General features: G+C 32.9%; 2 protein-coding genes and 2 long non-coding RNA genes across 4 annotated transcripts in view; all 4 read right to left on the reverse strand.

The window, feature by feature from the left end:
* Positions 1–3,397, reverse strand: part of LOC103493326 (probable sodium/metabolite cotransporter BASS1, chloroplastic) — a 3,988-nt gene extending 591 nt beyond the window's left edge. The window contains exons 1-5 of the mRNA XM_008454032.3: positions 2,925–3,397; positions 2,682–2,822; positions 1,486–1,641; positions 1,268–1,389; positions 1,025–1,189 (exon numbers count right to left, since the gene is read on the reverse strand). Of these exons, the coding sequence (XP_008452254.2) occupies positions 1,025–1,189; positions 1,268–1,389; positions 1,486–1,641; positions 2,682–2,822; positions 2,925–3,335 (995 nt within the window). The 5' untranslated portion in view covers positions 3,336–3,397. The remainder of the gene's footprint in view (positions 1–1,024; positions 1,190–1,267; positions 1,390–1,485; positions 1,642–2,681; positions 2,823–2,924) is intronic.
* A 24,308-nt stretch (positions 3,398–27,705) lies between these two features.
* LOC103493324 (leucine-rich repeat receptor-like serine/threonine-protein kinase BAM1) lies at positions 27,706–34,823 on the reverse strand. Its single transcript, XM_008454031.3, has 2 exons — positions 30,413–34,823; positions 27,706–28,594 (listed from the first exon to the last, which is right to left on the reverse strand). The coding sequence occupies exons 1-2, from the start codon at positions 32,976–32,978 to the stop codon at positions 28,161–28,163; spliced, it is 3,000 nt and encodes a 999-aa protein (XP_008452253.1). The 5' UTR covers positions 32,979–34,823; the 3' UTR covers positions 27,706–28,160.
* Positions 34,824–38,619: 3,796 nt separating this feature from the next.
* LOC127150056 (uncharacterized) lies at positions 38,620–39,628 on the reverse strand. Its single transcript, XR_007821984.1, has 3 exons — positions 39,551–39,628; positions 39,414–39,478; positions 38,620–38,804 (listed from the first exon to the last, which is right to left on the reverse strand). It is a non-coding gene; the product is annotated as an uncharacterized LOC127150056 (long non-coding RNA).
* Positions 39,629–45,780: 6,152 nt separating this feature from the next.
* Positions 45,781–46,779, reverse strand: LOC127150057 (uncharacterized). The gene is made up of 3 exons (XR_007821985.1): positions 46,702–46,779; positions 46,565–46,629; positions 45,781–45,955 (listed from the first exon to the last, which is right to left on the reverse strand). It is a non-coding gene; the product is annotated as an uncharacterized LOC127150057 (long non-coding RNA).
* Between the last annotated feature and the right edge of the window lie 25,310 nt (positions 46,780–72,089).

Below are 72,089 nucleotides of genomic sequence, written 5' to 3' on the forward strand. Positions count from 1 at the left end.
TTTATGGTCTAATGATATAGCTTGAACTGTGTGCTTCCTAAGTAACCTACGAGTTTTTGTTTCTCATACTTAACCAAGATCTTATTCCTCTTCTTGAATCACACTTGGAACTCTGACTTAATTTTCAATCAAATCTTTAGTTTTACCAATGTTACACTCGAACAAAATAATTGAGGTTTCAAAATCAATTCTTAATTATTTTTATCATAGGAAGTTAAATGAAAATGATCTCTTTTTAAAAAGTAAAATAACACTTTATTGACGGTCACTCCAAAGAGAATTTTAATTTTGTAATTGAGCTATCAAAGAGAAAGTTAAACATTGTTAGTATAGTTAGTAATACCAATTCTTTTAAGTAAGATTTTTATCATATGTACATATATTTTCATCAATATTTTTCAAAATAATTTATTTTCAAAATAACTTTAAGGATGTGTTTGGGATGGGGTTTTAGGAGGAAAAGAATTAGGAAATTGGGACAAACCGTGTTTGGCCCAAGCAAAATGATAAATGGGGATTAGGGTTATCCTAATCCCTAAATAAAGCTATCTTATGCTCTTTTTTACTTTCTTACAATCCTACATTACCCTATCCAAATAACTCAATCTAAATTCTATTTTTATTTTTTAAATTACTACGATCATAATCCTTCCCTCTAACACATATTATTATAACACTACCAATAATAACATTTTTCTCAAACACATATTATTATAGCACTAGGATTATTATAATCCTTTTCTTCCATTACTCTTTCTCTCTCCCAAACGCACCCTAAACAGTCAAACCAAACTCATAAATGTTGTTTGACTTAAAGAAATCTTGTTTTTATACGTATACGTATCTCGCTATTTTTGTGCTTAATTCCCATTTTATCCTCCCTTGATGAGTACAAGTTTCAACTAGTTAATTGGTTTCTAGCTCTCCAACTATACAAGTCGTCTTACAATTGTTAGGTTTTTTAAGCATTCATACAAACCAAATTCATGTGTGGACAAAGGAAGAAAGAGATGTGACAACTTACCCTGCGATGAAACCAGCGAGGTGTAATGAAAACACTGCAAGTATTACAACTCCCAACTCTCTAGACAACATCGTTTTTATGGCAATCCATGGAGATGCGTCGAAACCCAATGATGAACTAACCAGTACTGATGATTTGAGGCGAACTATATTTTCTGAAAAGACACTGATAAAAGAAACAAGGATGAGTGAAAAAATAAGTGCACAAACAATTAAAAAATTAAAATAAAGAGAAAAGGAAAACCTGCAAGCAAGGAGTGAGGAAGTTAATACTGCAAAAAGCGGCGAAAATGGTACGATTCTTTTCACCACCCCAGGGCAAGCTTTCTGTAGGTAAGAACCTATCAAAATAGGAACTACCACCACCTATGTCAAGAGAAATAATTAAAACGATGATCAAAAATCACTCTACTGTGACATTTGTAGAATCACTTTTCGTAAAAGTAGTTTTATTTGTTTCACCTGAAGGGTGCTGAGCGAGAGCTTTATAGCGTCGACGGGAATGGAAGCACCGACCAATGTTCTAGTGAGAAAGGGAGCGAGGACTACAGCTTGGAGAGTGGTGCATACTGTCATGATAATAGACAAAGGAACATCGCCTTTCGCAATTAATGTTACCTGAAATATGATTTAGTTTAACCGTTTAAAATCAATTATTTAATGTTTTGGCTTAAATTTGTGTTGGTAAGTGTTACTCTATAACATTTAAGTTAAAGAAAAATCGTAGAAAATTAATTTTTAAGATAAATTGGTCACAATGGATTGAACTGATGACCTATTAATTATTTATCAAAACTATTACTCCTTTTCTTATCATGTTTTAGCTTACGTTTTTAAAATATTTCTTACAACTAAAAATAAAATTTAGTTCATCACTATCATCAGCGTCGTCCCAAACTAACCAACCGAATTCTAGAAAATAAAGGCTCAAACTCAACTCATGTATAAAGCACTTTGACTTGAAACATTATTTTAAGTTTAGATACATGCGACCGTTTGAATGGAGGGTTTGGATTACATTTTCAATTTTCAAATATTTAATATAAAAAATAAGTTATTTTGAAAAAAAAATAAATTATTTAAAAATTACTCAAAACTAGTTTTTTAGTATATGTTAAACAATTTTCACAAAAATAAATTAAACAAAAATGAGTTTCTTAAAAAATATATTTTTTCCTTTAAGTAAATACAAATGAACCCTGGGTCCAAAATTAGAATAGTTCAAAGAAAACTAATTATTATTTTTATTCTATTTTTTATATATTTTTATCGACAATAATATTTGAAAAATAGATTATTAATTTATAGGTAACGTAAATAGTTTATGAAAATTTTATATTTTTAAATAAAAAATCTTATTTAAAATTTATTAATATTATGTGTTGTTTTATTTTATATTAAAAATTGAGCTGTCTTTTTGTTAGCCTCATTTTTAAAAAATAGTTTTATTATATTTAATGTATTTCAATATTTTATTGAGTAAAAAATATAATATATACCCAACAAGAAAGTATGCTCAGAAAAAAAGTATATAATAAAAAGTTGAACATAAGCAAACAACGTACAAGCCAACAAAAAACCAATCCGCCATCCTTGGAAATTGAGAATCGAGGGAAATAACGAAAATAAAGAAAGGAAGAGAACAAACAAATTATTACCACACTCGAAGCGATCCCCCCCGGACAACATCCAAGCAAGATCAATCCCACGGAAAGCCCTGGCGGTAACCCAAGAAACTTTCCGATCACAGCTCCCACCACCGGCATAATTGTGTACTGAGCTACACATACATATAATATCTGACCACCAAAAAAACCCTCAATAAGCTGCATGTGCCAATAGGTTTTTTTTTGCTAATATTCACTAAATCAAATTAAATTCAAAAGGAAGAGAAAACTCACAGCAAGTGGCCTCTGCATGAAGAGATTGAACAAATCCTTAAGCTCAAGAGTGAGTCCCATGGCCAACATAACCAAACTGAGAGCCAAGCTATACGAACCCGGCCCTCTCTGCACAAACCACGAGAACGTCGATGGTTTCATGCAAGCGATAATGCCGCCACTTGTTATATAAAGAGGGAACAGCCCCGCCGCAGTCGAGACAAATTTCTCCAAACGGCCAGTTTGTTTTTGGGGCGGTGGTGGCAGTGGCAGAAGCTCAGTATCACGTTGCAGTGATCGGACGATAGCGAGGTATCCGGGTGGTTTCGGTGGTGGGAGACGAAGAGGGTTGAGCCGGAGGGGCTTGTAGAAATGGCGCTGGTGCAGAGAAGGGGAAAACAAAGGGGTAAATTGAAGAGAAAGTGACGACATTTTGTGATCAATAGAGGATGTGACGATGAAGACAATGGTTTTGGTTTTGTTTGTGTGTTTTGCCAAAATGAAGGATCAAATAAATAAGACTTCACTCCCATCATGCCTTTGTACCTTTTCTACCCTAAACTATTGGAGAGCTACAAACTGGCCTCTTCTGCCCAATTAATTAACTTTTTTACATTTTGCTATAAATAATATCTTAAAATTAAATTAAATTAATTACTTAATCCTAAAACTTCCCTTGTCCTTCGTGGTTTTAATTTTTACCTTTACTAGATTATCGACTTATGTAAGACAAATATTTTTGGTGGGCTAAATTCAAACAAAATTTACAATTTAACCCAATAATTTCTATTCTACTAAATGCATCAGTGTAGATGCATTCTAACACTTACAAAGAGATAGTTGATAGAGACATTTTAAAAAAAAAATCATATAAATTACCAACAAAATTTTATTTTGATATTTATTGGAAGTATGAATATTAAGTTTAGGTACGTGTGAAATATTTCTATAATAAAATATAATAATTTTGAATAATATTACTAACATAAATGAAGGAATGAAAATTTCAAGTTTTTTTAGTTCAATTTTATATTCTCAGTTAGACTCAATATATACAATGTTGTATTGAAAAGTAAAAAAAAAAAAAAAAAAAAAAAAATTGGACATATAAATGAGAATCTTTCTTCTTCTTTTGAATATGGGTGACTGAGTCAATTTTTATCTATTTACATCGTTTTTTTTTTCTTAATGTTTTTGAAAATTTTATATTTACAATCTAAGTTTTATTAGAACATATTTATATTCCAAGTTGACTCTACTATATACAGACGTTGTATGAAAAGGTGTCATATAAATGAAAATCTTTATTTTTTTTCTTTTTTTCGAATATGAGTCTATTTTTATCTGTTTTTTTTTTTTTTTTTCAACTCTTAGTTTCATTTAAGGACGAGAATATTATTATTATTGGTATCAATATCAATAACTCAGAATTTATATGATATATTGATGATCAATTAACTTTAACGGAATAATAACAGAACGATTACGTGACTTCTATATTTTGATGATTAGGCTCTAGATTCATAATATTACTTAAATTGATAAATAATTAAGTAATCTTGTTAATTTATTCTATAAATCCTTTATATCAACACATAAACATAATCAACGAGCATTTACCAAATAAATCCAAAAACTAAGTTCTTTTTCTCCTCCAAAACTCAAATGATCAAATCTCTCACATCCCCCTCTCCGGCTCCCTTCCCCTCTCTACTATTTTTTATTATTATTGAAATCTTGAATCAAATTAGAAAAATATTTAGTAGAATAAAACAAATTGACATATTGGTGGATCATTCATGACAACGTAAAACAAACTAAAAATATAAATAAGTAGTACAACTTAAGCATAAAATAAAACTTTGAAATTGCAAAAAAAGATTTCCATGATGAATCACGCATCCCCTCCGCCCAAGAAAAAGAAAGAATCGAAAAGAAAAGAAAAAAACATATCAATGAATCACAACATATCCCAAACTTAAGAGATATTTTAAAACATTTGTACGTGGATGAAATTAAATCTAGTATGGGTTGAGAAAGTGGAATAAAATGTCAATGTGTTAAAATGGTGTGATCACAAACTTGAATGCAAAGTAATTTTTTAAAGTTCTCCAATAAAACATAAATTTGTCATATATGCCTCTAATTAAATTAAAACTCTACATTGAGTCGACAATCTAGCCACTCTCACCCCTATAAATCAAAGGACAATTTATCGTAGTTCATAATACACTAATAATTAAAACTAAGTTACCCTAGATCATCATATTGAAATAAAAACCTAACTAGTCGAACTCATTGCATAGAATACCCACATCGCATGTTACCTACACAAACACGTTGGATCATTGCTCTTGTATCAGATATAAAGTGGGTCGTACCCTACTATGTTACTAGGATAAGAGACTCAACCTTATACTTACACTATAGACTCTTTACATATAGTTCAAGACTCTTAAAGTAGTTAAGGATGTTAATTTATTAAATTTAGGTTTATGAGACAAAACTAATAAAATAATCAATAACAGTTGCTGAAATTACAAAAATAACATTTTATTATTAATTATTAACAATCATTGAATTACATTTAACATCTAAAACTCAACAATATTACAATAAATTATAAAATAATGAAATAGTTTCAAAGTATTAGCATATATAACAACATTTTTAAAAATTACAAATATAGCAAAATTTGGTAAGATCTATCAACAATAAACCATATTGATCTAGCTATAACGAATGGAAGTCTATCGCTGATAGACTTTACTATATATATATTTGTGAGTTTTTAAAAATGTTGTACTCTTGATTGTTATCCTCAAGATTGCTTTAACAATAAGAGCCTATTTAGATCATATAATTAAGGGGAATTTTCATAAATATAACAAACTATTAAAATATTTACTGGCCAGGTAACAAAACCCATAAAATTAGCCATTTTTTAAATATTTTAGGTTTGCTCTTCCATTTTTCTTCTCCCGTGCAAATCGTCTTTCTTCCTTTAACTGTTCTTTTTTTTTTTCTACTGCAAATTGTTTTTCTTCTTTTCCTCTTCTTTCTTTACGTCCCAAATCTGTTTTCTTTGTATCCTCTTTCTTCTTTTTCTCGTTTTTCGCTACGTGCATCGTATTTCTTCTTTTCATTCTCTATTTTTATGTCGTTTAGATTTGGGTAACCAAATTTGATTTCTTTATATCGTCTTTTTTTTTTCGCTGCGTGCATCGTCTTTCTTCTTTTCCTTCTCTGTTTTACATCGTTTAGATTTGGGATAACCAAATCTAAAAGATCGTGTATAAATAAAAATGTTGAAAGAATTAAAAAAATCGTTTAGCCAAATCTAAATGATCGTGTACCAAAGAATCTTAAAAAAAATAAACGATCATGTAAACAAATCTAAACGATCATGTAAACAAATCTAAACGATCATGTACCTTGAAAAAAAATCTTTTAGCCAAATCTAAACAATCGTGTAACAAAACTTAAACGACCAAATTTAAACGATCGTGTAACCAAATAAAACGATAGAATTGAAAAAAATAAATCGTTTAGATTTGGCTACCAAATCTAAACGATCGTCTACCAAACAATAGCCAAATCTAAATGATCGTGTACTAAATATTACGCGCGTTGTTGATGGGGCATTTTTGATATTTTCTATTGTGGGCATGTGGATTTTTTTCGTTTTTAGAATTGTTCAATACAGTGTAAATATTTTGTCGCTTTGCTATATTTTTGAAAAGACCCCTATAATTAATTAAATTATGGCATTTATAAATATAGTAAAACAAACTAGAATATTTATGACATATAGCAAAATTTTGTATTAGCAAAATTTTGTATTCTATTAATAATAAACATTGATAGATTTCTATTACTATCTATGTCTATCAAACTATTATTGATATAATTTGAATTTTTGTTAAGTTTTATGAAATTTGTCAATTTTGACAATTCCGCCGTTAAATTATCCCAACTGTTATTTTCTAAATTTAATTAAAATATTTGAAGTAATATTTTACTTCAATAATTTACAACCAAATGTTTTTTATATTTCTAATTAAAGCTCATTTTGCAACAAATTTATTATTAATTTTTTAAGAAAACAGCAATCTCAAAACGTGAATTAGGTGTTTGTTTTATTGGATTGATTATTATTTTAAAAAACTATTTAGATAATAAAATTAATAGGAAATAAGAAATACTAAAAAAAAAAAAAGATAAATTGTGTAGTCCCGTGACCAAAGCGAATGTTTGAGAACGTGCAAAACGTTAATTTTGAACCCAACACCCCCCACCAACCCCCTCCCCCTCGTATCACATGCACATGACCCACTTGATTCTTTTAAGTTTATTCTAAAAACTTCTTTTACCTCCTTAACCTTTTTTTAAAAACTTATTCACAAACACAATCTTGGATTCATCACAACAATATATGCTTGTTTTAAAAGAAAATTAAAAATTATATATATATATATTTATGTTTTTATACATAGATTTGATCCATCCCATATTGCTCACAACTTAAATTCTACTTTTAAAATTTATTTATATGTGTTTGGTATTGTATATTTATAAATTACAAAACTAATATCTTACTTATGAGGTTCAATTACCATGGGTTATTATTAGTTTATTTAGGTTAAAAAATTGGTTGAATTATAAATTTAGTCCTATGATTCGGAGAAAATTAGATTTTAGTTGGGGTGTCCTGGTTCATATCATTTTCTCTCCTTTTTAAAAGACTTGTTCTCGAATCAAACTCATTATCTGCATCAAAAGTGTTAAGTCAAAAACATATTAAAAATAGCACTTACACCATATTTACCTTTAAAATCAAATCTAATAGGCCTTTTTTTTTATAGATATCTGTAGGAATAGCAAATTTGGAGGTGGTGGTTGGAAAAGCACATTTTTAACAAATTGGGAAAAGCATATTTTTAGTAAATTGGGGAAAGCAGATTTATCGCTCTCTTAATCCTGACTTTGCCCTTGACTTTAGGATATTTCATAGTTCAAAGTACATTGTATTTATTGGATTGATCAAGGGAAAAGTTGGCCAAATTTGATAAATACAGTGTATTTTACAAACCTTGTTAAACTCTAACTAAATCTGAGATTTATTTGCATGACGAAATGACATTTCCCCCCTAAATTAATGAAATATCTCAGATTCAGATACTCAATTAGTTATCTCATCATACAATAATTAAAACTCAATATTTAATAAATTAATAAATATTTTTTTAATTAGATTCCGAAAAAATTGATTTTCCAAAATAATATATTTCTAATAATTTTTGAAAATATATTTTTATGTGAAATTTTCATAAATATAACAAATCCTTAAAATATCTACAACCCGTGTAACAAAACCCATGAAATTAGCAATTTTTAAATATTCCAGGTTTGCTCTTCCCTTTTGTTGTCTTTCTTCTCCTCTTTGTTTGTGATTTGATTTTTTTTAAATTTCCTTTGTTTTTCTTTTTTTTTTTTTTGAAACGGTTATTTGGTTCAAGATCATGTATCAAATATAAAAGATCTATTTTTTTTTTCAAATTTTTACTTAGTTGTTCAAGATCGTGTACTGAATATAAAAGATTAGAAAAAAACATCATTTAGATTTTGGTAGCCAAATCTAAACTATCATATACAAAAAATCCTAAAAAAATCATTTAGATTGAGGTAGCAAAATTTAAACGATTGTGTACAAAAAATAAACGATTGTGTAGACAAATCTAAACGATCGTGTACCAAATCTTGAAAAAAAAACAATCATTTAGATTTGAGTAACCAAATCTAAACGATAGTGTACCAAATCTTAAAAAAATTATTTAGATTTGGATAGCCAAATATAAAAGATCGTGTAACTAAATCTAAATGATCGTGGAACTAAATTAAACGATGTGTACAAAGAATTTAAAAAATAAATCGTCAATATTTGACTACCTAAATCTAAACGATCGTGTAACTAAATTAAATTAAACGATTGTGTATAGAGAATTTAATAAATAAATCATTTAGATTTGACTATCCAAATCTAAACGACCAAACATAAACGATTGTGTACCAAACAATAGTCAAATATAAACGATCATATACAAAATATATTACGTGCGTTGTTGAAGGGCATTTTTGATATTTTTCATTGTGAGTCTGTGAACTTTTTTCGTTTTCGAAATTATTTAATACAATGTAAATATTTTGCCGTTTTGTTATACTTGTTAAGATCCATTGTTTTATCTTTTTCCTTTTTTTATTATTAATTTTTTTTATTTTGAACTATATTTTTATATGTATATTTTCTACTTGTCCATAGCCTATATTTAAGATATTCAATTAATATAGGACAAATTTTAAATATTAAGATATGTTTAGATTTCGAAAATACAGCAAAAATTTGAATTTCCAAAATAAGTATTTTTAATAATTGAAAATGCTTATAGTATCTTTTTTTTCCTCTACATTATTTTAAAGATACATTTATTTTTTATGTGTCCATAATATATATTTATAGTTAGATTTTGATCCTATCTTTAAAAATTATTCGAAAATATGTTTTTTATAAGTTTTTTATATTGTTATTTATGTTATTTGTTTTTATTATTTTAATGTTGTTTTAAATTAATTTGTAGACTATTTCTTATTTGTTTAACATTATTTGTTTATTAATTACATTCTTTATACTACATCCTTTAGCAATATATTCTACAAACTTGTGCAACTGGAAGACAATAATAAAATTATAACGAACAAGTTTTTGTTATGGCTTTACAGCGAGTAAAGACTATTTTTATGGTAGATGAATTGAATCTTCTCGGTATCTCGATTATTGTGTTGTTGAGGTATATGTTCCATTTTCATCTTCATTTCAAGACTTTGTATTCAAGATAAACTTTTTTCGTCCTCTAATCTATCTATGTCTTGTTTTCATGGTTGTTGACTCTGTATCGGCAGGTGCTGCTAAAAATAAACATATTTGAATACCAAACTACCCAGTACCTATTGTATTTAATGATTGTTCTCCGCAATTCGTATTTAATGATTCTAGGCAATAAATTAAATAGTCAATATAATGTATTTTTATATTCACATTTTTCATTTTTTGAAAGATAGAGTTTTTCTTAAATTATTTAAAATTTAAGTATATTTAAATTTTCATTTTTGTTAATACACTAATTTTTTCCTTCTATCTTGTGTTTTGATTTTTGTTTTCAATTTCAACAAATACAAAGTATTTACGTATTTATTTAATTATATTAGAACTTTAAACCAATTTACAAGATGATTTAATTTACTTCACTTTCGTTAATATACTAAATTTTTGTCCTTCTATCTTGCATGTTGGAATTTGTTTATCAATTTCAATAAATACAAAATATTTATTTAATTATATTAGAATCGTAAACCAATGCTTACAAGATTGTTTGATTTTTAAACGATAAGGATTTTTTTTCGTTAAATGACTAGCTATTTGTGTGTTTTTTAAAATGTAAACTAAAATCATATTTTTTCTATAAGAAAAAAGATTATGTTATTGAGTTCCTAATTTTAAAAGAGAAAAATTATCTTATAAATTGAAGGATGTTTTTTATCGTTGTATTTTTTAAATTTGAGATTTTCCTTAATCAAATCGTAATTTATTATTTATTTATTAATTTATATATTTAATTTAAAGTTGTTGAAATTTTGTTGTTTTTTTAATTAATAATAATTTGTTATTGTTGGTTATATTGTTGAGATTTGGTTGATTTATATTAATAATTTGTTTTTTTTTTAATTTGAGATTTTTCTTAATTAAATTCCAATTTTAGTTATTTTTTATTATGATAATTTAGTTTTCTAATAATTTGAATTTTTTATTAAAAACATTTTATATGTTATAGATCTATTACAAAGTAGTTGTAAAGTGGTAGAATAACTGTCGTAGAAATGTTGGAAATAAAAAATCTTCAAATCTCCACCTTGATTCGAACTAATGTAGCTTCTTCCTTCCAATAGTAACTAATTTTCGCCCATTTTTAGACAAATGGAAACCCATCAGTTCACAACGCTAGAAAAAATTTTGCTTGGGAATTGGTTTGATGAGCATATCAGATCCCATCAATTCAACACTTGTACTTTTAGCACCTCCACTTCCCTATTTTTTATTTTTTCTCTGATAAAATGGTATTTAATGTCTATATGTTTTGTCCTTGAGTGGTATAGTGGGTTCTTAGGTAGATGAATAGAACTTTGGTTGTCACAATAGATTGAGTGATACCAAAATCTTTCATCAATCCTTTTAACCACAATCCCTCTTTAATTGCTTCTGTCAGTGCCATGTATTTTACCTCTGTTCTAGATAAAGCAATGATTGATTTTAAGTTCGCTTTCCAACTTAGTAGATTAGGACCATAACATGCACATAGCCTGTTAGAGATCTTCTTTTGTCTAAGTCCCCTGCAAAATAAGATCCACATACCCATACAGTTCTAGGTTAAACAATTAAGTACTTTGGTAGTTTAGGTTAGCATTCTTTGACCACAGTAGATACCATAGTATCGATTTAGTTACTTCACAATGTTTTTTACATAGATTAGACATATATTTGCTTACCAAGCTTGTACAGTAAGATAGATCAGGTCTAGTAGATATCATTAGATACATTAGGCTTCCCACTATTTGATTGTAGGGAATGGATTGCATCTGGTTTAGGTGTTCCAAGTTAGTTTTTGTAGGTGAATTAGCTGATGATAGCTTAAAGTGTTGTCCAATAGATATAGAGATTGGTTTAGCATGTCTTAGATTGAATCTTCATAGGATCTTCTTACAGTTTTGGTAATCATTTTATGGGTGTTATATGGTGCTAACACCTTCCCTACACACAATTGACTCCCGAACCTAGATCTGAATTTATATAAACCAATGTTATTTTGGTGACCAATCACAATGGTTGGTGGTGACTCCAAACCTACTTATTTATTAAAATTAAATAAATGAGGACGTCGGTCGTTTTGCATCGCGACATACATTAATTGAACAAGATACAATTAGTATAATGTATATCGCTACATGATTCAATCAATAATTATATGAACGAAAAATCAGATAAATTAAAGATTAAATTTAATGCGAATGAGATATACGTTAAACTATATAGCTTATGAAAGGAAAATACGTTTGAACATGATTCAAATATAATATTAGTTAAATATATGATATTTATTGTAAATATAATGATATTATAAATGTAGATATCCATAATCTACATAGGTTACAATTTTCATATAACTCTCACGTTCAATTCCATATTGTACATCCATCCCATTGAATTCCATAATGTAACTTATACATAAGATGTCCTATAAATAGAGAAGTGTGGTGCCTTTGTAAGACACACCACAATTGAGTTCAATTGTATTCTCTTCTCCCTCTCTTCTCTATTCTTCTCTTTGTTTGTTTCATTATCCTTTATTTTATAACACGTTATCAGCACGACACTCTACAATTTTGTTATTTACAAAATGTAGGTTATAATATTAGTTTTTTTTTTTTTTGGTATTTGTGAATATTGTATGAAACAATCCATGTATACATCATGCATAGTTTAAATGCTTGAGAATGTAATATTTTATACCTATTGCATGTTGTAATTTTACATATTACGTTTACATGGTTATTGTTTGTTAAAAAAAATATATATTTTTAGTTCATGATAAGATTATGATTTAGTTCATATTTAATTTCTTTATGATTTATATGATCGTTTATGTTTGGTTCTTATATCAATTATTTTTAGATCTATGTATAGTTTATGGGTTCTTTATAATTTGTGTTTATAATTTAATTGTTTACTTTAGATTAGTATAAGTTTTGTAATTGTTTTTATGATCTAAATACTTTTATCAATTTACTTAAGTATGTTGTAAAATTAACATTTTTCGTGTGTATTGTTGTTAATTTTCCATAATATGTATATGTAATTTTTATTTGTAATTTTAATTATTGTACATTAACATGCATGTTTTGAATTATTATATATGGGTTCCATTGATTTTTGTATCATGTGCATAATATGATATTTATCTAAGTTGTCTTAGAATGCATGTTTGACATGTTTATTAAATTTCTAATATAAGTTAGTTTATTTGTTCTTTGTTATAGTTTTACCATGTCAAGTCTTACCAAATTAGAATTTCTAGCTCTTGATATCAATGGTGACATGTTTAATCTTGGAGAAACGATTAAAGAAGGAAACACGACTTCAAGTCAAGAAAAGGCAAAAGCCATGACTTCATGAGGGACTAAAGATTGAATATCTTACGATAAAAGATCCCTATGAACTATGGCAAAGTTTAAAAGAAAGGTATGATCATCAAAAAAGTGTGATTCTTCTTAAAGCTCGATATGATTGGATGCACTTAAGGTTGCAAGATTTTAAATCAGTAAGTGATTATAATTCCACATTATTTAAAATTTGTTCAAAATTATTATTATGCGGAGAAAAAGTTACTGATGAAGATATGTTAGAGAAAACCTTTTCAACATTTCATGTCTCGAATATGCTCCTGCAGCAGCAATATCGAGAAAGAGGTTTTAAAAAGTATTTCGAACTCATATCCTGTCTTCTTGTGGCTGAACAAAATAATGAGTTATTAATGAAAAACCATGAATCTCGACCAACTGGAGCAACACCATTCCCTGAAGCGAATGTTGTATTTTTAAATAATATTAATGGTCGAGGTCGTGGTTGTAATCGTGGCCGAGGTTGTGACCGTGGTAGAGGAAGAAGTAATTATACTTTACGTGGTAATAATCATTTAGATTTCAAGAAAACCACAAATGATGATCATAGAAGGAAGACTCCACAAAATAAGAAAATTAAAAGTGGTGAAAATCAATGTTTCCGTTGTGGTATGAATGGTCATTGGACTCGTACTTGTCGTACATCCAAGCACTTAGTCGACCTCTATCAAGCCTCATTGTAGGAAAAAGGGAAGAATGTGGAAGTAAACTTTGCCTATCCAGATGATGTATTTGACCTTTCCAACATGACCCATTTAGATGTGGCGGACTTCTTTGAGTCTCCTGAAGAGAAAAATGATATTAATGAAGGAGTAGCAAATACTTCCTTTAATTATGATAATGTCCAAAACTAATTTTGCATTATGTTTTCTCTATTTAACATTTACCAGTTTATTTACATTATTTACATTCCAAGGTTAGTTTTTTTTACCAAGAGACTTATTGTAATCGTTCTTTTTTTAATTGAAGAGTTATGGACATTTCTCATATTTTGGTTGATTCAAAGATGAATAATAAAAACTTATGTTTGGCAGATAGTGCAACTACGCACACAATACTTAAAAGTAAAAAAATATTTTTCTACATTGACAATGCTTGAAGCAAATGTCAATACAATATCAGGTTCTACAAACTTGATTGAAGGTTTTGGTAGAGCAAACCTTATTTTGCCTATAGGAACAAAATTCACAATTAGTAATGCTTTGTTCTCTAGTAAGTCAAAAAGAAACTTATTGAGTTTCAAAGATATATGTCAAAATGGTTATCATGTTGAAACTAACAATAAAAATAATATAGAATATCTTTATATTACATTTATTGTTTCACATGAGAAGCGTATATTGGAAACATTATCTGCCTTTTCTTCTGGATTATATTATACTCATATACGAGTAGTTGAAACATATGCCACCATGAACCAGAAGTTCATAAATTTAAATATGTTCACTGTTTGGCATGATCGATTGGGTCATCCTAGGTTAATAATGATGAGAAAAATTATTGAAAATTCTCACGGACATCCACTAAAGAACCAGAAGATTCTTCAATCCAAGAATTATCATGCATTGCTTGCTCTCAAGGAAAATTAATTATTAGGCCATCACCAGTCAAAGTGGGAGTGGAGTCACCTATATTTTTAGAACGAATTCATGGTGACATATGTGGACCAATCAATCCACCAAGTAGACCATTTAGATATTTCATGGTTTTAATTGACGCATCAAGTAGATGGTCACATGTGTGTTTATTATCAAGTCGAAACCTTGTATTTGCATGATTACTTGCTCAAATAATCAAATTAAGAGCACAGTTTCCGGATTATACAATAAAAAACATTCGACTTGATAATGCTGGTGAATTTACATCCCAAGCATTTAATAATTATTGTATGTCAACTGGGATAAATATTGAACATCCTGTAGCTCATGTTCATACACAAAATGGTTTGGCAGAATCATTTATCAAGCATTTACAATTGATTGTCAGACCATTACTTATGAGAGCAAAACTTCCATTATCTATATGGGGTCATGCTATTTTGCATGCAGCGTCACTTATATGCATAAGACCGACATCTTATCGTAAGTATTCCCCAACACAATTAGTTTATGGCCAGGAACCAAATATTTCTCATTTGCGAATTTTTGGTTGTGCAGTATATGTTCCAATTTCCCCACCACAACATACTAAAATGGGACCTCAAAGAAGGTTAGGAATATATGTCGGATTTGAATCCCCATCAATTATTAGATATCTTGAACCCTTGACGGGAGATGTATTTACTGCACGATTTGCTGATTGTCATTTTAATGAGACAAATTTTCCAACATTAGTGGGAGGAGTTAAGAAGTTGAAAAACGAAATTGCTTGGAATGTATCGTTATTGTCCCATTTAGATCCTCGTACAAAGCAATGTGAACTAGAAGTTCAAAAGATAATTCATTTACAATGTGTAGCAGACCAAATTCCAGATGCATTTACAGATACTAAGAAAGTGACCAAGTCATATATTCCAGCTGCAAATGTTCCATCTAGAATTGAAATCCCAACTCAGCAAGTTGATACAATTAATGAATCAACGCTGCGCCAAAAGCGTGGTAGACCGATGGGTTCAAAGGATAAAAATTCTCAAAAAAGAAAAGTGACCAATAGTCGAAATGACTTAATTGACAATAGAAACATTCAAGAAAAAAATCATGGACACGATTAGTGGTAAAAATGTAGAAGAGGCTCAAGTATATGAAGATAACAATGAGATCTCAATAAATTATACCATGACAGGAAAAAGGTGGAATAGAATTAATGTAGTTGTGGACAACATTTTTGCGTATAATGTTGCACATAATATCATTCATGAAAATGAGGATTATGAACCTAAATCTGTTGACGAATGTCGTAATAGAAAGGATTGGTCCAAGTGGAAAGAAGTCATCCAAGCAGAACTAAACTCACTCACGAAGCGTGAAGTTTTTGGACCTGTAGTTTATACATCTAAAGGTGTAAAACCTGTGGGATTTAAATGGGTATTTGTGTGTAAACGAAATGAAAATAATGAGGTCACTAGATATAAAGCACGACTTGTTGCACAAGGATTCTCTCAAAGACCAGGCATTGATTATGAGGAAACATATTCTCCTGTGGTGGATGCTATTACATTAAGATATTTAATTAGTCTGCTGTATGTGAAAGTCTTGATATGCATCTTATGAATGTAGTTACAACATATTTATATAGATCTTTGGAAAATGAAATCTATATGAAAATCCCTGAAGGATTTAAGATACCTGAATCATATAATTCAAACTCTAGAGAATTATGTTCAATCAAATTACAAAGATCATTATATGGATTGAAACAATCAGGACGAATGTGGTACAATCGCTTAAGTGAATATTTATTGAAAGAAGGTTATCAAAATAATCCAATTTGTCCATGTGGTACAATCGGAGTTGGCCATGCTATTATAGCTGTATATGTTGATGATTTAAATATAATTGGAACTCCTGAAGAGCTTTCAAAGGCAATAGAATATCTCAAAAAGAAATTTGAAATGAAAGATCTTGGTAAGACAAAATTTTGCCTTGGCTTACAAATAGAGCATTTAGCCAATGAAATTTTTATTCATCAATCAACATATACAGAAAAGATTTTAAAAAGATTCTACATGGACAAAGCACACCCATTTAACATTCCAATGGTGGTTCGATTACTAGATGTAAAAAAAAGATATCTTTCGACCTCGAGAAGATAATGAAGAATTACTTGGTCCTGAAGTACCGTACCTTAGTGCAATAGGTGCACTAATGTATCTTGCTAATAACACAAGACCAGATATAACATCTTCAGTAAATTTGTTAGCAAGATATAGTTCTTCACCAACAAAAAGACATTGGAATGGAGTTAAGCATGTACTTCGTTATCTTCGAGGGACAATTGATATGAGTTTGTTTTATTCAAATAAATCAAACTTTGATCTAGTTGGTTACGCGGATGCTGGATATTTATCGGATCCACACAAAGCAAGATCTCAAACATGTTATCTGTTTACATGTGGAGGAACTGCTATATCTTGGCGATCTGTAAAGCAAACCATGACGGCCACTTTATCGAATCATGCAGAAATTCTTGCAATTCATAAAGCTAGTAGAGAATGTGTATGGTTGAGGTCAATGACTCATCATATTCGAGAAACATGGTTTGTCTTTCAGTAAAAATTTACCAACAATATTATTTGAAGATAATACCGCATGTATAGCACAAATCAAAGGAGGGTATATAAAAGGAGATAGAACAAAGCATATCTCACCAGAACTCTTCTATACGCATGACCTTGAAGAAAATAGTGACATCAGTGTTCAACAAATTTCTTCAAAAGACAACTTGGCGGACTTATTCACAAAAGCATTACCCACATCAACATTTGAAAAGCTAGTGCACAACATTGGGATGCGACGACTCAGAGAACTTAAGTGATGTATCTATAAGGGGGAGTAGAAATATTGTCCTTAAGGAATAGGAGTAATGCATTTTTTTCCTTTGACTATGATTTTTCTCATTGAATTTTCCTAGCAAGGTTTTTATGAGGTAGTTATTAATCTATAAAAATGATGTACTCTTTTTCCTTCACTATGATTTTTTTTCCATCGGGTTTTTTCCTAGTAAGGTTTTAACGAGGCATTTATTTTTATATAATATGGATATCTAAGGGGGAGTATTGTAAATATAATGATATTATAAATGTGCATATCCATAACCTACATAGGTTACAATTTTCATATAACTCTCACATTCAATTCCATATTGTAATATCCATCCCATTGAATTCCATAATGTAACTTATACATAAGATGTCCTATAAATAAAGGAGTGTGGTGCCTTTGTAAGACACACCACAATTGAGTTCAATTGTATTCTCTTCTCCCTCTCTTCTCTATTTTTCTCTTTGTTTGTTTCATTATCCTTTATTTAATAACAATATTTAATTAATTAAGATTTATTTGTTAGATTAATTAATATTAAGGGTTTTTTTTAAAAAAATATATAACAATCCGATAAAATATTTATATTCTATAAAACAACTTTGAAAACGAAAAAAGCTCACATGCCCACAATAAAAAATACCAAAATTACCCTAGTCAACAAGCGATTAATCGACCACACGCGTGCATGAGTAATTTTCTTCTAATTGATCTTGTATTATAGTCAAAACGAATAGTATACAATTGTTTAGGTCATGATACACGATCATGTAGTTCTTTTTAACAATTTGAAAAAGACTTCAATTTTAAACAATCGTGTTGACCATGCTAAACAATAGTGTTGACTATGGTAAATGATCATTTAAATCATATCCACAAGATTGTGTAGTTTTTTTTAAACGATGGAAAAAAGACTTCAATGGTCTACTGTTGTTTAGGTCATGATACACAATAATGTAGCTCTTTTTAACAATGGAAAAAAGATTTCAATTTTAAATGATCGTGTTGACTATGATAAGCGATCGTTTAAATCATATATATCCACACGATCCTATAGTTTTTTTTTAAACAATAAGAAAAGAACTTCAAATCTAAATGATCGTGTTGATTATGGTAAGCGATCATTTAAATCATATCAACACGATCATATAGTTCTTTTTAAACGATGAGAAAATGGTTTCAAATTTAAACGATTGTGTTGACTATGGTAAACGATCATGTAACAATGATAAAAGATTATGTTTAGATCGATCATGTGAAAATGATATTTAAACGGTCTTAATATTCTAGACTATGAGGAAGATAAAGTAGTTTCAAAGAATCTTGCCGAAAATGGTGAAGATGAAATAAGAGATTTAAACAGAAGAATAACTCATTTTAAAAATAGAAGAAAGAAAAAATGGAAGAGGATATAAAGAAATAAAAAAGAAGGAAGAAGAAGAAAGAGAAGTGACGCAAGGACAAATTTGAAATTATGAAAATATCTTGTCGGCTTCATGGGTTTTTCTTAAATGGTTGTGCGGACAATGAATATTTACCGCTTTTGTTATATTTATGTAAATTTACCTAATATTAATTTTACTTTAATTAAAGAGAAATGATTGAAAATAACAAAAATGCTGAAAATATTTATAAAATATAACAAAATATTTACAAAATATAACAAAATATCATATTTTATCAACAACAGACACCAATAGAAGTCTATTAATGTCTATTAAATACACTGATAGAAGTCTATCGATATCTATCATTGATAAAATCTGAAGTTTACTATAATTGGTAAAAAATTTGGTTCTCACTGTATTTGAAAATGTCCCTTAATTAAATTTTGATTTAAAATTATATTAAATTAACTTCCTATGTAGTTACGAGGGATTTGAAGATCATATTATACATTAAAAGGAGTTATTCTTCCTCTCACCAAATATGCAAAATTCTTCTATATACTTTATCTCAGGCATCGGAAGATTTAGTATAGGTCTAGGGGGCAAGCCACCTTCTTCCTCAAATTTATCGTCTTTATATAATATATATATATATATATATATATATATATATATATATATATAAAAATTAATTTTCAATACCTATAGGTAGTTCATTGGTTTTTCTATTTTATAAAAATGTTTTCCTTTTTCTTTTTTCCTTAACCTCTCCAAGAAGCGGTTCCCACAAACTATAGATTCTCGCAGAGAATACTGTGGAAGAATCATTTGGTGGTGTTCGAAATGAAAATCCTTTTGTGTTGTGTTCTTACCAAAGACTGGGGGAAAAGATAAAACAGTTGTCTTTAAAGTATATCTTCTACTCTTTGTAAAACTTAGAAGAAAAAACATGCTTTTAAGTTATTTGTTTAATGCTTCTTCGTAGTTCGTATGGTGTGATTCAAATAGAAAATTAAAGGCAAGGCGATCCATTGCTTCCAATGAGATTTAATAATCCCTTCATTTCTGTGGATCGGCTTGGTGTTGCTGCAAATGCTAACCTTAAGTTGTAGTTGTATATATAAGAATTATAAATGAATTTGGTTCTATTGGTTAAATGTAGGCAACAACGATCGATCCACATCAACTACCCACAACATTAGCCACTAGTCCTAAGTTACATTTCAAGTTGGGAGTACAGTTTTCCATACTTTCGCTATAGTATCTATCACAAGACTTACCTCGAACTTTGTGGGTATGTTGAGCGCATCGTATCAAGAAAAATGCTTTTAACACTCACAATTGATTTCTCACTAGAAGAAATGTGGGCTTTAATGTCAGGTGGAAAAAATGAAAAATGAACTTTAATGTCGCTTTTCAAAAAGCGGATGTTTAATGTCGGTTTAAAACCGACATTAAAGCAGAAGCTTTAATGTCGGTTTAAAACCGACATTAAACATTCTCCCTTTTTTAAAAGTGACATTAAAGCTCATTTTTAATTTTTTTTTTAATATTGTAAAAAGCCAATGGTTTCTCTCTCTTTTTTTCCCCAATTTAATTCAGCAAAAACCCTAGGGTAGTCTTTCCCTCCCATACGTTCTTTCTTTTCTTTTTCCCATTCTTCTTCCTGTCCTTCCTCCACCCAAGCTCGTCGGCCGCCAATTTCACGCACAGATGATGTTACGCACAAGCTTCGGCTGACAATCCACCACCAGAAGTTCACGCACAGACGACATTCGACCATCACAGACGACGTTCACGTACAAGCTTTGGCCGCGCCACCACAGGGATATCAATCGACTTGTCGGCGCCACCACAGACGACGTTCCCTCCCCTGATGTCCATAACAGACTTTCGCGCAGTAGATCCCCACGAATGGCCGCCCCAACTTCGCTCCACCATGTACGTTCCCGCACTGATTTGATCTCTTTCACACTAAAACAAGGTCAAACAATATATTTCTTTCACATTAATCTTTTCAATGGCGTCTGATAGCTTCATCGACAAGAACGTAGTTTTCAAGAGGTGAGCTTGAGATGGCTTTTGGATGTGTGAAATGTGCTTAAACCTGTTAAAAGATTTTTTTCCCTCAAAATTTCGATATGTTGTGGATATAGTGTGCTAAGTGGTTAAATAGTCAAAAGTATTTAAAAAAAACTCTCATTTTCACCAAGGAATTGCTCGTCCCAAGCTCATACTTAGTCTACTTGTGAACTATAGTCCAATCCATTTTGTTTGTCTCGTGAGTTTATATGTTACTTATAACGTTAGCTTTACTGTTTAGCCTCGATTTTTCCAGAATATGATAATACCCCATTAGTGTTAAAATTGACCTTTTCCCCAGCCTTTTTAGCATTGATACTTGATCTTATCTGTTTTTCCTTTAACAGATCGGTAGTGTATTTGGTTCTGAGTTTTTGTTGAAATTGTATCTGGCTGGAGCAATTGGTGGGTAAGCATTTTACTTGGCGCATCATCTATTCCAAGCATCATCCTCAAAGGTATGCAAAGTGTGTATGACTCAGTTCCTTCATTCAAATTTCTGTGACAGTCATCATGCAAAATTTTCTGGGTCGTAGAGAGGTGACTGCTTTTGATATGATGCAAAGACAGCATAAAAAAATTGATTTAGATGTATGTTCTGCTGATGCAATGCACTAAACTATAACTCGAGCTTCATTTGTTGTCTTTCATGTAGTTGAGAGCACTTTGATACCAATTGTGAATTCACAATGGTAGAAGAGAAGTTCATCTGCCAATGGAATAAACCATCTTTGATGGGACTTCTCTTGATATATTCATGATTCTTAGCTCTGCTCTTGGGTTGTTTTCTTTTTGGCTCTTTTGACGAATATACCATATCCATTTCTTTTCCTTCAAAAGAAAATATATCGATGCGAGTATTTGCCGATTGTCAATTGTTTTAGAAACTGAATCTTAAACGTTGTTTGCTGGTTTTCTGCTTTCTACAGAGCCGGTCGTTTTGGGGCAACGACCCAGTGCGAGCACAAGGATTGGTACGCTTTTGGAAATCCTTATACTTCATTACTTTTTCAACTGAAAATGCCAACTGAAGACTTTAGCTATCTCCTCAGTAAATCTATTTCCAACGCAAAATTTGTTTTTTTTAAAAATATACATCGTTGGGGAAAGAGAACGCTTCGAGTACTGAATTGAAGCGAGACCATCAATGTCTTGATGAAGATACGGAACCCGAGTCTTTGCATAGTAAGAAACAAGCTAAGGAAGTGTCGAATGAAGACGTTCGCTCAGAAGAATTCTTATCTATGAATATGAATACTTCAAGTTACAAGGTACAAAATTAGTTGCTGCTGCTTTTCTCTTCGGAATTAGAAGTTTCTCTAATTTTACCATATTTAGGAGCTTGAGTATGTCTCTTTGTGTTGACATTTCTCTTGTTTTCCTCCTCCATTATTGCATTTTTCCGAATAGAATCGTATGTTTATTTTCAGTTACCAAGAATAGTTCATGTTTCAAATGTAATAGGTAATTTCATTTTCCTTTTGAGCAAATACTTGGTTCATCTGATGTAGATAATCATTCATAGAATTTATTTTCATATCCAAACATGTTTCGACTAACAAATTTATTTTTTAAATAAATATCAAATCAATCATCCTTCTGAAATGGAGCCCCCCACCCCGACCACCATAATTTATCTGTCACCTTCAATATTTGACCCCATTTAATGACTTATGTATTTTATGCAATGGATACATATTTGGTTCTCTCGTTCTCTTATTCCCTTTGAGTGCTATTTGATTCAAGTGGATGATTTTAAGGTTGCTTGCCTGAAAAACAACTTTTTGGGGCATTTTGATGTTTTTAATCCTTTTCTTCGGTCCCCATTACTACTTCAATAGGCTAAAAATTTTCATATTTTCTTTGTTTTTGATTGGTTGGTACTTGGTTATTGTGGATTACAGAGCCTGAGTTATGTTTGTCAATTATTTTTCTTTTTCCGTTAATAAACAGATGTATATATCATTTTTTTTAAATGTGAAAAACTGAGCTATCATTGATATGGCAGATATACGGGGCCCTTCGCACGATTCAAAAGCCAATAAGACGTAAATTTTCTAATGTATGATCGTAGATCAGTAATTTCGTTTTTGTTTCCCTAACTTTTCTATAAATTTGCAGGAGACCACGGCTCTACTGTGAACTTTCTGATTGTCCAGCGGAACTACTTCACCCCCCTGAAGATTGTTAATATACCGCAGCTTCATCTCAACTAAAGGTTGAACATATTACATTACACTATTGTAGATAAATTAAAGTTTTCTGTTGTGCTTCGGCTATGTATCGTTTTTCTTCTTCTTCTTTTTTTCCATTTAAATTGGTATCTTAGTTTTATCTTGCATCCTTTGTGGGTTTTCGTTATTGTATGTGATTGCCTCCATCTTTTCTTGATGAAAGTTTGGTTATTCATAAGAGGAAAATTTTCCATTATTGCAACTCACCATGTTTTGTACTTGGTTGTGCAGGCTGCACCGGTGGAGTGGGTAGAGGACGAATTTTTGCAAATGGTCTTGGTGCAGGTGGTGGACATGGTGGGAAAGGTGGTGATGGATACTATAATGGCACCTTCATTAATGGCGGTATTGCGTATGGTGATCCCAATCTCCCTTGTGAACTTGGCAGTGGTAGTGGAAATGGTAGTCTTGCTGGCGAAACAGCAGGTGGTGGGATTATTGGTAAGCTGTGATTCTTCCTCTCTTTCTCTGGTTTTGTTTATTATTTATTATTTTAGTTAATTTTTAATGATGTTTATGTTTACTTGGAATGAAATTCCATTGGTGACGTAAGGGACATTTTTTCTTTGCGCTACTTATGCTTACGTTGGACTACAATAAGCTTTACTTTTCAGCTTATTGTGTTGATGTTGCTTATTTCTTTATAGATTGATATTGATTTTCATAATAATGTTATGTAAAAAAATGTTGATTATTCATTTGGTGGGCAATATTAAGAACTTTTCATCCTTTTCTGCAATTTCAGTACTTCAAACAGCTTTGTTATTCATATAAATGGTTTATTTGGATATTGTTTGTAGATAATTGAAGTGATATCGGGTTGAAAGCTAAGCGATTGTGTAGAAATGGTCAAGCGACCGTTGAAAATTGAAGACTGAGAAGGCATTTAGGATTTTTAATTATTTAATTCTTGTATTAGAATTTTTTTTCATGTACTATTGTAGAATGTATATATAAACATAATATTAATATTTTATTTTGTGTATCCAAATGTAAAAGACAAATGTTATAGTTTCTAACATAATATGAATTTCATCGATTTGTTGGCGTGTGAAAAACATATTTATCTACATTGACCCAATGTCAGTCTATAGAACAATAATGTAACAATTAAATAAAAATAAATTTGTAAAAATGAATAAAAAAACTAGGCTTTAATGTCGGTTTTAAACCGACATATCAGAGTTCAACCGACATTAAAGAGCTTCAATAACACTATCAAAGATGTCGGTTGAAAACTGACAAACCGACATTAAAGAGGGCTTTAATGTCGTTTTTAAACCGACATTAAAGCCCAACCGACATTAAAGGGCTTCAATAACACCATCAAAGATGTCGGTTGAAAACTGACATTAAAGGTCTTTAATGTCGTTTTTAAACCGACATTAAAGAGGCCTTTAATGTCGTTTTTAAACCGACATTAAAGCCCAACCGACATTAAAGACCTTTAATAACGCTCACAAAGATGTCGGTTGCCAAGTGACATTAAAGGCCTTTAATGTCGGTTTTAAACCGACATTAAAGGCCAAAATTCTTGTAGTGTCTTAAAGGGCTCCTTTCAACTGATAAAAGAGTTTTACACCTAATCGTGCTAAGCCCATCCTATAGATACGCAACAACATAACATATTGCTCTGTTGATCATGAGATATAACTTGGAATATTATCTAACCAGAGCTATTAAGCTCAACTGCTTTCATATGTATCCTTCTTTACTAACGGGAATGAAATGCTATCAGGGGCAATAAACCAATTAAAATACATTTATAAATCTTGGGTGGCCACTACTATTTACGTAACGTTTGGTCATAGGGTTTAGCGTTTGAAGCCAAACCAATGTTTGGACGCTTGGAATAAAATTTATGGGATTAAGAAACCAAACCTATAGGTTTGAAATATGCATTTTTTTATTGAATGTTATATGTTTTAGAAAAATTTTGACTTCAACCTCTTATCAATGATTATTTAGCCAACTTTATGATCAACCATGAAGACCGATTATGATCGATCAACGGTCAGGACGATCAATCGTATTGACCGTCGGCTACATACCATTTTGATCATTTCGTTGGATGAACATCTTGATTGACGGCGACCAGTGGCGGATCTAGAAAATATATTGACGGGGCTAAAAGAAAAATTTTAAAAGAAAAATATGAAAAATAAACTACATAGATAGGATTTGAACTTGGGTGGGTGGAGGGGTTAACAATCAAAGTAACCACTAAGTTATGATAAATATTAATAATTAAGTAGTTTTCTTTATATATATTATATAAAGACAATAAAGTCGAGGGGGGCTCGAACCCCCTTGGACCTATGCTAAATCCGCCGGTGACGGCGACCTATCATTATCGTTAATTATCGATCTTGTACGCCTATTAATAAATGATCGTTGTGATGATCAAAGATCAATAGCCATGGCTCTTGGCGTCCGATTGTCATAATGGTCAGCAACCAACAGGCTTCCTACACTTTTTCTTATTTACTATTCAAACACATGGATTATCTTTTTTTTTTTCCTAATTCAATCTAGAAAAATTATTGGCCAACTCCGAACACCACCTTCGGCAACCATTGTCAACCGATCACTGGGTGTCATTTCTGACAACTTTGCCAGTGAACTTCCGACCACCAACTTTGGCAACGACTGCAAACTTTGAAAATTTAATAAAAATGAATATTTGAAAAACTTTCTTTATCTGAGTCATTCCAAATATGCTTCTGATTTAATCACAATAATATTTTTTAAAATACCGTTCTTTAAGTCCTCTATTTTCTTTTCATATAGAGTTCTTTTAATAACTATTATTAGATCATTTCTTTTAATTATCTATTTTCTCTTCTTTTTGTTTAAAATTTATATTTCTTTCATTTCTAGGAGATATCTTATGCTCTCCAACAGATTAGACCTTTTTTAATATTACTTAACTAAAACTTTCATAAACCCCATTCGATTGCGTGATTTATATTTTGTGAATGGTTTATGTAATATTTCTAATTAGACGATTCATGTTAATATAACTATAATAAAAATTATTGTTATTGAATATTAAAATTTCTTGTTTTAACATTATTACCATTAAAATCAATAGAGTCAATAAATTGAATTAGAGGTACAAAATATGAAAAAAAATCAAATACAAATTTGATACATGATAAATTTAAGATGTATAATTCATAAATAGAAAAAAACTAAGGAAAATAGCTAAACCTAAAAATTCAAAACTAGAATTTCAAATGCAAGCATCAGAAATGTAGACTTTCAAATCCTAGACTCCAAACATAGACTTCTATAATTTATAAAGATTAGAACCCCATCAAATAAGTCCATAGACATTCAATTTAGACATTTGATTTCGAACGTTCCCGTCAAACAACCCCTTGAGAATACTGTTTGTAGCAAAACCAACTGGACGATCTGTTGGGAAGCGTGAGATATGTTTTGTTAAGTCATTTTTTCAGTTAAGAGTAATGTAGGAAGAATTTCGAGTGAATTAAAAACTTCAAGTGCAAAAAATAATATATATATATATATATATATATATGTATGTATGTATGTATGTATGTATGTATGTATGTATGTATGTATGTATGTATGTATGTATGTATGTATGTATGTATGTATGTATGTATGTATGTATGTATGTATGTATGTATGTATGTATGTATGTATGTATGTATATAAAGTAATAAAGGATAAGATAACGAAAGTGTTTCAATGCAATTTTGTTCAAATATCTAAAACAAACATACATTTCATTTGCATGTGCACGACAATTTATTCAACTCAACCAACAAGTTAACATAGCTCTAATTCGTTGATAAACCTAAACACATAACCTTGTTTACCTATCAATTAAAGTTAATGCCCTAAATAAACTAAAGACTTTTGTTCTAGCTATTTGGATATAACAGAGCAGACTACATTAAGATTTTTGTTTCCCTTCAGTGATTTAGTCAATTAGATAACCTATATCACTAACATACATGGATCTGAACATTTGGAAAGTCTCATTTCTCTATTATTTGTCAAAAGTGTTTAAACAGAAGTTAAGCACATTGCCACAGTGCTAACACAATCGGATGCCCTTTTTGTTGCTACTCTTGCTCCTCTTTTTGGGCTTCAATGCATCTACATCATACAAAAATGGTAATAATTTGAAGTGATAAACCATTAGAGAAATATATAGAAATAAAATTTAACATCTACGTTCGTTCCGTTGACTTTAATTATTTTTATATTGAAAACAAAGAAATGATTGAGATAACATGTGTTAATGACTTAGATCATGAGAGAGTAAAAGAAAGCATAATATTATCCATACCATAGATAATAATAGAACATGTAATCATAGTTAATAATTTTTTTTTTAATAATGTTATATGTATTGATGACTAGGATCGAATTATGATACAAAGTCAAAATGCTTGCATTTTGCCTCTCCACCCATTCTTTTAAAAGATGTGCTATCTTTTAATTTATTTCATTTTCTCTCACTCCCCCATCCCCACTTTTCCTTTCTAGTACTCTTTTCCCTCTCAAAAGCTACCACTAACTATTTTTCTTAGCCAACGATACTCAATTGCTTAAAAAAAGAAAAAAAACCTTTACATATATCAAAACAACCCATTTAACACACAATATTCTAAAGCTTAAAAGAGAATAAGAAAGAAAAAATAAAACATATGAAACTAAGCCCCAATGTTAACCTATATATATGGATAGAACCCGAATGAACCAAAAATTAAAAAAAAAAAAAAAAGAAACCATTACTCTCTTTTCTTCTTAAACTAAATGATCTGGTTTGGACTTTGATTGATGTTCTCTTTCCTTCTCGCCGTTCTTCAATTTTTGACAGGGAGACGAAGATGAGGAAGATTGGAAACAACTGGGAGACTGATGAGGAAACTCCGCCAACATCTGAACTACTTCTCTCATTGTTGGCCTTTCCACACTATTCTCTTCCACACATAACTTTGCTATGAAGAATAAGTGTTTTGCTTCCTCTTTTGGTATCATTCCTACCCTTTTGTCAACTAAACAAATAATGTCGTTTTCATTCTCGCCATATGTTACAGCTCTTCTGCACCATTGTGCTATATCAACCACTCCATCCCCAAAATCTCCAACTGGTCGACGTCCTGTTAAAAGCTCTAATAGCACGACTCCAAAACTATACACATCACTTTTTTCATCGACTTTCAACGTGTATGCATATTCTACAAAAAGGAAAAGCGGTATCAACATCTATGTTATTGGCATTTACAAAAATTGGACTTGAAAAGTATATATAATTAGTATAATCAAAGGTAATCATTACCATCATTGCATTAATATCAAAGTTTATATCATGATAGCTAAGTTAATCATCATCTAGTTCATTATTAGCTTTCTAAACCAACCATTATCATATAAAATAAACAACATTAAACACAAAAACTAAAAAAGATTTTTTAAATTAATTTGTGATCCCGACATTTTAACAATAAATGAACCAATCTAAGAATAAAAATTATTATAAATAACATAATTGATAAAAATATTTATAAAACATAGCAAAATTTTATATTAAAGTAGGGTGTGATATATATTCATCGATAGAATATATATTTTTTTTATATTTTGGAAATATATTGTTCATTCTAATATATTTAAAAATGTATTTAAAAATCCTACATCAAAGAATACAACCATAATTGTAAAACCAGGAAAAATATAGAAAGAAAAGGTTATAAAATCGATCATCAAATTTTGAAAGAAGAGTGATATAATTTTTCTTTTTATAAAATGTTTGAGATATACTTAAAAACTTCTTTTTTTTTTTTAATTTTAGTAAAAAACATTTTAATGTTGATCTAACACTTAAATTTTGTCCCATAAAAAAAAAAAAAAAAACTCAATTTTTGTATTAGAGTTAATATTATTTTCTAATGAGTTTTTGTAAGCTAATTTTAAAAAATGAGACTTAGGAAAACTAAAATTCAACAAATTATTATGTATTTAAAAATATAATACATAATTTTGAAAGTTTGTTTATTTTTTTCCTCAGTAAATGTGGGGACAGATAGAGAATGGTTGAAGATTCAAAGGAGACTCTGATCTTGTCAGCTTGTGTTCATCAGATGGCAGGCTGATGATACAATCAGAACCGTCAGATTCTGATCTGATCCTTTGCCGGCTGGGCCCTCCTTCACTACTTGTCTCTTCACCACTCAACTTACAAATACTTTGTTTTTTTAATTTAATTTTTCATGGTGCGTCCTCCTAGAAAATTCTTCTCTTTAATATGGATTTTTCATTTTTACCACTCCCCAATATTCGGATTCTTATGTCATATAAATATTCTTTTATTTTTCCTTTTTATCACCACCTTTACGTGTTGTTTGAGGGCTCATTTCATTTTGTGTACTTTATTTTAATTTTTATCTTAAAAGCTGAAATTTTCAAATTTCAAGCGTATCTTTGGTTCAATTTATAAATTATAAAATGATTTTGTTTTTTTTTTTTAATATATTTTTAATGTAAATAAAGGAAAGTACTTGGTAAACAAACATAAGAAAATAAAATAAAATAAAATTATATAAACCCTTAAAAATGATCAAAGTAACCCTACAAAGTAGCTTCTATTGCTATTTATAAATATTAATTAAGATTTTCTAATAAGAATCTTTCCATGAAAAAAGAGAATAAATAGCAAAATGCCGTAATTTGTTTTTGAAATAATTTGAGTTTTATTTTATTTGTATCTATCCATATCCGTAATCTTTCGAGGTCACTATCAATCACTGCCCTTGGATTTTCTTGGCAGTGACAATCGGACGGCTGGTATTGACTAATTCAATCAAAATGGCCCACCAAACAAAGTTTAGCAATTAACTAACTTAACTAACACTGTAACGACTCAAATCCGAGAGAAAAAAAAAACTAATTCAAAAAAGTAAAAATAAATTTCTTCAAATTTAAAATCGAAAAAGAGAAATGAAAAAGAAAAAAAAAAAGAAAAAAAAAAAAGAAGAAACGAGAAAAGGAAGACGTACCAGGAGCTATGTAGCCGTAAGATCCGGCGATCACCGACATGCATTCCGACGCGCCGCCGTCGAACATGAACTTCGCCAATCCGAAATCGGCGACGTGAGCTTCGAAGTTTGAATTCAAGAGGATGTTGTTCGATTTCACGTCTCGATGAACGATCAGTGGAGAGCAATCGTGGTGGAGGTAGCAGAGACCTTTGGCGGCTTCAATGGCGATTTTGTATCTCAAATTCCATCCAAGGAACGAGGCTTTTTTTCCGTGGAGTGCTTCGCCTAAGCTTCCATTCCTCATGTATTCGTATACGAGGAGGTTTGTCTCTTTATTGGAGCAGAATGCGAGTAATCTGACAATGTTTCGGTGTCGAATGTTGCCTAGGGTTTGGATTTCGGCTCGGAATCCATGATCGTGACTGTTAGGGCCGAACCCTAGAAGTTTCTTCACTGCGATTTCAACTCCGTTCGGCATTTTCCCGTGGTAGACGATGCCGGCGCCGCCTCGTCCGATCTCGTTGCCGTCTTTCACGCACTCCAAGACGTCGAAGACGGTGAAATCAAGCTTTTGGAATGATGTCATTTTCCATGAACTTGCTCCATTTCGTTTGAATGATTTCGCTTTGACTACTGCCGCTACGGCGAACACTAGAGAGCAAATTAATAAGCCGAGGGCGAATATTAGCTTGAAATACGTCGGAGTTTTTCCCGATTTTGATGTTGTTGTCGTTGCGAAGTTGCAGGGATTGTTAAGGAGAGAGCCGCAGAGCTGAGGATTTCCGGCGAAGGATGAAGCATTGAAGAAAGCAAGTCCGGATTCCGGTAGTTTTCCGGAGAAATCGTTGAAGGAGAAATCAGCAATCGTCAGGCTCTTCATTGTCCCTATTGATTTCGGTAGGGATTGATTTAGGTGATTTCTCGACAAGTTGAGGTAATTGAGAATATGTGCATTGGAAATTTCAGGAGGAATTGGGCCAGAGAGGTTGTTTCTGCTCAAATCAAGGTAAGTGAGATGAATACAATTGCCAATTTCAGGTGGAATTTCACCTGAAAGCGAGTTTCTGCTAAGATCAAGCTTTAGAAGTTGATTGAGTTCTCCAATGGAAGGAGGGATTGTACCAGAAAACTGGTTGCCATTGAGGAGGAGAATTTGCAGAAAAGACAAATTAGAAAGTGAAGATGGTAAAGTTCCTGAGAGAAGATTGTTAGAGAGATTAAGTTGCGCTAATTTGATGGGTGTTGATGAACTCTCCCAATTTTCTGAAAGTGTACCAGATAGGTAATTGTCCTGAAACTCTGCTAAATTTAGCTGAGGCAAGTAAATGAAGCCATTGGGAATGCTTCCATTCAGATAGTTTTGCCCTAACCTCACTTTTGTAAGACTCGTACATGTCCCAAAACCATCAGGGATTGGCCCAAACAGGAAGTTGTTCATCAGAATCAATATTCTCAGCTGGTTTGATGAACACAAACCCTCGGGTATTGTACCTGTGAGCTTGTTTGTCGACAAATCAAGGAGCTGAAGCCTCCCATTTTGGCCAAGATTCTTCGGAATTGTGCCGGTGAAGTTGTTCATCCACAGTTCCAATGTCTCCAAGTTCGGCAAATCTGCTATGTAGTCTGGAATAGATCCGTGAAGTTTGTTCATGAAGAGCTTGTAAAGGTTGAGCTGCTTGAGCTCAACAAACTCGGATGGGATTTCTCCTGTGAGTGCATTGTTGGATAGATCCAAATTGACCAAGTTTGTCAGATTGCCTAACTGCTTCGGAATCGAACCTGAGAATAGGTTTGTATGCAAATATAGAGAGTTCAAGGCCTTCAAATTCCCAAGTTCATGAGGAATTTGACCGTCCAAATTGCAGTCTGCAATGTCCATGACAACCAAATTGGCCAACTTCCCAAGTTCCGGTGGAAGTCCCCCTTCAAAAACATTGTAATGGCCCAAGGCAATTACTCTCAAATTTGTAAGATTTCCCAACGCTGCTGGGATTTTCCCAACCAAATCATTTCCTGCAAGAGAAAGATATTGCAGCCCTTCTAAATTGCCATAGCTTTCAGGGATTTTTCCATGAAAAAAGTTACCTCCAAGGTCTAAGTATTTAAGGTTCTGTAAATTCAAAATCTCAGTGGGGAGTAGAGCACTGAAGTTGTTGTTATAGGCATCCAACACCTCCAAGTTTGGCAGACTCGAAAAGTTCCAGTCCAGAGTCCCAGTGAACTGGTTGTTTGAGATGTTTAGGAACCGAAGGTAACTCAAATTCACTACTTCAATGCCACTAGAAAAGTTATTTCCTGCGAAAGACAACTCAGTAAGTTGGTCAAGATTTGAAATCAACGGTGAAACAAAGCCACCAAGATTCAAATCTGTCAAGTTGACTGAAATAACTCGTCCATGAGAACACTGAATCCCGACCCATGAACAAACTGAGCTGAAGTTTGTGGCAGTCCAAGTGCTTAGTGTAGCAGAGTCTGAGAATTCAAACCCTTGTTTGAGAGCAAGCAAAACATGGAAATCACTGACCAAACTGTGGGAAGAAGAGTAGCCTAGAAGAGAGAAGAATGTAAAAACAAGGAAAAACATGTTTGTTTTTTCTTACCCAAAATTGTATCAAGGGAATTGAATTTGGAAGCACAGGAAGCAAAGACCAAAGGTTTTAAGCAGCTTTGCAATTATATATTTTGCAGCAAAGTGAAGAGGAAAAGACAGTGGAAGAATAATATGTTGAACTTCTTCAAGTGTGTTTGGGTTTAAGGAATCAAACATGTTCATAGTAAACGAGTCTTCAAATACAAGTAAGAAAAACAAAGCTCCTCCTTTTCTTTCTCCTCTTTTATTTGCTTTTGTTTCCTTTTAGAACAGAGGCGCAAGGTTTGAAATTCTGCTACAAAAATGGTTCCTTTGCTTTCTGAATTCCTCTATATCAAGTTTCTTTTAGCAAAGCTAAGAGGAAAAAAGGATGAAGAAAAGGAAAGATAGAAGATGGTTCTGTAGAAAGATATGTAGCTAGCAAAATGCAAATTAAAAGATGGCCGTTGGATAATAGAAAGATCAAATGGGGAGGTGGGGAGGGGGGGGAGGGAAAAAGGAAAAGAAACAAAAGAAAAAAAAAGAAATATATATATATATATATATATATATATAAAATAAAAAAGCAATGGTGATGCTTTGTTTCCTTTCTTTATTCATATGACAACAATACCCTTTAGCTTTAATTAAAGGATGCTCTTTATTGCTTTGAATGAGAGAGATATGAACTGAAGGATTTGCACTTTCCATCAATAAAAATAGTTCAGTACTCAAGCTTTTGGTAAATAACTCTTGTATGTTTAGTTTTGTCTCTTCTTTTTTTTTTTCACTCCTCCAAATCAGACTATCAACCTGAAAACTAACCAGGAAATTCAGGACAGTACTGCCTTCTGTACATTATAGCCCTTAACTCAAACTCATCTATAATGCCACTCCAACATGATGTTTTTCCCTCCCCGCGACGAGGACAGAATTTTAACCAGACAACCATCATTTTGTTGGTTTCATCCAATAATTTCTCTTTGAAATGGGTGAATCTCAATAGAGTGGTACATGACACATTTTTTTAACCCAAGAATCCAATTATACCAAATGATGTTTCCTTCCTAATCCTATACCTCTTTAAATTCTGACTACAAGGAATATATTCTTAGAAGCCAAGAAAAAGAAATGCGACAAGGAAGATGATTCAAAACCATGTTCGTGATCCTATCCTTTTTTTTTTTTTTTTTTTGGGGGGGGGGGGGGGGGGGGGGGGAGATGGTATTTATGATCATATGGTAAAAGCTATCCACTTTTGTAGAGGTAATATTTACAGAACAAAACTAATAATGAGTTGGTAACTTGTGGGTGGAAAAGAAGATGATGATTATTAATATATCATTACAATGGTGTTGAATTATCAATCTATAATGATGGGAGAGATGCAGGCTGCAGCAGAGGAAGAAGAAGAAGGAGCCAGTAGGTCAGTGGGAGGTCTTATTATTATGTATTTTTTTTAATTGTGGGAAATTACTCTTAGCTTATATTTCTAATTCCAAATGATTTCTTCGACTTTATTCCTTCTTCCTAGTTGCCCTACAATAGTGGACCAATTATCCATGTAAAAGAATGTGGGATTTGAAAGCTTTATTAGAAGATGGAATAGTCTTAAAGGGAGAGCTGTAAAGCAAAAGCAGAGCAGATGAAATCTGCTTTTGATCTTCCTCTTAAAAAAAAAAAAAAAAAAAAAAACCAGAGAAAAATCTACTGCATCCTCATCCCCTCCTTCCCTTCTCCCTCTTGCATAGAAAACAGTGTTCTTTTTTTCTTTTTCTTTATTGCCATCTACAATTTTAAAATTATATTTTGGGATCCATGTTGTTGTACCCTTTTATCTCCTTTTAATGCAGAGGTGTTTCCCCCTCATTTTATCAAATTTAATTGATCATTAAAGTTAAGTCACATTTCTTTTCTTTAAAATAAAGTAGAACTGTTTCCAAACTAAATGATGAGAATATAATTCTGCTCATAGTTTAAATATACCATATTCTAGCATCTCTTGTTCAAACTCTTATGATGCCGTTCTCTAATTTATATTGATTATCACTTAGTAGAGAGTGTTCCAGACATTGAGTTGAGTTATAAAGACCGTAATTAATGTGTGAAGCCAGGAAGTTTATATTTAAAATATAGTGTTGCAAAATAAAGTTTCTTGATAAATGTGCATACTTCAATGAAGTTTACTATTGAAGTTAAGTTGTTTAAAATACACTAACTTCATATGTGTTGGTGGAGCTAGATCCCTACCTCCTTAAGGTCTGGTAAGGTCAGGTCACCTACCTATCTCTTGTTGAGTCTTGTCATAAATGCGAATAGAGACGACGAAAAATATCGAACCATACGAAGTACGAAAAATAAGTGATAATTGGGTAGATATTTTAGTAGATATTGAGTAATACAAATGCACAATAATAAGTGAGATGATTGCCCTAGAAACGAGGGTTAGAAGGGAGGGGGCATTTAGATGTAAATCCGCACTTGTTTGTGATTTTGAGAGAGGGGGCGCTTAGGCAAGAGTGCCCTTATGACAAGTCCTTATCTTTCATGCAGATGCAAATTGTGGGCCTTCTATTTTGAAGAGTCACTGTCTTTCTAGGGTGTCTCTCTCACTGTGATCATCTAAAGAACCATTTATGAACACTCCCAAAAGAAAAAAATTGTGGTCACCCTTTTGCTTTTCTTGGTAATAGCAATGGCAATCGCAATAGCAAAGCAATAGGAATGGCCATTGCCAATGCATGCCCTTGGGACTCCACAATATGAGTTTTGGTGAAGGGCATCTTTGATTACCTTTTCATTTATTTTTGTTTTCAAGTCTTGAGCAACATGTGTATCATTTATATGGGGTTTTCCCTTTTAAATTTGTGAATATGTTGCTCTTCATGTTCTATACTTTTCCTTGTGTGTATCTTGTTTTTTGTGCTTGTTTCTAACTATTTTTCTAGATGTTGATGGAATCATTATTTTTGTTTTGTAAACATAAATTGTATAGACGGTTTATATAATAAAAGGGAATCAAATATCTAACTTCGAGGTTGATAGTATATTAGTTGAGTTATTCAAATTTTGGCAAACAGTATCAAAGATTAAATATGTCAATAGTTTCTGAATGGTTAAACTGTAAATTTGGTCCTTATAGTTTAGAAAAAATTCTCATAAATAGTCTATTTAATCTTAAAGACTATTCATGAGAATTTTATCAAACGGTAAACATTATTTGTTGGATCTTACCAAACCGTAAAGCACTCGAAAAATCACTTCAAATCTACCTTAGAAATGGTGATTTTAGATATGAAAATAAACGATCATGCTTTTATCGATTGTATGATGGTAAAACAAAAGGAACATGCGAGAATTTTAACAAATACTAAAGTGTATTTTTTTTTTTTTTTTGATAAAGTTACCCTTTGATGATTTAAGTCAAAATTTGTGATGATAGAAGATGTGAAGAGAGAATTCTACGGAAAATTTACCACACCACTTAAAAAAAGCTTTTCTCATGTACAATGATTCCTCATTTGGAAGAACTTTTAAAGCTACCTATCTTTTATTTTTTTTATTTTTTTATTTTCTTTCTATCGACGACAAAATTTGGTGTCACCGGGAGTATCAATTCTTTCGGTGTATATGTAGTGGTGAAGGTCAATGCTTATTAAATATTATTAAAGATTATTAAGGTTTTGTGTTCTCATCAAAATCTTTTATTGAATCAAGTGATAGTTAAATCATAATAAATATCAAATTCTTATAGATTTTTTAAGATGATAAGATCAGGTAAAGGCGGGAAGAGAATATATTCGAAATGGAAAATAAAATTTCGAAAACATATAAAAAATGTGAACGACAGTTTGTTCTTGAACAAAGGAAAAAAGGGAAGATAGAAAGAAAAAAAAAAAAAAAACAGTGATTAGTGTATGAAAGTTGCATTAAAGAGAAGAATAGACAATAGGTTTTGTAGAAAATGTTTTAGATTGGAAAGGGAAAGAAATTATGAGAGAAGCATCCAAGAAGGGATTAAGTAAGAAGGGGAATGCAATGAGCTTAGTGTAAAAAATTTAAAAGAAAAAAGAAAAACATACTCATTAAGGTGGGGCTCAAAAGTAGTCACCAAAATTTACTAAACAAAACCACTATTGTGTATGGTATTAGGGTTCTTTCTTTCTTTCTTTCTTTCTTTTTTTTTTTTGAAGGGTACTTTTAATTTTATTATTATTATTATTATTTTGAATAATAATTATCAAAGGAACTTCATCATATCATCCATGGAAACAAAATCATCACCTCTACCATTTCTTTGTTGAAGAATAGGCCAAGGCTACCAAAGAAAGAGAAGGAAAAAGTTCAAAAAAAAAAAAAAGTAATTAACAATGAATTAAATTGTGTGTGTGTAAGTATAGAAGAGGGATACTTTTTTTTTTATTTATTTATTTTTCATGTTTTTTATATGTTTAATATATTATATTCATCCATATTGGGATTTGAATTTTGAATATTGTATAGACGTTCTTATACTTGTCGAATAATTGCATTTGATCAAAATATGATTAAATCATATACCCAAAAAAGGAGTCTTCAACTTTGGGGGTTCTTTTATTTCAATTGATATAATTTCTTACACATAAATTTTGAAATTTGTTTGAAAAGTATACCCTTGTAAAGGTTTTTCTTTAAAAGAAAATGAAAAATTGAATGATCTAATTTACAACACCGTACAAGTACATTGATCTAATAAAGGGTGTGCAAAACTTGATTAAAATGATTTGAAAAATATCTTTTAGGATGAAATAATAATTGTTGATTATAAGAAAACATTAATCTTTTATATAGTTAAAAATAATATTGCACGTGTTTTAAATTTTAATACATATAGCTATTTCGATACCATATTCAAGTATAATTATTTTTGGAACAATTCTAATAAAATTAGGCGTATTTTTCTAAACAAATTTTCAAAGATAAAAATGGAATTTTGCAAGTTTTTAGTGCCTTTAAGCTTGTGGGTATTTTGTTTGTTTAAGGAGATTTTGCATAATAGTTAAAATAATATATTGGTAATTGTACTTTGAGGTAATAAATATTCAATTTTAGTCTTTTTTTTTTTTTTTACTCGATATTAAATTTAGTTCTTCCAAGCTAATATTTACCTAAATTGGCTAAATAATAATAATAACATTCATAATTACCAAGAAAATTTTCATAAATGTAACAAAACCAAACTATTTATGGTTCACGTAAAAAAACTCATAAAATTAGCCATTTTTAAAAGATTCCAAGTTTGTTATTCCATTTTCTTCTTCTCCTTGCGATTTTTTTCATCGTCTTCCTCCTGCGATTTTTTTTTCATTGTATTTCTTCTTTTCCTCTTTTTTTTTTCTGTTCTAAATGATCGTGTATAAGAATTTTGGAAATAAATCCTTTAGATTGGAGTAGCCAAATGTAAACGATTGTAAAAAAAATAGTAAACGATTGTATTAAAAAAAAAAAGAGAATCTTGAAAAAAATCATTTAGTGTAACGACCCAACTCCTTATACTGAATCGAAGTCATTACTAAATATAGAACAAGTGGTTTAAGTCATAAAATTTAGTAAAACGCATAAGGTTTGAGAAATTTTATTTATGAAAATTCAAACAAGGTAGTTATGCAAAAAAAATGAAATGCGTTCTAAAGTCCTACTCGGGCCCTATCTACATAAAAAGATGGTAAGTAATGAAGAATACTCAAACTCAGGTACTAAAGTCAAAAAAACAAGAATAAGCGGAAGCAGGAGTCTCTATGGCTCGCCACGGTCACTTCGGGTCGCTCGCCAGCTTGCCTTTGCCCTTGCCTCGTCCTCTACCTGAAAAAATGACATGAAGAGAGTGAGTATAAAATACTCAGTAAGGGACCCACTACTAGTCCCACTAGGTGCCTGTTAACTTCCTGTCAGAGTCCTGTAACTGGTATCCAATCTCTGACACGTTCCCGAACACGTGCAACATGCGCTCCCGTAGGAACGTAACTCTGGTCTTCGGTGCCCCGGGGGGGACACCTAGGACAGTCGGGATGCGAGGACCCCGTCGAGTCACTCGAGTCATATCTATATCCATGCTAGACTGTTGTCCCGTCGGACCGCACAGTCCTCAATAGGTGGTGATCCCGAAGGACACCCATGCAGGTACGACTCTAACAGGTTAAGCTAACAGGTACCCTAATCGCAGTATACATACCCATGGCATCAGCATGTAACATAACAGATAATTCATCATTACTCTCTCCATCTCGACACCCGTCGTACAGCGATAACAGTTCTCGTCATCACACAACATGCTATAATATAACCATGTCATCATTTGCATCATACTATCATTGATTTCATGCGTCGTACAGTCTAGTCCTCAACATGCACATTTGAAGGTATACGAAATCTCATAATTCTAAACATGGAGCTAGTAGTAGAATCTCTTACCTGGAGATTTACTTGGCGAGTTCTAACCGCGAGGCAAGTGTGCTTTCCAAGCAACGAGGTCCTAACTGTTTAATACGTCGAAATTCGTAATTAAGTCACCAACGACTAACGGTTCAAACTCAGTTGAAATGACTTACCCTAGAAAGAGGTTGCAATGCTCGAGCCCCTACTGAAGAAATCCCACACTGCAACAGTTACTTGGTCCAAGACGTCCTTTAAGGAAAATAATTTAATTTAGTTCCAAATTAAATTATTTAGTGTCCAAAACATTGAGTCTTATTGGGTAATGCCAAAATAATTAATTAATTTACCAAAAATTAGGTGGAAGGAGCCAAATTAGGCTTGGCGGCTCGGCTGGAAAAAGGACAGGGATCGGCTCGGCTTGGAGGTTGAAGACCGGCTCGGCTCGCGGCGCAGACAGGCGCGGCTCGTGGTGCAGATAGGCACGGCTCGACTTGGTACAGCGGCTACGCACGTGCGGCTCGCACGCGGGCGCTGCTCGGCTCGCGGGTGCACGTGGCTCGGGTCCGGGTCGGAGGCACGCAGCGCGGGCCGGGCCTCGGTCATGGAGCGGGCTTCGGCCGGGTCGGGTCCTCACGCGACGAGGCGCTGGCTTTCGGATCCGGGTGGCGCGACGGCTGTGGGTGGTCCGGCTACACCACGGCTTCGCTCGGCGACGGCTGCAGACGGACGCTCGGCTGCGCTGCGTCGGATCGAAGCGGCGCGACGCGGCTGGCTGACGGATCGGTTGCGGATCGCGAAGGGTGACGCGGCTCGGCTTCGGGCGACGGCTGCGAGAGACGGCTGCTCCGACGGACGCTCGGCGTGCACGGATCGGCTTGGACGATTCTTCCGACGCGGCTGGAAGCTCGGCGACGGCTCGGTTTTGACTGCAGACTCGGCTGGGCTGCTGAACAGAGAGGGGAAGGCTTGGCGGCTCGGGTTCGCGGCGGCGGCGTACGGCGGCGTGCGGCGGCTAGGGTTTGATTAATAATAATTTTTTTTTCTTTTTTTCTCTTTTCTTTTCCCCTCTTTCTTTCTTTGATTTTTCTCTTCTTCTTTACGCACGAGTCCCAAGGCTTTTTATAAGGCAATAACTTTTTTTCTTTTCCTTTTAAATAACCCAAACCAACCATCTCCTCTCTCTCTCCAAATCTCACCAAAATCAACCAACCCTCCTTTCAATTAGCAATAACTCACTAAATACATTCTAAATACTAAAACAGGTAAAATAATACTTAATAATAAAAAGTGGAAAATCCCAACTTTAATAAACCGGAAACTTCAAAATGATAAGGTTCTCCCAATAAATTTGTATTTTCCAAGACCATACATAAATATTAATAGTAAGATGAACAAAAACGAGTTTGTTGGGGCGTTACATACTCCCCTCCTTAGAAAACTTTCGTCCTCGAAAGTTCTAATCCTCGAACAGCTCGGGGTACTGAGCTCTCATGTCCTCTTCTTTCTCCCACGTGGCCTCTTCCACTCCATGGTTCTGCCAAAGGACTTTGACCAGTGGAATTTCTCGACTACGAAGCTTCTTGACCTCCCTTGCCAAGACCTCGACAGGCTGCTCCTCGTAGCTCAAGTTCTCGCTGATCTGTAGTGGCTCGAAGTCCACCACATGTGTTGGGTCTACGACATATTTCCTCAGCATGGAGATATGGAATACGTCATGCACTGCAGCAAAAGATGGGGGTAGCGCCAAGCGATAAGCCACGGGGCCAATCCGCTCCAGTATCTCAAACGGCCCTACGAAGCGTGGACTCAGCTTCCCCTTCTTCACGAACCTCAGAACACCCTTCATAGGTGCTACCTTCAGAAAGACCATGTCTCCCACTTCAAACTCGAGATCCTTACGTCGTATATCAGCATAACTCTTCTGTCTGCTTTGTGCTATCAGCATACGAGCTCGAATCTTCTGTATGGCTGCATTGGTAGTCTGCACTAACTCGGGGCCTAGCATCCTCTGCTCTCCAACCTCGCCCCAGCAGACAGGAGATCTACAGCACTTGCCATACAGAGCCTCGAACGGTGCCATACCGATAGTAGCCTGGTAGCTGTTATTATAGGCAAACTCCATCAGATGCAGATGAGAGTCCCAACTTCCTGAAAACTCTAGCACGCAGGCCCGCAGCATGTCTTCCAAAATCTGGTTCAATCTCTCTGTCTGACCATCAGTCTGAGGGTGGAAAGCCGTGCTGAAGTCTAACCTCGTACCTAATGCAAGTTGAAGTCCTTTCCAGAACTTCGATGTGAAACGAGCGTCTCTGTCTGAGATGATGGATACGGGTACTCCATGTAGTCTCACGATTTCTGTCATATATAATTGCCCCCACTTACTGGCAGTATAAGTGGATTTCCCTGGCACGAAATGGGCCGACTTCGTGAGTCTGTCGACCACAACCCAGATCACTGTATAGCCCTTTAGGGTCTTGGGCAGTCCCGTAATAAAATCCATCGACACACTCTCCCACTTCCACCCTGGCACACTCAAGGGTTGCAACAACCCTGCTGGACGCTGCCTAGGTGCCTTCACCTGCTGGCACACCAAGCACCTACTGACAAAGTCTGCCTCTTCCCTCTTCATGTTCCTCCACCAATAGACGCTCCTTAAGTCTTGGTACATCTTCGTACTCCCAGGGTGCATGGTAAACGGGGAACTGTGGGCCTCAGTCAAAAGCTCTGTCTTGACTGCGCTGTCTTCCGGCACACACAAGCGTCCCTCAAACATAAGGCCATCATCAGAGGATATGGAAAAGTTCTCACCTTGCCCTGTCTCTACCATACGACGCTTCTCGACCAAGTATGGATCATTCAGCTGAGCAGCGATGATCTTTTGCCTCAAGGTTGGCTGAACTGACAACTGAGCCAACTGTGCGGTAACCTCACCTACTGAGACTGCAATCTCGGCTCTCTCAAAATCTCTGAGTAAGGGGGTCTGCTTGGTGATTAGCGCTGCTGAATGTGCAACCTTCCTACTCAGCGCGTCAGCCACTACATTTGCTTTACCTGGGTGGTACAGGATCTCGCAGTCATAGTCTTTCACCAACTCGAGTCACCTCCTCTGCCTCATGTTCAACTCCTTCTGAGTGAAGAAGTACTTCAGGCTCTTATGGTCGATGTAAATCTGTATCTTCTCACCGTACAGGTAGTGCCTCCATATCTTCAGTGCAAAGACTACAGCTGCCAACTCCAAGTCGTGGGTAGGGTAGTTCTGCTCATGAATCTTTAACTGGCGGGAGGCATAAGCAACTACCTTACCTTGCTGCATCAGGACACAGCCCAGTCCCTTCTTGGAGGCATCACTATAGATCACAAAGTTTCCCGACCCATCGGGCACTGTCAGGACTGGTGCAGTCACCAGCTTCTGCTTGAGCTCTCGAAAGCTACTCTCGCATGCTGGGCTCCAGATAAAAGGGGTTCCCTTCTTGGTCAACTGGGTCAACGGGCTGGCTATACGTGAGAAGTCTTCCACGAACCTTCTGTAGTAACCTGCCAAGCCCAGAAAACTTCGAATTTCACTAACTGTGGACGGTCGAGGCCAGTTGGTCACCGCTTCAATCTTTGCTGGATCCACAGAAACTCCTTCACTGGAAACCACGTGGCCAAGGAACGTCACCTTCCTTAACCAGAATTCACACTTGGAGAACTTGGCATACAACTTGTTGGCTCGAAGAGTCTCCAAAACCTGGTGCAAGTGCTCCTCGTGCTCAGCCTCAGTTTTAGAGTAAATCAAGATGTCATCAATGAAGACTATGACGAACAAGTCTAGAAAATCCTTAAACACCCTGTTCATCAAATCCATGAACACTGCAGGAGCGTTAGTCAAGCCGAAAGACATCACAACGAACTCGTAATGTCCGTACCTCGAACGAAAGGCCGTCTTGGGAATGTCACCGTCCCTAATCCTCAACTGGTGATAGCCTGATCGCAGGTCAATCTTGGAAAAGACAGTGGCTCCCTGCAACTGATCGAACAAATCATCAATCCTGGGCAAGGGGTAGCGGTTTTTAACAGTCACCTTATTCAGCTCTCGGTAGTCAATACAAAGGCGCATCGACCCATCCTTCTTCTTCACGAACAACACTGGGGCTCCCCAAGGTGACACACTGGGCCGGATGAAGCCTTTGTCCAGCAACTCCTGTAACTGGACCTTCAACTCTTTTAGCTCGGCTGGAGCCATTCTGTAAGGGGCCCTCGAGATAGGGGCAGTGCCCGGCTCTAACTCGATGGGGAACTCTACCTCCCTGGGAGGCGGAAGTCCTGGGAGTTCGTCGGGGAAAACGTCAGGGTACTCCCTTACCACTGGTTCGGAAGATAGGGAAACTTCTGGCTCTCTAATATCCACTACGCTTGCCAAGATGCCCCAAGTACCTTGACTGAGTAGTTTACTAGCCTTCATGGCTGAGATGACCTTGGGTATACATACCATGCCTGCCCCCCTAAATTTGAAACTAGCCCCAGAGGGAGGGTTAAAGACAACTTCCTTGCCAAAACAGTCTATATTTGCATGGTTGGCTGACAGCCAATCCATGCCTAGTATCATGTCAAAATCCTGCATGTCTAACACTAGTAAGGTCACGTCTAACATATGATTCGCTACCTCTACCCGACATGCCTTTATTTGTTCTTTGGACAACAGGACCTCCCCAGATGGAGTAGAAACAGACAAAACACTACCCAAAGGTTCTACCTCCAAACCCACATGCTGAACGAAAACAGAGGATATAAACGAGTGGAATGACCCAGAGTCAAATAGCACAAAAGCATAATGCCCCAAAATTGGGAGCGTACCTGTCACCACTGTACCAGCTCGCTCGGCCTCCTGCCGGGTAGTGGCAAAAACTCTCCCCTGCTGGGAAGCAGAAGGCTGGGGCGGTGTCGTCTCAAAGGGTTTCCGAGGACACACATCAGCAGTATGCCCCGGCTGTCTGCACCTGAAGCAGACTCCACTTCCAGCCAAGCAACGACCTCCGTGGACTCTCCCACAGGTAGTACAAGCGGGTAGCTCTCTCAGAGTCCTCCCGGCTGCTGCAAGCTCCCGTTGGTGTCTCTAAAAGACACCTCCTGACCTCGGAGTTCGCTGCGGTACTACGTCAGGCTGCGTCTCCACCTTTCTCTTCTGTCCCAAGGCTGACCCTCTGCCGGCAGCCTTAGACGGATCAGCTCTCTCATGCAGGCTCAAATCCAGTGCTATACGTAGTGCGTCAGCATGAGTGGCTGGCCGGAGAGCTCGGACAATGCCCTGAAGGTCTAGCCTGAGTCCTCTAACGAATTTCTCCGTCCTGGCAGCCTCATCCCTTACCACATCGGGAGCAAAACGGGACAGCATGTCGAACTCGGCGTCATACTGCTCCACCGTCATATCGCCTTGCTCCAAGTTTAGGAACTCTTGCAGCTTAGCGTGCTTCATGTTGGCAGAGAAGAACTTAGCATAGAAGTTCTCCTTGAACTGCTCCCAAGTTATCTTGCTGACGTCGCCCCCCAGCATTCTCTCAGTGGTCTCCCACCAGGCGGTGCCCCTATCCTCCAAGAAGAAGACTGCACACTACACCTTCTGGTCTTCTGGGCACTTCATGTACCGGAAGATAGTCTCTATGGACGTCAACCACATTTGGGCCTTTGTGGGGTTGTCCATGGATCCGTCAAAGGTCTTAGGATTATACTTCCTAAAGTCCCGTAAGTGTTTAGCCTCGGCCGACAGTTGAACTGGTACGGGTTGAGCTTCCTCAAGGGCTGGAGGAACGACGGCCTGGGCCTGAACAGGGGCGGCCTGGTTCTGCTGGGCGGCGAGGAAAGGCGCCAAAGCAGCTTGCAGCATGTCCTGATAACGCTGCTCCATCGCGGCGAGATCCGCCTGGGTGACCGATGCGTTAGGGTCGACCGCCGGTGCAGCAGGTTGCGCCTCCGGCTGGCCACGACCGGCTCCTCTGCCTCCCCTACCACCTCCTCGGCGAGCACCTCTACGTGGCGGCATTCTCCCTAAAATTCACCAACAAAACTTTTCACCACAAGAACTTAACACACCTATCTCTAGGTCTAGTCTATTCAGGCAAAATTGTAATCTTAACATTAGCAAGGCTTTAGACATACCTGGCGAGTGCCGAAGGACCGTATAGCCATAGGGTGAAGTAAAACCAAAACAAAACAATGACTTACATCGTAGGTCAGTCTACAGAACCTAAAACACTGTGCTCTGATACCAACTGTAACGACCCAACTCCTTATACTGAATCGAAGTCATTACTAAATATAGAACAAGTGGTTTAAGTCATAAAATTTAGTAAAACGCATAAGGTTTGAGAAATTTTATTTATGAAAATTCAAACAAGGTAGTTATGCAAAAAAAATGAAATGCGTTCTAAAGTCCTACTCGGGCCCTATCTACATAAAAAGATGGTAAGTAATGAAGAATACTCAAACTCAGGTACTAAAGTCAAAAAAACAAGAATAAGCGGAAGCAGGAGTCTCTATGGCTCGCCACGGTCACTTCGGGTCGCTCGCCAGCTTGCCTTTGCCCTTGCCTCGTCCTCTACCTGAAAAAATGACATGAAGAGAGTGAGTATAAAATACTCAGTAAGGGACCCACTACTAGTCCCACTAGGTGCCTGTTAACTTCCTGTCAGAGTCCTGTAACTGGTATCCAATCTCTGACACGTTCCCGAACACGTGCAACATGCGCTCCCGTAGGAACGTAACTCTGGTCTTCGGTGCCCCGGGGGGGACACCTAGGACAGTCGGGATGCGAGGACCCCGTCGAGTCACTCGAGTCATATCTATATCCATGCTAGACTGTTGTCCCGTCGGACCGCACAGTCCTCAATAGGTGGTGATCCCGAAGGACACCCATGCAGGTACGACTCTAACAGGTTAAGCTAACAGGTACCCTAATCGCAGTATACATACCCATGGCATCAGCATGTAACATAACAGATAATTCATCATTACTCTCTCCATCTCGACACCCGTCGTACAGCGATAACAGTTCTCGTCATCACACAACATGCTATAATATAACCATGTCATCATTTGCATCATACTATCATTGATTTCATGCGTCGTACAGTCTAGTCCTCAACATGCACATTTGAAGGTATACGAAATCTCATAATTCTAAACATGGAGCTAGTAGTAGAATCTCTTACCTGGAGATTTACTTGGCGAGTTCTAACCGCGAGGCAAGTGTGCTTTCCAAGCAACGAGGTCCTAACTGTTTAATACGTCGAAATTCGTAATTAAGTCACCAACGACTAACGGTTCAAACTCAGTTGAAATGACTTACCCTAGAAAGAGGTTGCAATGCTCGAGCCCCTACTGAAGAAATCCCACACTGCAACAGTTACTTGGTCCAAGACGTCCTTTAAGGAAAATAATTTAATTTAGTTCCAAATTAAATTATTTAGTGTCCAAAACATTGAGTCTTATTGGGTAATGCCAAAATAATTAATTAATTTACCAAAAATTAGGTGGAAGGAGCCAAATTAGGCTTGGCGGCTCGGCTGGAAAAAGGACAGGGATCGGCTCGGCTTGGAGGTTGAAGACCGGCTCGGCTCGCGGCGCAGACAGGCGCGGCTCGTGGTGCAGATAGGCACGGCTCGACTTGGTACAGCGGCTACGCACGTGCGGCTCGCACGCGGGCGCTGCTCGGCTCGCGGGTGCACGTGGCTCGGGTTCCGGGTCGGAGGCACGCGGCACGGGCCGGGCCTCGGTCATGGAGCGGGCTTCGGCCGGGTCGGGTCCTCACGCGACGAGGCGCTGGCTTTCGGATCCAGATGGCGCGACGACTGTGGGTGGTCCGGCTACACCACGGCTTCGCTCGGCGACGGCTGCAGATGGACGCTCGGCTGCGCTGTGTCGGATCGAAGCGGCGCGACGCGGCTGGCTGACGGATCGGTTGCGGATCGCGAAGGGTGACGCGGCTCGGCTTCGGGCGACGGCTGCGAGAGACGGCTGCTCCGACGGACGCTCGGCGTGCACGGATCGGCTTGGACGATTCTTCCGACGCGGCTGGAAGCTCGGCGACGGCTCGGTTTTGACTGCAGACTCGGCTGGGCTGCTGAACAGAGAGGGGAAGGCTTGGCGGCTCGGGTTCGCGGCGGCGGCGTACGGCGGCGTGCGGCGGCTAGGGTTTGATTAATAATAATTTTTTTTCTTTTTTTCTCTTTTCTTTTCCCCTCTTTCTTTCTTTGATTTTTCTCTTCTTCTTTACGCACGAGTCCCAAGGCTTTTTATAAGGCAATAACTTTTTTTTCTTTTCCTTTTAAATAACCCAAACCAACCATCTCCTCTCTCTCTCCAAATCTCACCAAAATCAACCAACCCTCCTTTCAATTAGCAATAACTCACTAAATACATTCTAAATACTAAAACAGGTAAAATAATACTTAATAATAAAAAGTGGAAAATCCCAACTTTAATAAACCGGAAACTTCAAAATGATAAGGTTCTCCTAATAAATTTGTATTTTCCAAGACCATACATAAATATTAATAGTAAGATGAACAAAAACGAGTTTGTTGGGGCGTTACATTTAGATTGGAGTAGCAAAATGTAAACGACCGTGTAAAAAAGTAAACGATCGTGTAGAAAAAATAAAAGATCGTATATAAAGAATCTTGAAAAAATTCATTTAGATTGGAGTAGCCAAATGTAAACGATTGTGTAAAAAAAGTAAACGTAGAAAAAATAAAAGATCGTGTATAAAGAATCTTGAAAAAAAATCATTTAGATTGAAGTAGCCAAATGTAAACAATCATGTAAAAAAAAAATAAATGATCGTGTGTAAAAAAGTAAACAATTGTGTAAAAAAAATAAATTATTGTTTAGAGAAATCTAAACGATCGTGTACCAAATTTTTAAAAAAATCGTTTAGTTTTGGGTCTCCAAATTTAAATGATCAAATCCAAACGATCGTATAATCAAATTTAAATGATCGCAAATATATTACGCATGCGTTGTTGACGAAACATTTTTTGTATTTTACACGATGGGCCTTTAGGCTTTTTTCATTTTCAAAATGTTCTATACATTGTAAATACTGCATCACTTTGTTATATTTTTTAAAAGATACCTAAATACAGTAAATAATATATTATATAAATATATTTAATTTCGAACTTTAGAATGAAAATTCTATTACACAACAAAAAGCTAACACAATAGATAAGTCATATATACTAAATTAAATTTAAGATATTGAAATTGAACTAAGCATATAAACAAAAATTGAATAAATTTTAATACATAATAACCAAAACTATTTTTTAAATTAATTAATTTAATTTTCCATTCATTTTCCAATTTGATTATATATATATATATATATATATATATATATATATATATATATATATATATATATGTGCGTGGATTTAAAGCCCTCAACTTTATACAATCATCACCTAATAAAAATGAAAACCAAATATTATGGGAATAAGTTTAATTCCAGTACTATATAATTGACATCCACTAAATGTCAAATTTTTATTTTCTGTCACCACAACTAATTGCTGTATTAAAAGAAATCAAAAGGAATTGACATAATTGAAAATTAATTAGAAGATCCAAATAAAATAAAAATTTAATCCAACAAACCTTGTCCTTGTATCTATCCAACCACAACATAGTATTCATTAATCATTATTATATCTTAGTTTTTCCAAAATGCTGATGTAATCAATAACCCTTTTGATATGTCCCATTTCTATTGGATAACAAAACAATGGTAGAATCTATATTAGATCTCTTCTACTTTAATTAATTGTCTGACCTGCTACTCAAAATTATCATTATATATATATAAATCTATTACATTAAAGTTTAATATTAAACTTTGGTAATCTTCAATACATATTCTAACACATGCAACCAACTATATGTTATAGTTTCATTAATCTCTAATAAAAAAATTGCATGGTGCTCTCTTACGTATGAATTAACAACTTTTCTTTTTCTTTTTTACATTTAATTATGAATGATAATAACTTTGAAACAATCTTAAGAAAGAGATTTTGTCGATCTTAGTTAAATAGCTAAACCTTGATTTTCTCTTTCTACCTTTCTTTAATGCCTGTCCACCTCTTATATATATATATTTAATTATAAGTAAGTATATCATTTTAGTTCACGGTACTCTAGACGTCAATTAAGATCATTTGATATATCAACTTTTTTTTATTAGAGTAAATAAACTTTTTATAGATTTATTAAGTGATTTTTAATATAAACTCAATAATACAAACCATCCATATCCTCTATTTTTAAGATTTATTCAAAAGTACTAAAACTAAAAATTGAAAATTTGAAATTATAATTCAAATGGAATGAAATTTAAAGTAGAATATAACTAAAATGGTATTTTAATCTTACCCATTTATCATTTAGAGGGATGATGTTTTATGGCAAAGTTTATTGAAAAGAAAGGGTTATATATGGGAAAAACAAATTGAACAAATGTTTTAAAACTCTCTCTCTCTCTCTCTCTCTATATATATATATATATAGATAGATAGATATATAGTGTCTTGACTTTTGTTTAAAAATGCTAAAGTTTTGTCCCCATTAGTTTCATTCATTACTTTTGAGAAGGGGGTTTTAAGCCTTTGGTTTCATTATAAGCACTAATTCCAAATTCCAACCCCATCAACTTTATAAGAGTATCATTCCTTTTCTTTTTTTCTTATCACAAGATTTTCCTTCTTTTCTCTTTTCTCTTTTTTTTTTTCCTCCTTTTAATTTTAAGATTTTTTTTTTAAGTGTTCATGTCATTGTGTGCATGTGAAGTTGCAAGTGTCTCAATAATTTAATGCACAATAAAATTATTTGATTTTATTTTGATAATGTTTCTTCTTTTTTTCAAATCTTTATGGATCAATTAATTCACTGACCCGACATCAATCACTAATTTTACTATTTCGGTTGGTTGTTAAAATGACATTATTAAATATTAAAATTATAAACACAAATAAAATTGATTTATGTCTAAACTCTTCTCTCAATTTTTGTTTTTATTTTTCAATCTTATTATAAAGACAATTGCAAATATAATAATTAGTGTTAGCGTATGTTGCAACATTTTAAAAAATATCACAAAATATAGTAAAATATGTCAGAATCTATCATGGATAGTTGTCTACCATTGATAGATCATATCGTAAATATTAGTCTATCACTGATAGACCATAAAAATCTATCGATAATAAGTTTTATAATATTTATATTTTTTAAATATTATATATTTGATTGTTATCCCTAAATTATTGTTTCATTGTTATTATCTTTGGGATATGAACTTGTTCAAAGCTGCAATTGCTAATTAACAAAAAAAAAAAAAAAAAAAAAAAATCAAAGCAACTCTAAGTTAAAATCAAAGCTAACTCCAACTTACGGCAAAAATTTACTTTTGAGATGTTACTTTTTAAAAACGGTACGTATCAAATTTGTATACTAAGATCAACTAAGATATCAAAAGAGAATAGAATTGTTGACTTAAATTGTATAGGTCAGATATTATATTAGTTGAGCAATACTAATTTTAGCAATGGTGGCATTTTGTTGACGTTGAGAAAACGAGTGAATTTCATATTTATTTTCAAATTAAAGGTAAACATTTATGAGTAAGGAAAAATGATCTAACAAGCACGGCCAATCTTAATGCAATTTGATATCTTAGTTAATTAATTATTTATGATTTCCCATTTTATTTTTTAAGTTTTCACTCAAAACTTTGTATATAAGAGAAATTGTTATTTGTAGAAAAAAATTAAAACTATTTTCATGTATAGTAAAAAACTTAAATGAATGGTAAAAAACTTGATAGGTTTTATTATATTCGTAAACATTATATTTGAAAATACTCATTTTTCAAACCATATTGAGGAGCGTAAATGTAAAAAAGAAAAAAGAAAAAGAGAATTCTTGTAAATGGTAAAACTGTTGAAAATATTTACTAAAAATAAAAAATATTCAAATTCTATCAATAATAGATACCATATATACTGATATTATCAATATCTATCAATATTGTCAATAGAATAAGTACTCTTCTTCGAAGAAAATTGTATTATTTAGTTTTAGAATTTCTTTCAGTTAAATTGTTATGAGCTGGGTTTTATCTTTAAATACCTTGTAATTTCTTTTGTATAATATATAGAAAATAGCCATCTAATCCTCGAGAGATTCTTCCAATTCTATATTGTTTCATGGTATCAAATTTGGTGACTAACGTTCGATCCTGAAGCTTCCGCCATTATTGGCCTTCACCCAAAACCCATGACTGATCCAACCAAATAACTCTCCTCTCCAATTTTTGCAAACCTTATTTCAATTCCCCTTGATTCAACAAACTATATACCATGGAAATTCCAACTTCAATCAATCTTGATTGCACATAAACTTTTCGGTTTCGTCGATGGCTCAAATTCAAAACCTGCGAAGTTTCTTGTTATTGCTGTCATCATCTTCCTTATTTGAAGTAATCGATTCTGTCCAAACAAAAAGGCCTCCTTAGCCTAACCCTCTCCATGATTAGTAGATTGCCAAAGACCATTGCCTTGTTACCCTAATCAATGATATCCTCTCTCTACAGCTCTCGCATACATTGTTGGCTATTCCACATTCAAAGATATCTAGGATACCTTAGAAAAAAGATCACCTTTTCAACTCTCGAGTCAATGTGGTGAATCTCAAATTCGAACTTCACTCTATCACTAAGAAAGCGGGTGAATCAATCAACTCGTACATTAAGAGCATCAAAGAACTAAAAGATAAGTTGTCAAATGTGTTTTTGTTATCATTAACTTTGAAGATCTCATTATCTACACTAAGAATGAATTACCCCTAACTATAATGTCTTTTCGAATCTCAATATGTACCATGTTTGTATCTGTATCAAAGAAATTATTTGATTTTAGCGAAATTATTTGATTTTAGATATCACTACAAGAGACGGGCGGGGGAGGGGGGAGGGGACTCCCGATGCACAATGACGTCGAAAGAAGCGAAAAAAACGTCAGAAAATGATATTCCGACGTCGTTTACTGCGTCGGAACACACGTCGAAAGAAATGCATCGAGAGAAGAATTTCCGACGCATGACCAACAAGGCGTCGAAAATACCTTTCCGGATGTCGCTTATGCGGATGCATGCCATTGCGTCGGAAATTACATCTCCCAACGTTTCCTTATCTGACGTTGGACATGCGTCAGGAAAACTATCCCGACGTGTCGTGTACATCCTATTCTTGACGTTATGTTGCGTCGGAAGTTCCTTTTTATATGTATTTTTTTAAAATATGTAATTTTAATTTTTTTTCTTAAAATATTTTGCTCAAACAAGTTCTCTATTTTTGTGAAATAATGACATTCGTTTTGGATTAAATTAAAGAAAATTCAATATAAATTAATAAATTATGAATACAAACAAAAATTTAAAAAGAAAAGATTTGATATTCGTAATATTCATAATTAAAAAAAACATAATAGCGTTAATAATACAAAAAATCTAGTATTCATAATACAAAAAAGCGCAAATAAAGTCATACGTCTCCTAACGAGGCTCGTACGCGTCTTTTTACATCGCGGGTCCTACAATGATACAAAAGTAGCTAAGTTTAGTACATATATCCATAGCATCATTGTATATTATCATTTCAAAAACTTAAGAATAATGGGAACATATATATGTACTGCAAAGCTAAGGATCGTGTAGTAGTCCTTGTTGTGTCTGAGTCATGTCCTGTATCAGCTTTCACATTTGTTCCATTTTTTAAACTAACGCTTGGTAATTTCTATCTTGCAATTCAATCAATTCCAAAGCTTGATCAAGTTTACCTTGTATTTGAATCTCTTTTTTTGTGGCCGATTGGGAACATGACATCGTGGAATTGCTCGCACTCGTCGTCTTGTGGGCCTTCGGCTTGGGTCCCTAACCAAGGCCTTTTGAGTAGCCTGGTCGTACCCAACACCTGATCGCATATCTCATCTCCAGAGAGTGGCTGACTACCCTCTAGGATAGGCTGAGACTGGAGTTCTAGCATTTGATTTTGCAACAAATTTAAAAACTAAGTTAGGTAACACAAAAATATATAATGAAAGAGGATAATTAATAGATAATTAATAAAGGCATAAGTGTTGGTTCGATAATTTACATGTGCATCCTCTACGGTTTGTGGCACGAACATCTCGACTCGAACGTGTATTTCTTGAAACAACTCCACACGATCGACCGACTTTCCTTTTTTCTCAACGAGCTTGTGCTGTCGTTGTAGAAACGACTTTGACCCACTACTATGATTGTAAGGTTGCTTCTGTCTAGCAGTCGTGTTCGTCCGTGATTGCTTCTGCATGAAAACAATTATATTGTTTATTTCTTATACATATTAAAAGTTGAAATCATAATTAAGCATGACAAATACCTGAAATGTAGGACTCATGTAGTGGTCACAGAGGAAGTGCCAATCCCCATGACGTCCAACTAATACGTTTGGTAGGTTGGCACGAGCCTCCTCGGGGTTGCTTTACTTTTTGAAGTGTCTGTGACAGTTGACCCGAAACTCTTTAAAGGTAGTGAGTATCTGATGCTGAACAAACCTATTCATTACTTGATCATTGAAATCAAGCACAAAAAACCGCTAAAGCTTAATGACTCTCCATGATACACACCCATTTAGCATATCAAACATATCATCTTCTTCATTAAATTGGCTACTACTAGTCCTTCATCAAAAGGATTACTACTAGTTCCTTCCTCAAAGTTTTATGTACCTCTAAAGCTTAATGACTCTCCATGATACACTCATTCTGTGTAGTAGGGGGATATTCCAATAGTCAGTATATGTCGTTCCACACCCTTTAATGAGCTCCAATTTAATTTCAAACATCTCTTGCATGGACACCTTAATTGTTCATAGGCATCAACGAGAAACTTGGCAAATTCTAAAAATTGGATCACTCCCTGTCTATACTCAAGGGAGAACTTATTTCTAATTTTCATCCAACCCTTGTTCATCGTTTAAGTCCCTAAAACATAAATAGGTTTGATTAGAAACATATCTCTCTCCCTCTCTCAAATCCATAACTTACTCCCCTGAATTTTCACTATTTTTCAGTAATATACAATCTTTCAAATTTTTCACTAAAACTAACTTCAAACTACAGAGGTTACCGTAACTGCAGGATAGCTAACACAACCTAATTATTAATAAAAAAATATTGTATCTTCACATCCTCCCCACCCCTTCCAACAATGCTACCTTACAAGCTATCATACTACCATCCCTTGAAACCATCCCAAATAGAAACAAATTCAAAACAAAAAAGCCTACCATAACTGCAGGATAATCATCCCAAATCAACAACAAAGTTATTCAACACAAATTTCAATTCAACCATAACCCCCCTCTCCCTACCTTCAAATTTCAATTCAACTATAAACTCCCCTCCCCCTCCTCAAATTTCAATTCAACAATAAACCCCTCCTTCAAATTTCAATTCAACAACATTAATTGAAACTTTTGATTCAACATACATCCAATATAAAAATGCAACATACATTCAATACAATAATACAAAAATACAAAAATTTCTAAAACAATTTTTTTTTAAAAAAAAACCATAAACTATCAACCCTAAACCTAAAAATTAAGGATTTTAAACTTACCTTAATGTATGGCGGCAGACAGCGGCAAGGACGGACGGCGGCGAGGGTAATGACGACAGGGCACGGTGATGGGGCACGATAGTGAAGCAGTTCGTCTTTTGTTTCTCTCCCTTTTTTACTCTATCGTTTCAGTTCTGTGATTCACAAAACTGAAATAAATTTATAGGGGATCTCCCGACGCATCATGAAAACTTCGGGAATGATCCTTATTTCTGATGTCGTCCCCGAAGCATAAAGCATAGCGTCGAGGATACATGCCCGCTATAATTAATGCGCTCTAATTTAGGACGGGGCTTTACCGATGCACCATAATAGTGTCGGAAATGCTCCTCATTCTCAATGCCAAGCATAATGCGTTGGGAAAAGCTTTTTCTCCCGACGTCTTACGCTTGGCATCGGAAGAGCGAGTTATGCCCGACGATTTTTCTGTCGACGTCTTTCTCGATGTTAGGAGAACCCCGATTTCTTGTAGTGTATCTTATCAAAACCAAATAAAAACAATTCTTAGAAAATAATTTGATTTTTGGTAATTTGAATTTTGAGGATTAGGGATATTTTAAATGTTAATATATGTGGGATGTTAGTATAATATGATAAGCTTAATATGTTTGAATAACACATTTTTGTAATGATTGTATTTTTGTAAAACTTAAGGATTCAATTTATGTATTGATTGGACATTTTAGAGTTTCAATTCATCTCTTGATTAGGCATATTTAGAGTTTGGATTTGGGTATTGAATTATTAGCTTTGTTTAATTAGAGTGAACTATTAGACGTACTTCTTAGGAAATTTGCTCAATGAAACTTGATCATGTTGATCTTATCCAGCTATATCAACAGTCATCCCATCGCTTATAGTCTGTATAGGATACTTCCTCCACTGTGGTTTTGAGTTGGTGGAGAAGAGAGACAGCATCCCAATGCACATTCTCCTTCTTTTAGCGTATTGTGTCATACTTAGAGCTGCTGAATTTCTTGGGGTTTCCTAGATAGGATTCATGTAGTTGGATTTACACTTAATTACTACTTTGGTGGAACGTTGAAGACCGGAGACCTATACATTTAATATTCCTTGTGGGGATTGCACGATCACGTTGAGGACGTTGCGATCCAGTTTGGGGTAGTTACCGATGGATAGGAAACTTGTTGTAGGATCGTTAACATATAACTGGAAGCAAGTATGTGAAGATTTATTGGGAGTTCTACCGTCTGACATGAAATGTTAAAGTTTGAATCTTCCATGGTTGACCGAATAGTTCACAAAATTGCCACCAGAAGCTGAAATTGTGAGCGTCCAGAGATACACTTACGCATACATTATGCAACTTATTGTAGGATTTTTTTTGTTGACAAGTTAAATACCCTTATACACTGTATATTTCTTTCGATTTTAAGCGATTTCGACTAGGTAGGTAGGTACTGTTGGGGCACTGCATGCCTTGCATGGGTTTATAGGGAATTGTGTCGAGCTAGTAATGTATAATCTTTAGAAATAGTTGGGCCACTAATGCTACTACAAGTATGGGCATATGACAGATTTTCTATTGTAGCACCACAAGTTGCATTACAAGCTCCAGTTGCTCGACTACTATGTTTCAGGTATTATTTTATTTATATATATTTTTTAAAATAAAATTTGCACTCTTTATGACTCATTATTAATTTTTTTCGCACATTAAATGGAGTGGTGTCCTATCTACATCGGAACAATCAACAAATATGTTGTTGACATATCGAGAGATATTTGATCGATTGATCAATATACATTCAAATAGTAAAGTATAATAAGAATGTTGTCTACTTATGTTTGTTTTAATACGATAGAAATAAAATCAATTTTATCAACAAAGCCACCAAACTCATGTGTTTTAATAACATTAGTTAATGTATGAAAACATGATATATATATATAAGATACTATTCTTTTACCTCAAAAGAAAATTATAATATATCTCGATAAATCAATAAACAAATCCATTATTCCTTGAAAAACAAAGAGTACATGACAAGGAGAGAGAAAGAAATTGGATACTTTTTTTAAAAGCAAAGGGAAAAAAGAGTTAAGAAATGGATATTTAGATGCTGATTTGTGAGATGATGTCAACTTAAGTTCGGCAACGTCATAAACAAATGGATATTTGTAGTACATATTTTGATTTCATGGTCAAAAGAAGCAATTATTATACTCAAAAAAGCTAACTATTAATCATCTCTCTCTCTATATATATATATATGTCATTTGATGATTCCATGATTAATCTCTCACATTCAATGTGTTTTAGAAGAATAATCTATACTATCTAAGAGGGGTTTAGAGAGAAACATTTGTTTTTCCCATTTGCCTCCTCTAATGATTTGTTGTAGAGTCATATAATGTAATTTTACATCAAAAATAAATAAAATAATAGATTATAGATATATTTGTGTAATGAACCAAACGTTTCTTTTTTAAATTATACTTTCACGTCTATGGATTTATTAGTTTGAAATTTGGTTGTTTTTTATTTAAGATTAAAAATTTATCATTAAAAAATTTGACCTTAGAATTTCTATTCATGAATAAAAGAAATAATCACAGTTTTCAATTTAAATCACAAATATAATAAAACAAAATAAACAAATCTTTTAAAAAATATAACAAAACAACAAAATATTTATACTGCATAAAACAATTTCGAAGACGAAAAAAGTCCATATGTCCACAATGAAAATACCAAAAATGCCCGTCGATTAATTGGCACCCACCACATGTAATATATTTGATAAACGATCGTTTAGATTTTGCAATTCTTCCAACACGATCGTACTTTTTGATACACACTTGTTTAAATTTTAGTAGCTAAATCTAAATGACTTCTTTTAAAAAAATTTGGCACATGATCGTATATTTGGTACACGATTGTTTAGATTTGATCGTTTAAATTTGGGTAGCCAAATCTCAACAATTTTTTTTTTCAAAATGTTTTGGTACATGATCGTTTATATTTGGTACATGATGTTTAGATTTAATCATTTAAATTTGGGTAGCCAAATCTCAACGATTTTTTTCAAGAATTTTTTGTACATAACCATTTATATTTGGTACACGATCGTTTAGATTTAATCATCTAAATTTGTCTACCCAAATCTCAACAACTTTTGCAAGATTCTTTGGTATACCATCGTTTAAATTTGGAATATTTTTGTTACACGACCGTTTAGATTTTGCTATACAATATCCAACGATTTTTTTCATGATCTTTTATATTTGGCACACAATCTTAAACTACCAAATAACAATTTGACAAAAAAAAATAGATCTTTTATATTTGGTACACGATCTTAAACCAAGTAACTGTTTGAAAAACAATAAAAGAAAAATTGCAGAAGAAGAGAAAAAGACGATGGAAAGGAAAAGAAAAATTGCAAAAGAAAGAAGATGGAAGGAAGGGCAAACGAAGATATTTTAAAAAAAAATTGCAGAAGAAGAAGAGAAAAAGATGATGGAAAGAAAAAAAATGCAGAGAGGAAGAGAAGAAAACCGATAAAAGGAAGGGCAAACCTGGAATATTTAAAAAAGATGACCAGTTTCACGGGTTTTTTCATTTTGTTACATGGGTCATAAATATTTTGTTGGTTTGTTATATTTATAAAAATTAACCGAAAATAAAAAGTTGTTTCTAATAATAGAAAAAAAAATTATTTATTTTTAAATAAAGTTTTTTTTTCAAATATAGAACAAAACACAAAAATATACACACCATATAAAACGACTTTGAAAAAGGAAAAAGTTCATAAGTCCATAACGTGAAATAACAAAAATATCCCATGATTAATCGGCCACACATGCGGACGAAAAACTTGGTAAGTTATCGTTCATATATTTATACACGATTGTTTAGATCTTGGTAATGCAATCTTGGTACCATGATCTTGTATCAAATGTAAACGATTTTGTACTAAATCTAAACGGTACTAAATCTAAACGATACTATATCAAATCTAAATGATATTGTACCAATTATAGATCTTGTACCAAATCTATATGATCTTGGTACACGATATTGTACCAAATCTAAATGAAATCTTCATAAACGATATTGAACCAAGATCTTTTAGATATTAATGCATGATCATGTAGATTTTGTACAAGATTGTTTAGATTTTATTTGATCTTTAGGTTTTAAAGTGTTATGCATTTAATTATTAAGTTTGAGTTTGCTTTTATTTGAGTCCATAGATTTCAAAGTGTTACAATTTGACTCTTGAAATTTGAGTTTTGTTTCAATTTTGTCCTTTGGTTTAAGTTTCAAAGTGTTACGATTAAACTCTTGACATTGTTAAGATTAAGGGGTCTTTTCGAAAATATAATAAATCGACAAAGTATTTACACTGTATAGAAGAATTTCGAAAACGAAAAAAGTCCAGAGGCCCACCGTGTAAAATACCAAAAAGCCCCGTCAACCACGCTGTCAACAATGTGTGCGTAATATATTTGCAATCGTTTAGATTTGGTTATTGTTTGTTACGCGATTGTTTAGATATGGTTACAATTTATCTTTTCAACTCAATCGTTTAATTTTGTTACATGATTGTTTAATTTGGTTACGTTCAAATTTTTTTACATGATCATTTAGATTTGATCATTGGTTTTTTTTCTTCAAAATTTGGTACACGATTTTTTTAATTCTTTTGGTACACGACCGTTTAGATTTCTCTAAATGATAATTTATTTTCTTTTACATGATTGTTTACTTTTTTTTACACGATCGTTTACATTTGGTTACTCTAATCTAAATGATTTCTTTTCAAGATTCTTTATACACAATTTTTTATTTTTTGTACACAACCGTTTACTTTTTTTACACGATCGTTTACGTTTGGCTACTCCAATTTAAATGATTTTTTTTTCAAGATTCTTTATACACAATCTTATATTTTTTTTACACAATCGTTTACTTTTTTTATACGATCGTTTACATTTGGCTACTCCAATCTAAATGATTTTTTTCAAGATTCTTTATACACGATCTTTTATTTTTTTTTACACAATCGTTATCTTTTTTTACACGATCATTTACATTTGGCTACTCCAATCTAAATGAATTTTTTTCAGAATTCTTTATACATGATCTTTTAGATTTTGCTATTTTTTTGTATACGGTCGTTTGATTTGGTTACCTAAATTTAAACGACGTAAAAAAAAGTGGAAAAGAAGAAAGACGATGGAAAGAAATCACAGCGAAAAGAAAAAAAGAAAAGAAGAAATACGATGAAAAGAAATTGTAGCAGAAAAAAAGAAGAGGAAAAGAAGAAATACGATGGAAAGAAATCCTAGCAGAAAAAAAAAGAAGGAAAAGAAGAAAGACGATGAAAGAAATCGTAGGGGGAAGACGATGAAAGAAATCGCGAGGAAGAGAAAAAACATGGAAGGGCAAATCTGGAATATTTAAAAAATGACTAACTTTATGGGTTTTGTTATACGGGTCGTAAATAGTTTGGTGTTTTGTTACATTTATAAAAGTTTCCCTAAAATTAACAATTTTAACTTTTGATTTTCACTTAATATTCACTTTCAATTTGTTGAGTTAACGCTTATTAAATAAGTTAAAATATTATTTAATTGAGATTTAAAATTAGTTTTTGACAATGATAAAATTAGTTAAGAACTAATTAATTATATAAGTAGGAAAAATGAGTTTAAAGTTTAATATTTGAAATCTATATATGATAATAAAACTCAAAACTTAAAAAGTCAAATTATAAAATTTTGAAACTTGAACATTAAATAAAAATCAAACATAAACAAAAATGTGTCTTTTTCCTAGAAGCAAAATGACGAAGTATGTATATGTATATATACAGAGAGAGAGAGAGAGGGAATATTTTGTAAAATAGAAATATGTGAATGAAAGAAAAGTTGACTAAAACAAATATAGTATATGGTAGGCTCATATGTGCTTTTGGGAGCCGACAATGGTGGAAGTCCATGTCATATTCAAAATGACTTTCACAATATATTTCACTTTTTCTTTTTCCATCATTTCATATTCACTCCATTCTTCCATTTTTCTACTTTGTAATTATTATTGTTATTTTGTCTTAATATGTGTATGTATTTTTTTTTTTATGTGCAAATATTCCATGTCAACTTCTACTCGTTTTTAACAATCAGAATTAATCTCAGGCACTTGAAAAAAAAATTATAATAATTAAACCACAGATTTATTCTTTGCAAAAAAAAAACAGCAAAAACAAAGCCCTATCGTAAATCTTACAAATGCCCTTGTTATTGATATATATTTAATACACATGATACACCTAATATCTCTTGATACACCTGATACTCTTTTATACATTTGATATACATTGATACTTCTTGATAACCTTTAGACCTTGATACAAATGACGCACTATGATACTCTTTGATACACCTAAAACACCTTGATGTACACCTAATACTCCTTGTTACACTTGATTTTTCTTAATACACTTGATATCTTATAGGCTTTAATGCACTTGATGCACTACTAATAAACTTGTTATGCTTCATTGAGACACTCAATAAATTTGATACTCTTGATGTGTGTGATCATATGTTTGACACATCTGGTGTACTGCAGATACACCTAGTATTCTTCGCTAATACACTTGGATTGATTAAATATACTTGATATGCTTGAAGTCCTACTTATAGAGTTGATACACTATTGATATACACTATAAACTTGATTGATATACTTGATAATGATTTATTTTATTGATATGCTGATATACTTTGATAATATATTGTTGATATACCTAATAATGATACACTGAGTTATATATCATTCATATACTTAATTAACAATCCTATAATGAACCGCATAAAATTTGAAAAATTGAAAATTACGTAGTAAGTATATCAACCAACTAATATATATAATACAAATACATCACAACACTGATATATAAAACTGATACAAAGTAAAACCAAAACGAAATCAACGTAAAAAAAATGAAACAAAATCATTTGAAATAAGATTTAACTTAAAATACACATCGAAAAAAGTAGAGAAAAATTACAAGTGAAGTAAAATTACTCTGATCAACAACTATTATATTTCATATTGCAATTAATGTATCATTGATATCCTAAAATCAAGATTAAGACAGAAAAAATAAATCATTTTTTTCGTATAAGAAAAGATGATTAGAACCTTAAAAAATAGGAGAAGAAATAATAGATGATTAGGGTATTAAAAATGAGAGAAGAAATAAGTTATTGAAGGGTTTAGTTTGGGAAATAATAACAAATTTAAGATGGAGAGTATTTTAAAAAGTGAGAATATACTAACTATATTTTCTATATTGTATTCTTAAAAGGCTATCCACAACCATTTTTCAATTAATTTAATATTTTATTATCTTTACCATTTTACTTTACTTCCTATAACTCTATTTCTATTTTTACTTGGGAAAAATTTACTTTGTATACATTTTACTTTACTTCTACTCGTTTGTCATGGGTGGGATTCCAGAATCGGGGAAAACTAATGGGCGGGTAGAACTTCAAGCTAGGGTAGCATACACTTTAATATTATAGAAGTAGAAATTTAACTCACAAAACTATAAAACTTTAAATCAGTGTCTATATGTGGTCTTAAACTTTTAATTTCACCCTTGTCCCCACATGGCTTCGTCCCTAATATAAGTTCATATAAAATACTTACATATGATACTCAAATCATATAATATCGGCAAAAGAAACGAAATTCCAGAATTTTATGTTAGGAGCACAACTTTATATATGGTTAAAATTTTAACTCATTTTATGATAGGAACACAACTTCATATATAGTTCTTCAAGTTTAAAGATTTATAGTATATCACGACATCTATATTGTGCGTCTAATATGCAGTACCAAACATTGTTTTTTAATAATATAACTATTGGTTACAAAATTAAAAATCTAAGGTTTAAATAGAAACACAATTTTTTTTTTTTGGTAATATTTAAGCATTTTTATATCTTATCAAATTTTTGGATGCTTAATTGAAAGTTTATATATATTAGACATTTTAAAGTGGTATTAAAAGAAAAATTGAAAAATTGAATATTTAACTAATTATAGTTTTACAACTAAAAATTAAACTTGTGCTAGCTTAAATTTTATTTTCAAATTATCGTAAAATAAATAACAAAGCAAAATAATAATGGTTAATTTTTATAAATGTAACAAAACGCTAAAATATTTACGGCTAGTATAACAAAAATAAAAAGCCTATGAAATCAGTAAAATATTTTCATAAATTACAGGTTTGCCCTTAATACTTCGGACGATTCATTACTTCTTTTCTTCCTTATCTTATTTGCAATTTATTCATCTTCTCTTCCAGGTGTCTTCAGCTCGTCTTCTAGATTTTCTCTCTTTTATTTTTACTCATTTTCTATTTCTTTCTCCCAACTTCTCTTCCAAAATATTAAAAACGTTTAAATATCACTTTAAACGATCACTTACCTAGTCAAAACGATCATTTAGATTCGAAGCCTTTTTCGCATCATTTAAAAAAACTACACACTCGTTTGGATATGATCTAAATGATCGCTTACCTAGTAAATACGATCATTTTGCATGGTCAACACGATCGTTTAGATTTGAAACATTTTTTCACCATTTAAGAAGAACTACATGATTATGTGGATATGATCTAAATGATCACTTACCATAGTCAACACGATCGTTTAATGTACTAAACACAATCGTTTAGCTTTAGAGCATTTTTCCCATCATTAAAAAGAACTAAACGATCGTGTTGATACTACCTGCACGATCATGTATCATTTCCTACACGATATCGTATCATGATCGTTTAGAAGAAGAATTACAGGCACGCTTATGGTTGATTAATCGCGTGTTGACTAAGGTATTTTTGGTATTTTTCATTGTGGGCTTATGGTCTTTTTCTGTTTTCAAAATTATTCCATATGGTGTAAATACTTTTCCTAATAATAATAATAAACAGGCTTTCACACTTAAATGATAACCGATAGCTATATCAAATATATTTATCGGTTAATCTTTCTTTTATTAATTCAAACACTAATCTAATATACTGTTCTCAGTTTGCTTCATATGAGCTAACATGGGAAGCTAATAAACCTATAGATCATAAGCTCCAATTATCTTTATGATCTGCGATTAAATGGCTAAACCCTTTTAGACCGACCTAATCGACATTCGTTAATTGATGAGTTCATTCCACTAAAGTCTTGTAGTTGCATTCTTCTCACTATAGATATATTTGTGTCCATCTGATATAACCATGATTAGTAAGTGAATGCTTCACAGGTTGTTCATAATCTCGATTGGGTAAAAATATCGTTTTACTCCGAGATTACAACTTGTTTCTTAAGTCTCACTGATCCACTAATGAACAATTGGTTTAAGGTCCAACTTTAAAATTGAACCTCTATAAGGCCAATGAGACGGTGTGGCCCCTTGTTCAAGACCTGGATGTAATTCTTAAGAGAAAATCTATCTACTGGCTATAAAACAGTCAAGAGTGAATTCTGTCTTGCACTCTTTGTCTCTAGCCACCCTGTCTTACCCTTGAAATGAGAGGCTTATTGGGTTAGTGCTGATAAGCTGCCCTCACTTATGTAGATCTAAGGATAATCCTGTGTGAATAATAGTTTATAGTTGGCTTCTAGGTATCAATAAACGAAATATTCAATCTTAAATAGTAAAAGTGATTATTTCATGGTTCTAGTCTTATACAAACTCTTTACATATAATGCCTCTACTTTTATATCTTTAAATGAAAAATTCAGGATAACATCGTTTGTACTAACTACAAATGGGTTGCATCCATAGTGTCCTCAGAATAAGGTGTCTAACCTTATTCATATACTATAAACCGTTTATGTTATATACTCAAACTTGATCCATGTTTATGTCTCTACATAATATTCAAGTCTACACCACATAACCTCAGAACCTTAGTTTATTAGATTCAAGATTATAATATTCATTTTCACTAATAAAATTCTCAATAACCACTTTATTAAGTAGAATATGATTTTGAATTATAAACTACAAGTTTGAGGACATAAATTCCAACAATATGGTTAGATTTCAAGTATTTGATCCTTTGTTTCTCTTTTGGTTGAATGTTTATGCTTGGTGTAGTTTAGCTTGGGGAGCTAAGACGTCTTCAGATTGTTGCGAGAATTCTATCTACGCTTTGAGAAGTCTAAATTTTATGAACCTCACAAATGAAGAGAACTCTCCCAATTTGTAGGGTTCTTTAGTGGACTTTCTCGACTTAAGCTTAGCTGGTCAATGGATTAGACAATTAGGTCCAACCATATGGATTTTGACCTTATTTAACATTTGAGCTAAATTAAACCTATTTTTGGGCAAAAATAATTCACTTGATCCAATGGTCATAATGAAAACACGTAATGTTACTAGAATTTATCAATTTATGTCTTTAATTTCAGTTTCTGAACCATGTTAACTTTTAATTAGTCCTAAAATCAATTATTTGTATTTTCGTATTTAATTTGGTAAATGATATGGCAATTTGTGACTGGTCCAAAAATTTCTCATTTAACAATTATATATATATATATATATACCATTCCCATTTTATAATTTTAAATTCATATCAACTATTTAAATTTAAATTCAATTATAAGTAAATTCATTCAAAAAATTGTATCACTTTAAAACATGTATAAAAATTTCTAGCAAAATTCAAAATATATTTGTTCGACATGGTCATTCTGATTGCTTTTGACATATACACATTTGTCACATTCATTGATTTTAAATCCATTGGTCATCATTACACTGTCAAATTTTTCATGCCATTGTTTTGATGCTTGTTTTAGTCCATAAAGAGACCTAATTAATTTAAAAACTTTCTTTTCTTGACCGGGGGAAACAAACTCTTCAGGTTGTTGCATGTAGATCTCTTCATCTAACTCACCATTTAAAAATGTTGTTTTGACATCCATCTGATGTATCTCAAATCCATGCAAAGATGATATTTCTATGAGCATGCGAATGGAAGTAATTCTAGTAACTGGTGAGTATGTATCAAAATAGTCAAGTCCTTCTTGTTGCTTATAACCTTTGGAAACAAGTCTTGCCTTATATTTATCTATTGACCCATCGGTCTTCATCTTTCGTTTGAAAATCCATTTGCAACCAAGTGGTTTACTTCCTAATGGAAGATCAACTAGCTCTCAAATATGGTTATGCATAATGGACTTAATTTCACTATTCACAGCCTCTTTCCAATATAGAGCTTCAGGAGAGGACATGACCTCTTTAAATGTTTGAGGTTCGTTGTCTAACAAATATGTTAAAAAATCAGGCCCAAATGATTTTGAAATCCTCATTCTTTTACTTCGTCTAAGTTCCTCATCCTTGTTTAACTCATCATTTGATCTATTTTGAGATTCACTCGTTATAGCATCAAAAGAACGTTTTTGTAACCTTGTTTCACAAGACATTTTGTGTGGAAAAATATTCTCAAAGAATGTTGCATTTCTTGATTCTATGATAGTACTAACATGTTTATCTGAGATATCTAATTGATGAACTAGGAATCGATATGCACAAATGTTGCTACCATAACCAATAAATATGCAATCAACAGTTTTTGGTCATTATTTAACTATTTTGGGTTTAGGCACTGCAACCTTTACTAGGCACCCCCACACTTTTAAGAATTTGTATGAAGGTTTTCTTCCTTTCCGTTTTTCATAAGGAATATTTTGTGACTTCTTATGAGGTATCCTGTTTAATAAGTAATTTGTTGTCAATAAAGCTTCTCCCCACAAATTTTGCGGTAAACCTGAACTTATAAGCATTGCATTCATCATTTCCTTAAGTGTTCGGTTTTTTTGTTCAGCAATCCCATTGGATTGAGGTAAGTAGGGAGCAGTAGTTTGGTGAATAATGCCATGTTCTGAACAAAATTGTTCAAAAGGAGGACCATATTCACCACCTCGATCACTTTTGATTGCCTTAATTTTTGCGCAAAGTTGATTTTCAACCTCTTCTTTATAAAGCTTAAACACTTCAACTGCCTCATTTTTGCTTTTCAGCAGATAAACAAAACAATATCTTGTACATCATCTATAAAAGTAATAAAATATGTTTCCCACCTCTAGTTTGCACAAATTTCAAGTCACAAATATCACTGTGAATTAACTCTAAAGGTTTGGTCATTCTCTCAGTGGAATGAAAAGATGTTTTGGTCATTTTTGATTCCACACGTACTTCACATCTATGATTTGTATCAAAAGTGAATTTTGGAATCAAGTTCATATTAATCAGCCTACGCAAAGAATTGAAGTTGACATGTCTTAATCTGCCATGCCAAACAAATGACTCAACAAAATAAGCAAAAGTAGATATTTTACTATTATTAATACTTTTGGGTACAACTATGAGTACATTTAATTTAAACAGACCATCGAAGATAACCTTTTCCAATGTACATCTCATTCTCGGAAAGTACAAATTTATCAGATACAAAAACCAACTTAAAGCCATTCTTACTAAGTAATGAACCAGAAACTAAATTCTTGCGAATGTCAGGAACATGAAGCACATTGCGAATGTCAGTAATTAAGAATTACTTTTCCTTGTCCCTTGACCTTTGACGTAAAGGAGTCACCCATAAATAATTCTTCTCCATTAGAGATTGACACATATGAAACAAACATATTCTTGTTGGCACAAATATGACGAGTAGCACTAGTGTCTACCCACCATTCCTTGGAATTGCCCACCATGTTGCACTCCAAAATGACTGCATAAAGGTCAATATCTGCAACACCATCTGATACTTCAACAACTTCTGTGATATGAGCTTGAGCATGTTTTTTCTGAAAGTTCTTTGGCTTACGACAATCCTTAGATTGATGTCCCATTTTGTTACAGTTGAAGCACTTGTCATTGAACTTTTTCGTAAATCGCAGTTTTTTATTTGAACCTTCACCAGAAAATTTCCTTTTCTTGTTACTTTATGATCTATTTTCCACAATCTTGGCCTTGGGATCTATTGTACTATTTATAGTACACTTTTCTGCCTTTCTATTATTCTATCAATCCCAAGTCGAACTACAGGTTCCTCAAGCTTTATCTCTTTGCGTTTATGCTTGAGATAATTTTTTGAAGTCCTTCTATGAGGGTGGAAAATTTTCAATTATTGATGCTATTTGAAAAGACTCACTCAAAGTCATATTCTCAGCATGTATATCATGTAAGATTACCTGAATTTCCTAAACCTGACTGATTACAGTTTTGGAGTCCACCATTTTGTAAACCAAGAAATTTTCCAACAATAAATTTTTTTGCACCAGCAACTTTAGTTTTGTACTTCTTCTCTAATGAAGTCCAGAGATTTTTTGCTGAATCAACACTACTATACACATTGTACAGTGTGTTGTCCAATCCGTTCAGAATGTAATTCTTGCAAAGATATTCTGCATGTTTCCATGCATCAACTGCAAGTTACTTTTCTTTGTCAGTTTCTCCCTCAGGTAAAATGGGAGCATCCTCCGTGAGAAACTTTACCAAATTTAAAGTGGTAAGATAGAACAACATTTTTTGTTGCCAACGTTTGAAATCAACACTACCAAATTTTTCAGGTTTCTCCCCATGAGCAACACAAGTTACAGGAACTGAATTAAAGTTTGTTGAAGTCATATCTTCAAAACAAGAAAGTTTTAAACAAATAATTAAAGCAAATCTCTCACATACAAACTAATGCAAAGAAGAAAAAAATCACTCAAGTTAATATGCTACTATCATATTTGAATTAAAAAGGAAACAAATTAAAAGCACTTAAGTTAATATATTACTGTGATTTTTGAATTTAAAAAGAAACAAATCTAAACAATATCTAAACAAACTAAGGTATTTAACAAAGTACAAATTAAACAAAATCTAAACAAAAGAAAATAATACAGAAGGGATGTATCCTTAAAAAAAAAAAATACATAAGTGTTTTGCTGTGTGAAGGATGTAAAATAACTATGAATAAAAAAATTAGAATAATTCCTAATAGAAAAAAAATTACGAATGATGAAAAAAGTCACCGTGATTGAACCATTATCGACACATATAAGACCACTGTGAAGAAATTTTAAAAAAAATATGTTTTGTTTGAAATTCGAACTGAAAAAGATATACTAAATTTTTCTTAAGATTGTTATGAAAATTATCAATACAACAAAACAGGAAAACATATATATATATATATATATATATATATATATATATATATATATAGATCTGAGCCCAACGAATTCACATTGTCTCATTAAGACAAATTTACTCACCCTAGTGCTTGAGTTTCTAGAGTAATTGTCTCCCATAATAGAACAAATTACCTTTCTTCTAAGAGTAGCACCCCGTCTAGAAGATCAACGAACAAAACTTTGTGGATCTACCGAGCGTGAAAATTGTGGATAATTGAGAGAAAATATTTTTTGGAAGAAGACAAATGATAATGAAAAAATTTTCCTCTTCTTCAACAAAATAGAAAAGGACCTATTTATAGACTTATTTGTGGCCATTTGAAAAGTCGTGTCCTTTTTTCTATAACACTTTTCATGAAACGATGCATTCACTCATGATGCATCCATTCATGAAAAAACACAAATAGTTTTCGGTTTTTATGAAGTGATGCATCCATTCATGATACATTCGTTCATGAAGAAACGCGAACAATAACCATTTATTCCAACAGTAACAATATCTAAACGATCAATCGTCTATCCCAAATGTACAAAGATCACTATGAGTGTCTATCCCAGATAGATAAGTGATAAATTAAAATAATCATTTACTAAGATCTAAATGATCGTGTACCAATATCTAAACTGAAAAAAATTATAAGATAATCGATAAAATCCTTTAGTTAATTCTAAAGTAATTAACTGTTGTAATAGCTAGAGGGACAACAAAAGTAAATAACATAAAGAGCTTTGGTAACCCAGTTCGATGAATACCACCTATGTCTGAGGAGCTTCGTAGCTCAGTTAAGGAATATTATTATTAAGATTCAAAGTTGTAAATATAAATCAATACAATAAGGAACATTCTTTTTATGTATATGACAATCTTTAAGTATCATATAACTTAAAGGATTCAAGCTCCCCTGAATTTATGGATAAATCTTCTTGAAGATAAACTCAGGCTCTCCCTGAACTCATTGACCGCAATTCAACTATTTCAGTCTTCTTTCATATTTCTTATCAACTCGTACACAGTAAGATCACTAGTGGATCTTCAGTAATTTTTCATCACAAACAAGGTAATTGATGTACCTTCGAAACCTTTCTCCTAAAAGAATGCTTTCAAATTGAATGCTTAGTAAAGCCCACCACGAACTAAGCATAGAGCTTCAATATATAACCACTCTATCAAATCTTCGAGATCTTTAAAAGATATAGATAAAATATTCTTATTTATGAGGAAGATCTTTTATATTTTAAAACAAATATCTTTTTAACCTCTTTTTTAAATAATTGTTAAATAATAAAAAGAATCCCATTAATTCTTTTTGACAAAATTCTCAACAAATGTGAATTCAACCAAAGTCCCACATCAGTTAGATAAGGGGATGATCTTGGGTATATAAGTAAGGACAACTATCTCAATTGGTATGAGACCTTTTGGGATGATACCAAAAGCAAGTGGACAATATCATACCATTGTGGAGATATTCGGGAGTTTATTGTCCTAACATAGACGATCTTTTAGATTATATTATAATCTCATTTAAGTTATATATAAACGTAGATAGACATACAAGATATAGATGAAAGAAGAAATTAAGAAAAAATAGAGAAAATATATATTGATGAAATTTATTCAATACATACTTATACATAAGTAAGAAAAAGAAAATAATCTCTTCTTTTTTATTTTTTTCATTAAATCATAACAAAACCACCCTAAGGTAATGTGAAAATTCATTTGTAGTATATCGTATAGGACCAACTAATTCATTTAGTCACTTGATTGATCTTTTTGTATTAAACTTAAATCAAGTTATATCAATAAAATATGTCAATTTATAAGTGTATGCCATGAATAGAAATACTAAAGAAAATGTTAGTCAAAGCTACATACAAAGTATCACACCCTCAATTATATTTTTTTTATTTCATTAACATTAATGAATTCTGATTATTGATTCGAGTGAGAGTCCTCGAAAAATACATCTTCCTCAAATATCATAAACAATTTCTATAGTTTGGTATCTTTCGGAAGGAAAATATATAAAGAGGTTTGATTCTTATCGGATCATAAAATCCCTACTTTACAAAGATCTCTTCCTTCTCTTTGAGATCAAACATCGATGACATTGATTAAATTATTTAACACATCATCCAAATGAATGTAAATAAACAATATCCCTAGAATTGTCTCCTCTTATGGCTTGAGAAAATTTAAAGTTATTTATAAACTTTTAGTTGATGTCAGATAGATTCATAGATTATTCAATTAAGGAAAATTGTGTTGGGTGACTATTTGAGTTTAGGAATTTGCAAGCTAGTCACACTTTTTTTTTTCCTATTTTGTAGATAGGACAAAAAATAAGTTCAACCCAAGTGATACACCCAAAATATGTTTGATACACTTGATATACTCTCGATACACCTGAGAGACATATTTATATACATATTATGTTGAAAATGACAAAATAATAATGGTTTTAAATTTTATCGCATTTAAGTAAATATGCCTAATACTATTTGGGTAAATAAAGCAATGTGACATTTTCGTAAATAAGTTGATCTTTAGGAGGTGTTTGAGGCAAGTAGTGAGTTATCGTAGTTGTAAGTTATTATAGTTGAGTTATAATAGTTTGTATTCATGATATAGATAATTTTGGTTTGAGTTATTATAGTATGTGTTTGTGGTTTATATTTTACAATAAATATATATCTTTCTTTTCCTAATCATTTAACAAAAAATCAGAGTCTTTTATCATCAATCCAAATATTTAGTATTTT

The sequence above is a fragment of the Cucumis melo genome, chromosome 6, assembly GCF_025177605.1.
Source record: "Cucumis melo cultivar AY chromosome 6, USDA_Cmelo_AY_1.0, whole genome shotgun sequence".
In the NCBI taxonomy this organism is placed as follows: Eukaryota; Viridiplantae; Streptophyta; class Magnoliopsida; order Cucurbitales; family Cucurbitaceae; genus Cucumis; species Cucumis melo.

Bases quoted from the DNA above. Each gene is read 5' to 3' on its own strand.
- LOC103493324 (XM_008454031.3), bottom strand. From the start codon at position 32,978: ATGTTTTTCCTTGTTTTTACATTCTTCTCTCTTCTAGGCTACTCTTCT. The intron at 28,595-30,412 runs GTACGTCTTCCT...TCCTTTTTGTAG, and splicing joins TTACGGCTACATAGCTCCTG to AATATGCATACACGTTGAAA.